Source organism: Saccoglossus kowalevskii, chromosome 1 (genome assembly GCF_978046115.1).
Source record: "Saccoglossus kowalevskii chromosome 1, keSacKowa6.1, whole genome shotgun sequence".
Lineage (NCBI taxonomy): Eukaryota > Metazoa > Hemichordata > Enteropneusta > Harrimaniidae > Saccoglossus > Saccoglossus kowalevskii.
Window position 1 is genome coordinate 47,160,872 of NC_140641.1, and position 72,089 is coordinate 47,232,960.

The window sequence follows — 72,089 nt, forward strand, 5'->3', positions numbered from 1 at the left end:
TAAATTAACTAATAAAAACTATAATTTCATTGACAGGGGAAATGCAAGGACAATAGGTCATAGTGAACGTAGAATGGGGATTTTAAAGAATATTCAACTTAGCGGTAAAACACTCAGATTGGATGAATTTATTTCTGATGTATATGGGGATATAAAAGGTCAACAAAATGCATTTACTAGCAATCTTCTCGTTGGTAAGAAACGCAAAATGCAAACAACAATTAGAGAACAATGGGATAGCAAAAAAAGAAAAAAACAAAGAACATTTTCTTATCAAGCCACACCACCAAAGTCAGTAAAGGTTTTTTCGCAAAAATTAAGACAAATTAAAAGTACTACGTCAACAGATAAATTCAAGAAATTTATTAGCAATACAAAACAATGTTCAGGACCAAACGATTTACATCGTTTCAACAGAGAACTTGACCAAGAGTGGCATAATACACCCGATTTAATAAAAGATGAACTAAATCATTTGTCACCTTCAACACCAGATCAAAATGAAATCATTCAATTCAAACGATTTCGGCAAATAGTAATGTTGTTGTTGGATTAGAAAACTTTTCTAATAATTGTTGGTTTAATGCTGTTGTTCAAAGTATTCTACACTGTGAATCAGTGAAGAATTCCCTGATGAAAAATTAATCAACACTCAGGGATTTCATAGAAGTATCACAAAATGAACGATTTTCGTTTGACAACTTGCATCAGTTACTAAACAAGATGTTAACAACTTCCAAAATGTCTCTAACAAAAACAGATATGGCCAATACACTTAGGTCTAGCAGTCAAATAGCGAGATTACAATTAAGGAAGCAACATGATGCACATGAATTTTATATTAACTTCATTGATAAATTCCTCAAGTACAGGGGCATACAGACAGAAATGATAATAACACGAGAAAGAACTTGCAACACATGTGGGCATAAAACAAGAACAGATGAAATATTAAGTTACATACAACTAAACTTCCCAACTAACCGAAAACAAGATAGTTTTACACTGCAAGATATTTTACATCGTTTATTTGAAAGAGAGGAAATTCACGTAGACTGTGAGAGTTTGCAATGTAAAAATGAAAATCGAATAATCACGTCACAAGCCTTCATTAAATCAACATCTAATATTCTTGTCATATTATTGACCAGGCACAGCTGGAATATAAGAACAAAACGGTTATCTAAAATCAAAAATGAAATTGAACTGGAGGACAAAATTGATCTTTCTCCTTTAATGAAAAACCCTATTAGTGAAAATAACTACATAATAAAGTCAAGTGTATCTCATGCTGGCCCTACAGCCAGTTGTGGTCACTATGTCTCAACATTATATTCCGAAGATAATCTTCCAATCATGTGTGATGATACTGACACTTATCACATTACACAAATTCCTCCAAATTATCATGAGTACATAATAATTTTTGAAAAATATATAAAAGAAAAAATTTCACCCATACCTCACTGGCAAAACACTTTATTATCAGCAATGCAAAATTGTTTGGCAGTTAAAAATATAGCAGCAGAAATAAGCCAAAAAACACACAAAGATGATACCATGAAAAAAATTATTCATGGAGATTTTAATATACTGAAAACAGTTTCAATGAACCTAGGTGAACCACTTGCAGATGTATCTACAATAAAGTTTATAAATCATGTTTTAGGAGATATGCTAACATCACAAAGTAAAAAGAAATTTGTTATTAAACTATTACAACATTTTAATTGTCTGCACTGTCAAACTGTGTCAACAAGTGGTATTAAAGAAATTACATCCCTGCCTGTCAACAATTTCACAAAAGAATCTGTTAAAAATGCAATAAATGAAATAAGATTAAAGCCTATGAATCCAAAATGTAATTCTAACACATGTACAAAGCCAGATAAATTTAGAAGTTTTAAGCCTAGTGCAGAACCTTACATTTTTCAAGTAGGACAAACAATAATACTTTATACAAAAAAAAACATCAACTGACTTCCAACTATCAGCAAATCTAGATCTTTCCACGGTTGTTGATGAATTCCCAACTTTTATAAGTGAAAGGACTGTATTTTCAATGAAGACCATTGTTGTTTGTAAATCTGTTAGTTCTGGAAACGTACAATACAATACTTATATTAAAAATGTTGGGAAGTGGGAACTCACATCTATGTCCAGCCCACAGAATAAATCATTTTGTACATTTAGTAAACTTCACACTGACTGTTGTGAGGAAGAGGAATGCATAGCATTTTATGACAGAATAACTCAGAGTAAATATTCATCATCCGATATTAAATTCAAACGTAGCTCTGATAATGATATGAATAGTTGTGGTAAAAATAAAATTGTAATATCAATTGGAAAGAAAAAGTATGAGAAAATGTTGGAGGATATGCGAGATATTGATGATATTTTAGTGGTAGGGATAAATATACAAAAACAATGTATCTTTGATCTAATAAATGGACATTGGCTAGATGACTGTTTGATTACATCATACATAAGACTTCTTGTTGAAGGCAATAATAAACAGAATACAATTTTAGTCCAAGATGCTTGTTGGGCACTCCAAAAACTGTCAAGTTCATTAAATGCTGGGTTAACAATGCCCTATAGACAAACAAATTGGTTCAATTATGAATATATCTATATACCTTCAAATTTAAGGGGATCACACTGGATTATATTTATAGTCAAAATTAAACTACAGGAAATTTATGTAATTGATCCTTATGGCCCACTTGATAGTAATGGCGAACACCTTTTAGAACAGCTTTTTAAATACATACAATTTATACATCTATTAAGATATGGAAATAAAAATCATTTAACCCAATGGACTGTAAAAGTCTTGTCTCAAAATAAATTATTCATAAAGCAGAATGACACACAAAACTGTGGGCTGTTAATTTGTGCATATGCCAAGTGCATATTGCTTGATGCACCATTGTCAGTAGACACAAGTTTAGAGATGCTAAACAGCATGAGAGTTACCATGGCATATGAACTAATTACACAGAATATCCTAGTTAGAAAGCAAATTACAAGTGAAACCAATATTAAAACCATTCAAACAATAGGTAAAATAGAGCAAACAAAATTGCAAGATAGAAGATTTTCACTTGATAAACAAAAAGTTAATATACCTAAACTATATAAACGGTCAGTCGAATGGGAAGAAACATCTGTAATTTGGAGATATCGGGAGGTAGATAGAAGAGTAATTAAAAATCCAAGCAAGAGAAGTGACTTCCTTGATGGATTTATAAAACCAAAAATTATCCGTGAAAATTTCAAAATTTCAGAACCACTTACACTCACAGTTAAACTTGACACTGGACATGCATACTTATATGATGGCAATCATTGAATACGTATTGCAAAAGAATTAAATATAAAATGGATACCAATAGTGATTTCAACCGTATTTCTTAATGACTTGACAGATATTCATGGAAATGAATGGCAGAAAGTTCCATCATGGAAAGGGTGTCTGCTCCAGATACAGCAATTGCCAATTACACCTTCCGATCTTGGATTTGATGCTTGTGCCACTTGTCCATTAGACAAATAAATAAATAAATAAATAGCTTAGTTTTACAATGTTCAGTCATGCCTACCTATAACGTGATCGGCTTGATTATAACTTGATCGGCTTTACTATCCAAAAGCTCCAAGTTGAAATACAAGCATCTGAGAGCGCTGGAAAAACCACATAGGTGGTTAAGGTGCACACTCAATATTTTTACTGTAATTAGTGACTTAATTAGTGTCTGCTAGCAAAAAGAGCAGTTCTACCACAATTATGATTTCCATATTTTAAAATTGTCTGCTAATTATTAAATGTCACCTATTACAAATTGTAGTCCATACATGTATGTTTCATACCACATAGGTGGTTAAGGTGCACACTCAATATTTTTCTGTAATTAGTGACTTAATTAGTGTCTGCTAGCATATAGATAGGGCAGTTCTACCATAATTATGATTTCCATATTTTAAAATTGTCTGCTAATTATTAAATGTCACCTATCGCAAATTGTAGTCAATACATGTATGTTTCATACCACATACGTGGTTAAGGTGCACACTCAATATTTTAACTGTAATTTGTGACTTAATTAGTGTCTGCTAGCAAATAGATAGGGCAATTCTACCATAATTATGATTTCCATATTTTAAAATTGTCTGCTAATTATTAAATGTCACCTATCACAAATTGTTGTCAATACATGTATGTTTCATACCACATAGGTGGTTCAGGTGCACACTCAATAGTTTTACTGTAATTTGTGACTTAATTAGTGTCTGCTAGCAAAAAGAGCAGTTCCACCATAATTATGATTTCCATATTTTAAAATTGTCTGCTAATTATTAAATGTCACCTATCACAAATTGCAGTCAATACATGTATGTTTCATACCACATAGGTGGTTAAGGTGCACACTCAATATTTTAACTGTAATTTGTGACTTAATTAGTGTCTGCTAGCAAATAGATAGGGCAATTCTACCATAATTATGATTTCCATATTTTAAAATTGTCTGCTAATTATTAAATGTCACCTATCACAAATTGTAGTCAAAACATGTATGTTTCATACCACATAGGTGGTTAAGGTGCACACTCAATATTTTAACTGTAATTTGTGACTTAATTAGTGTCTGCTAGCAAAAAGAGCAGTTCTACCATAATTATGATTTCCATATTTTAAAATTGTCTGCTAATTATTAAATTTCACCTATCACAAATTGTAGTCAATACATGTATGTTTCATATAACATAAGTGGTTAAGGTGCACACTCAATATTTTAACTGTAATTTGTGACTTAATTAGTGTCTGCAAGCAAATAGATAGGGCAGTTCTACCATAATTATGATTTCCATATTTTAAAATTGTCTGCTAATTATTAAATGTCACCTATCACAAATTGTTGTCAATACATGTATGTTTCATACCACATAGGTGGTTAAGGTGCACACTCAATATTTTTACTGTAATTAGTGACTCGATTAGTGTCTGCTAGCATATAGATAGGGCAGTTCTACCATAATTATGATTTCCATATTTTAAAATTGTCTGCTAATTATTAAATGTCACCTATCGCAAATTGTAGTCAATACATGTATGTTTCATACCACATAAGTGGTTAAGGTACACACTCAATAGTTTTACTGTAATTTGTGACTTAATTAGTGTCTGCTAGCAAAAAGAGCAGTTCCACCATAATTATGATTTCCATATTTTAAAATTGTCTGCTAATTATTAAATGTCACCTATCACAAATTGCAGTCAATACATGTATGTTTCATACCACATAGGTGGTTAAGGTGCACACTCAATATTTTAACTGTAATTTGTGACTTAATTAGTGTCTGCTAGCAAATAGATAGGGCAATTCTACCATAATTATGATTTCCATATTTTAAAATTGTCTGCTAATTATTAAATGTCACCTATCACAAATTGTAGTCAAAACATGTATGTTTCATACCACATAGGTGGTTAAGGTGCACACTCAATATTTTAACTGTAATTTGTGACTTAATTAGTGTCTGCTAGCAAAAAGAGCAGTTCTACCATAATTATGATTTCCATATTTTAAAATTGTCTGCTAATTATTAAATTTCACCTATCACAAATTGTAGTCAATACATGTATGTTTCATATAACATAAGTGGTTAAGGTGCACACTCAATATTTTAACTGTAATTTGTGACTTAATTAGTGTCTGCAAGCAAATAGATAGGGCAGTTCTACCATAATTATGATTTCCATATTTTAAAATTGTCTGCTAATTATTAAATGTCACCTATCACAAATTGTTGTCAATACATGTATGTTTCATACCACATAGGTGGTTAAGGTGCACACTCAATATTTTTACTGTAATTAGTGACTCGATTAGTGTCTGCTAGCATATAGATAGGGCAGTTCTACCATAATTATGATTTCCATATTTTAAAATTGTCTGCTAATTATTAAATGTCACCTATCGCAAATTGTAGTCAATACATGTATGTTTCATACCACATAAGTGGTTAAGGTACACACTCAATAGTTTTACTGTAATTTGTGACTTAATTAGTGTCTGCTAGCAAAAAGAGCAGTTCCACCATAATTATGATTTCCATATTTTAAAATTGTCTGCTAATTATTAAATGTCACCTATCACAAATTGCAGTCAATACATGTATGTTTCATACCACATAGGTGGTTAAGGTGCACACTCAATATTTTAACTGTAATTTGTGACTTAATTAGTGTCTGCTAGCAAATAGATAGGGCAATTCTACCATAATTATGATTTCCATATTTTAAAATTGTCTGCTAAATATTAAATGTCACCTATCACAAATTGTTGTCAATACATGTATGTTTCATACCACATAGGTGGTTCAGGTGCACACTCAATATTTTTACTGTAATTAGTGACTTAATTAGTGTCTGCTAGCATATAGATAGGGCAGTTCTACCACAATTATGATTTCCATATTTTAAAATTGTCTGCTAATTATTAAATGTCACCTATCACAAATTGTAGTCAAAACATGTATGTTTCATACCACATAGGTGGTTAAGGTGCACACTCAATATTTTAACTGTAATTTGTGACTTAATTAGTGTCTGCTAGCAAAAAGAGCAGTTCTACCATAATTATGATTTCCATATTTTAAAATTGTCTGCTAATTATTAAATGTCACCTATCACAAATTGTTGTCAATACATGTATGTTTCATACCACATAGGTGGTTCAGGTGCACACCCAATATTTTTACTGTAATTAGTGACTTAATTAGTGTCTGCTAGCAAAAAGAGCAGTTCTACCATAATTATGATTTCTATATTTTAAAAATGTCTGCTAATTATTAAATATCACCTATCACAAATTGTAATCAATACATGTATGTTTCATACCATATAAGTAGATAAGGTGCACACTCAATATTTCCCAAAAAATATTGGGAATAGTGTTTATATACATGCACATAGAGATACACTTTCAGGGGGAGTGAGTACATTTGTTAGAATTTCTCTGTTTAAATGAATATTAGCCATTTACATTAATATATTGATGTCAAACTATAATTACGTGATTCAAAAAGATGTGATAAACTTTGATTCAAAGCATTATTATGCCTGATAGACTGTGGCTGCTAGTGTGTCTGCTAGCTTCCACTGTCTGCTGGGAGTGTCTGCTAGCTTCAGCCGAGTTCCACTGTCTGCTGGGAGTGTCTGCTAGCTTCAGCCGAGTTTCAGTTTGCCCAGAGTTATTGACGGCGGGCATGGTGCGCGTGGTCTGACATGGGAATGCCGACACTAGTTTTTAATATTTGATAATATTTACCTTGCGTTCGCCAAAAATGGCAGTTCCTAAACAAATGTTTGAGATTTTTAACCCACTTTTGCCGAGATAGTTGTATTCAACTTGACCCACGTCTACCATTTTGTCGTCTGATAAAAATCACATTAATAGTCTGCTGGTTCGTTTTAACAGTTCGAAATTTATTGATGGCATTACTTAAAACTATTATTTGTATGATAAAACATTTAATTTAATGTCATATTATATTGTACTAAGATTGAATTAATTGCTTTAGAAAATAGCTCCCACAACTATTGACGAACGTTGTACCACGAAAAGCTGTGAATTGATCACGTGACGACGCCATTTGACTTGACCGGTGGTGGGATCCTGTTCTGTGTGTTTATATATCACTTGCACAATCTCAAAATGGATAGAATTGATATGAGTTTAGGTGAGTTCGTTCTGCTATGTTTTTTGTTATCGTGTGTTTTATATTAGTTGTCCAGGCATGACCATGAATGTATATGTCATTTGTGTAAAGTTAGATCGATCATGGTGTTTTGTTGACAAAAAATATTAAAGATATTATAAGTACACGACACGACGCGTCAATTTTAAAACTACTGTAACGCTAATTAACAGTTAACAGTTGCAGCTGTACTAGATATTTATCATGCAGTACTGTTAATTCTATGAAATATGTTTATTAGAAATCTCACCAATATTTCTGAGACTCTATGGTTGTCGAATTGTTTAGCAACAAAATACGGTACATTCCTTAGATTCCAAACTTCCGGTGGCTTCTTTATCAATATGCTTGTTGCTCTTATTGGACAATGTTAAATGCAATCAAAACAATGGAATGTGCTTGTCTCCAGGCCCGTAGCCAGCATTTTTGAATAGGGGGTTCGAAAACAACAATAATATATTTGATGTGAAACGTGTAAATTTTATAATATGCAAAAAGTGTTTTTGAGCTCTGTTACAGACATTTTTATATTCTCGGCTTTAAATTCAATTAGTTTATTTTGTGTTACGTTGGTAAGTTATTTCACATAACATCTTTGAACTATTTTATCATTTTAGAGAAGGGGTCCTGAGCCATCTTCCACACACAGACAAAAACATCCACACCCTAGATTCACTACGGCAAAATGTTGTACACAAAAAAGACAAGACTGTACGTATCTTAGCAATATTGTCTAAGCATTTTAAGGTAGAATGCTATAGATTTTTCGCTCTTCACAGATGTTAACGCACATAAAAGTGAAACGATTTCATGTCGAAATCTGTCTACAATTATTCATTTTAATATTAGTCAATTTTGTATTATGTAATTTCATTGCTGTACAGGGCCTCAGTCCGTCATACAAAATATAATGGGTAGAAAAGTGTATAGCAGGTTTTAAAAACAATACAACATCCATGTAAACATATGGTACTAAGTTAAGCTGGATTCATATTCATCTCGTCGCTTGAAAACTTTTAAAAGATACAGAGCTAGTTGATATATGGTGTGGCAGTTTGTGTAGCGATGAAGTAATCCCGACTGTCAGTATTTGCATAATTGCATAGGGTTATTGACAAAAGATCAGCCCTTAGACCATTATAAAATGGACATATAAAAACAAAGTGAATTTTTATTTTCTACCATGCTAAATTCAAACGCATAACTGCAAAAACTAAAAAAATATTGATCTAACTGTATTTTTTGTGTGTCTGCCCACAGTCCCTCTATCACTGTGGTCTGCCCAATTCAACATTATGTTTATGGCAAAAACAGCGAAAACTCGTCAGTATATTTTTTAGTCTATAATTGCTTGCCAATAAATCTCCCAGGTTATAATACTAGTTTGATTTTTCCGAAAGTACACAGCCTGGATGATTGTAAAGTTGAGGCATGCCATTCTTGCTGACAACATTTAAGACATTTTCAGTATCTCCAAATTGTTTTTCAAATAAGACAATGACAAAACCATATTTGAACAGGAGATTTTAATGTGGGTTTCCCAAGTAAAACTGCCGGTCTCGTCTAATCGTTTAAGCATGAACGTTTAGGGGTTCCAGCTATTTTTACTTCAAGCAATTTTAACCAATATGAGATACAACGCTTGAAATAACCACAGCATAATGGCAGCCTTCCACATTCGTCTAACATCGCTACATTGTTTGTACAACTATTAACGCTAAGCAGATATCTGCAAAATGTTGTCTGTACCCTCTCGATTTCCGAATTTTCATACCCTCATATCGTTACCATAACAAATAACTGGCACAATGATTGCATCAAACAAATTAAATGCACTAACCAATGGCATACCACCAAGGTTTTTACAGTATATAATTTTTTTCGTCCACTGTAAATCTGATTCTAGAGGGCGGTAAAATATTATGCATATAGTGGCAGTTTAGCGCCGGTCTCAATAGACTTCAATGACTACATCTTCTTTTTATGAACCCACTAAAAATATAGTAAATCCTCCAAGACATCAAAAAAAACGTGTAAAAAATATGTTTGAACAATATGATTCATCACATAGTTTCAGTGCTGAAGCAACACTGTGGGGTGAATTTTTGGCTACAAGAAGCTCTTCGACCTATACAACTCGTGATGATAAATCTTCGGCATTTTTTTAATGATCTGTTCAACCCGTACGGTAGCTGTACATTACTGTCCAATAACACAAGCTACAAATACTAATACAATAAGTTAACTACATTTGGCTGATACACTCGGAACAAAACAGTATATATGCCATCATTAACTTGAAGAATACAAAACTAATGAACCAATATGAAAGTACAGTGTCGTGTTATCGTGTCAATCCCGTTCGATCCCCATACTTTACTAACTGAGCGAACACTAGCACAAGACAAACGAACCTATTCAGGACCACCACATCCTTCAGAGAGTGTCTACCATTACATTATTGTTTCAATGTTGTTTTAATATTTAACATCAGCTGCTTGAACGCGATCTTCATTACACCATCGAATAAGCTTACCCATTTAAAATCATGTATTGGCTTCTGTTAAACTGATACTTCACGATTGACATTCAAAGCTCGTTACCACCAAAATGCTCATTACTATTCAATTACGGCTGAGTTTGATAGTTACCTCACCGAGTCAAGTGATTTAAACGATGATAATTATTTTAATTAATACTGTACTCTACGACCATAAATCTATTCAGTTCCAAAATTTAGGGGGTTCGACCGAACCCCCCCCCCCCCCTCCCAAACTACGGGCCTGGTCTCACTACCATATTTATCACTGAGATTGATAGTCAACCGTAGCCAAAGCCTGAAGAATGAAAAATATATTATTGTTTAGCGTCTACCGTTCATGTCTCGAATTGTATTCAGCCAATAAGATGCATCATTTCATCATCATCATCATGTACCAGTTTGGATTTCTAGGTTATTCTATTACAATCCAGCATACTTTCAGAAAAATTGGCTACATGTAAGTTTTGTTTCAGGCTGCATGCCAGCTAATGCTGTTTTCGGAAAGTGTTCCTTTTGTACCTCCCATCCCTAACCTTACCCCTACCCTCCCATTTAATTGTACATGCCCCTCCTAAGAACATCTATAGTTATCTAGAGGGGTCATATACAAATGAATTGGGTAACTGGGAGTGAGTGTATAAGACTGCAAATGTGACTACAGTGAAAAAATATAAAGTGGTTGTCATCCAATGGGTGCTGGACATCTCAACCCGTTTTTCATTGGACAACTCAACCCAGTACCCCTAGATATCTCAACCCACATACCTGCCTCAAAATCCGTCATATATTTCTGTACCCTGAGTCCTGAGAAAGCTAATTTAACAGTCTTTAATACCATCCATTTAATACTTTGATACCATCCAGGTGTTTTATAAGAACACGAGAATATTAAGTTATCAAGGGCAACACTATTAACGTTGAACTAGAGAGAGGTTCGTGTCGCCACATTGAGATAAGGTCGGGTCAATGCGGTGGGTTGAGATGTCCAATTTGGGTCAAGATCTCTAGAAATCTCATCCAATAATACTGAATGGATTTATCGAACTGTGTCTCATCAAAAAACTTATTCAAATATTTGTATTTTCCATGGCTAACAAAGGTGGGGTTACCTTTTGATCAATACATGTTAATGTTTTAAAGTGTACAATGCGTGATTGACACTTGTAGACAATACAGTAAGCATTGTGGACAGGATTTCAAGAATCGCGTTCGAAGTGAAAACGACGAGGACCCACAGTGCTTGAAAGGCCTGGAGAGAACACTGCTATTTGTGTTTACCAAATATTGTCTCGTTCTAGTGTCTGGTCTTGCAACTATCACATAGTTTCCTTTCCAGTTCAAAGCAAACTATATCTCAAATCAAATCAAAAGATCATTTGTGTCCACTCACTTCACTATACAAGATTCAAATTAGTTTGGAGAAATCCAAGACATTTGAAGACACCATTCCAATGATGCAAACAACAACTTTGTTGACATTTGTTACATAAATGCTTGAGGTACACCATTGTTACGTTCACACGACAGCATTTTATTGGAGCCCAACGACTCAAGCTGGCTCAAGCCAGCAAAAATGGCTGTGTAAACGCGTTCGCCTCGAGCCAAGTCCGGCTCCACTAAACCCTCAGGATTGAACTCCAATAGGGTTGAGTCCCGACATGGCTCCGATCGTGTAAACGCATCGGGCCCAACTATCGGAGCCGAAATCACGCCCTCAATCGTCTTCTTCAAGTAACCTTTCATTTCATTTATGGCGGAGACAACATCTTTCATAATTTCACGCAATTTCCAGCTTGAATAAGAGGTTCGCGTCCTAATATATAGTAACGAATTATTGCGATAGAACGACTGAACCGAAACATTTTAAAAACACTAAAGATAAAAATCGTAGAAGCGATCGCGGTACGGTGACGTGTTCCTGGTAGGTTTAGATTCTTCCATAGTTTCTCTATGATAGATAGAGAATCTGTGATTCTTCCTACATGTAGTAGTTTAGATATCACTACAGTTGAATAAGTAGTTACAAAAATTAGCTGCCGTGTTTTCTGTTTATTCGAGATACTAGTACATGTACCTAAATCATAATACCAGTCATTGTCTTTTCTACCTCCATGCTCAGGCTCTTTTTTCTCCTAGCTCAACAGCATCATGCCATGTAAAGAAAAAACACAAGCCCGACACTAAAATCGGTTTCAGTCACTAATTATTTAAGGGCACTGTTCCGTTCGACTCTGATCATACTCTGGCAGATCTCGGCTCTCATTCGGTTCCCGACCGTATGAACGCATTGGAGATAATCTCCTGTTAATCAGTGGGAGGAGCAGTAGTTTGGCTCCGATAGAATGCTGCCGTGTGAACATAGCACATGTTGGATACTTCTGAAGTAACAAATCTGCATTCCAAAGAAAGGATGCTTTAGGCTGGTCTGAATAATGATATTTTGACTATGTGAAAGTAAACTAAATTTAATCTTGTTTATTCAACAAATAATAAATTTAGGCTAGCCTTAGCATAGCTCCTCTAATAGGCATTCTGAATGTTGTACTGTTGTTGTAAGAAATGGTTACAGTCCTTAGCATAACAAACAAATGGTGTTTATTCCTAAGCTTATTGTCTGCATGTGTTGTATGTTACTGATGATCATGTTATGCAGTGTGCTCCCCAGGACTCAAACACCATAGCGATACTGCTTGTCAGACACCGCCACACTCAAAATCATTACCACCATGCAGCAAATGCTTGATTTCCGCAACTGTTGTTCTAGATGCATCCCCGCTGTTCATAAACAGCCATAAACTATTACCAGCAGTCAACATAAACTATTACCAGCATTCAAAAGACTGCTAAGTTTATTTGGGTCAGCATGTACTCATTGAAATTTTTAGTTTATTTACGTAATTCATTGGTCATGCCATAGCTGATGTCAAAAATAAAACATTCAAATAAAAGTTTATTGTAATGTGGGAAAATAAATCCTAAATAGAATCAAAAATAAAAAAAAATGTTCAATGTAGTTTTCCATTGTAACTGGTTTATATGAATCTGTAAAACATCACAAATTCAGTCTCTATGCTACCTTACCAATCTCACGACAACCGATGTTTGATTTGAAAACAAAAATGGTTCAAAGAAATGCTGATTCAAATGTTGAAAATAAAACTTTTATGAAATCTTTGCAGACTTCACATAAGGCCACGAAAACTTGACGTCAAAAAGTTTGACTTATCAATGTTCGTTTAATTAAGGGATGATCCTGATCACCTGACAGTCAATTTTGCCATTGTACTATTTTGACTAATCAACTAACTACCAATGTGCTACTGACATTCTGTTGTTGATAGTATCACATTCCCAAAGTATCACAGCAGGAAACGCTCAGAGTTCTATTGTCACAATGTGCAATTCGCGTTCGTAAATTAGCTTACTGGTAATCCCCTCGTTGTCTACGTTAACATAAAATTAGCATGTATTGTGACATTATTTTCACCCAAGATACCTCACGATTCATTTCTGTGCAGGCTAACACAACTTTATTTATATTTTTCGTTGCTGTGAAAGTTTCAACTTTCTGGCTTTTTGGTATTTTATTTTAACGAAATACAGTCAAACCTGTCTATAGCGGCCACCCAAGGGACTTTGAAATTTTGGCCTTTATAGACAGGTGGCCTTTCTATACAGGTTCACTAATTTATTCATGAATATTAATTAGGCACTGAATGTATTAAAACGGATCTCGCAACCCCATTTGACACACTATTACACTACTGTACACAGTATCCAAACACTTTATTACAAATAAAAATGTTGATTTTAAATTGTATTATGTAAACTAAAATCATTTCACAAAAAATTGATCATTGCACAATAATGAGTATTATGAAAATTATTTGAAGATTTGTACAGTAAAGTTGATGTTCAGCAGCAGTTTGAGTCTCATTTCCTACTAAAGAAATCACTCCGCTTGCTTTGCTTAGCTATTCTGAATTTCTTTGTTTCTTTAAATATCTATTGTGTCTGGTAACTGTTCTAATAAATCGGAATGTTTCTGGGCTATAGCAAATTCTTTCAAGGAGAAGGAAGAGGGACAGTTAGCAGTGCTTTATTGATCCCTACAACGTTACGTATACGGAAAGAACACTTATCTATTGTATTCTTCCAGTTACATGTATGTGACAACTTGAAAGTTTCCTCCCAAATCACAATTCCCTAAACATTTCGTTCATTTTTTTTCAAAAATTTTCTCGACCTACCTCACTTACGAAATGGTTGATCCCTAATCAAAACATTACTTTGCGCAATCGAAATCTGTGCGACTTCCATGTTATTGTACTGGTGCAACAATAGGAACATGTGAACTATGCCTGGCGGCTTTGGCCGCCCATGGAGGTAATAATGGGCCGGCGAACTGGGGTCAATTTAACATCATTGTTAAAAGCATCTATTGTTACATGTACCGAGGCAGTAGCGACCGAAAAAAAATTGTTGAACGAATTTAGTTTAGACAACGAGACGATACTGCACACACATTCCCTCGCAGTGATCGATACACACTAATGCAGGGCTAACGGAAACGACTCTTCTTTTTGACCCGAGTTATCATAACCCCGGAAGAACAAGAACGCACATGCGCAAGGCTAATTAGCATAATTTATTTGGATGGATAAACAGGCATGGCCGTTGCGTTGATTTTTTTACTTTTTGCTATCAGTTCCAGTTACATGCGTATTTATCGGTAATTATAGGAGTTCAAAGTGAATAAATATCGATACTAAATAACAAGTGAGCTGTTATGGGCAGAGCTCCAGAAGGAGTACCTACACTTTATGCAATTTTTTTTAAATTATGCTAATTTATTCATGACGTAGCAGTTTCTGTGCTCATGAATATTCATTAATTTGTGGGTCAATACATTTTAAAAGGGGCGATATATTATTTTTGGGAGAAGAGTTAGAAAGGGGGATTAGCAATCCTTAGGGGGTCAATACAAAAGAAGGGACCCATTTGGAGAGCAGCCATGCTCCTCGTGTCTGTTGTTGCACGTGACCTACAGCTGTCAACTGTGTTCGTTCTTCGACTGTGTTCGTTCTTCGACGTTCTTCATCTGGCTTCCATGTGGGGTAGTATTCTTGTGTTATGTTTGACTTGAGTTTTTGAATCCGCTGTTTATGTTTTTAACGTCTTTCATGTCTTTTGTAGGAGTGTCCAAACCGTGATTCGAACTTGCGATCTTTGAGTTCCCAGCGCACTGTCTTGTCCTCTGCACCACGAGTGTCTTCACACAGGAGTTAGGATTTAAGTCCTATTCATAGGAGCACTGTCTTCACTAGCATTCAAAAATCTAACTAAACATACTGGATTCGAACCAGCGATCGCTCACATTGCTGACATAGTACAAATCAACTGAGCTATGTGGGTAGTCATGCAAATTAAATAAGTTGTTGTCATATTTAGCTTTATTGCCAAATGGTGTTTGCGAGAAAAAGATGGGCAGGCAAGGGAATTGAACCCAGGTCCTCCTGATCACTATGCAGAAAACTGACCCACAAGACCACATTGGATTGACTGGATGTGTTTGCATTTGATAAGACTATATAGTGTGTATATATATAGAAATACAACATATTTCTATTATTGAGTTACAATTGTCCAAAAAATTGCCAATTTTGTGTTTTTACTTGTGTAAACTATATATGCATGCCATAACCCGTTAGTGTACATCTTGCCAATTGGGTGTTTGCCATTTGCGTTGCCCATACCTGACCCGACCCTAACCCTAATGTCAAGACACATTCCTGTTAATAATTCCGTTGCCCATACCTGACCCGACCCTAACCCTAATGCCAAGACACGTTCTTGTTTATAATTGCTCAATAATGATACTCTGTTGTGCACTGTCTGCGGGTAAGTTGCATTGATGTCAACTGATTAAACAAGTCGCATTTAAGTAATTTCCACTATTAACAAGTGGTTAAATTGTGACAATAAATGTGTGGACAAATATTTGAGATTAATTTTGGTGTAGACAACTCTCGTTTAATTATTTTACACCATTACAAGTTGTTAAATTGAGAGAATAAATGTCTCAACAAATATTAAATACTTAGTTTGATGTAAACAACTCACGTTTGATTAATTCCCACAATTACAGGTTGTTAAATTGAAAGAATAAATGTGCGGACAAATATTTTAGACTTATTTTTGTGTAGACATCTCTCGTTTGATTAATTCCCACAATTACATGTTGTTAAATTGAGAAAATAAATGTGCGGACAAATATTTTAGACTTATTTTGGTGTAGACAGCTCTCGTTTAATTATTTTACACCATTCCAAGTTGTTAAATTGAGAGAATAAATGTATGGACAAATATTTTAGACTTATTTTGGTGTAGACAGCTCTCGTTTAATTATTTTACACCATTACAAGTTGTTAAATTGAGAGAATAAGTGTGCGGACAAATATTTTAGACTTATTTTGGTGTAGACAGCTCTCGTTTGATTAATTCCCACAATTACAAGTTGTTAAATTGAGAGAATAAATGTGCGGACAAATATTTTAGACTTATTTTGGTGTAGACAGCTCTCGTTTAATTATTTTACACCATTACAAGTTGTTAAATTGAGAGAATAAATGTGCGGACAAATATTTTAGACTTATTTTGGTGTAGACAGCTCTCGTTTAATTATTTTACACCATTACAAGTTGTTAAATTGAGAGAATAAATGTGCGGACAAATATTTTAGACTTATTTTGGTGTAGACAGCTCTCGTTTAATTATTTTACACCATTACAAGTTGTTAAATTGAGAGAATAAATGTGCGGACAAATATTTTAGACTTATTTTGGTGTAGACAACTCTTGTTTAATTATTTTACACCATTACAAGTTGTTAAATTGAGAGAATAAATGTATGGACAAGCATTTGAAACTTATTTTGGTGTAGACAACTCTCATTTGATTAATTCCAACAATTACAAGTTCTTAAATTGACAGAATGAATGTATGGACAAATATTGACCATTATATTTGTGAGTAAATACCTGTTGTTTAATTAATTTCCACCTCTACAAGGTTGAGAGAATAAATGTGTCGACAAATATTTGATACTTATTTAGGTGTAAGAACTCGTGTTTGACCAACTTCCACCATTGCAAGTTGTTAAAATAATGAAATAAATATACTGGTATTATTGGATATTTGATTTAATTGTGAAACTTTCTAACAAAATGTTAACTGCTGGCTTCGAACCCTCAATCAACAATTCCGCAGACACGGTATAAATTCAACAACACCACAGAAGATATTCGTCTGTTGCCTGAATTGTTTTCGTAATATAGGGAACGCCATCGACACTTTAACAAAACTTACATTGACTTGGGTCTTGTTTATCTCTTGTCACAATCTGGAAACTGTTGAACAAATTGCGCGTCGTCCAGTTTAAGACGTTAGTTATTTTATTATTTATTCATTCAGTTTTGTATGGTGGAGTTTTGTGAGGTTTATTATTTTTTTGCGACGTTCTTTGTTTACTTGTTTACGGTTTGAGAGATTTCAGTTTATTTGATTTACGTTTTTACGGTAGCTCTGAGCGGGACTCGAACCCACTGTCTTTTCAAGCTAATTTTGTTTTATTTTGATGGCACGCTTGTGTACCACGCCACGACGTTGGTCGTTAAGTGGTGTTCATTTTTCTAACTACTCCAGTGTTCCGATGAGTTGAACGGAAAAGCCAAAACGATTGCTGGTTTCTGATTGCTTCGGTTCTGGTGAGTGTGTATCTAGTGTGATTCGAACACATGTCGTTTGTATTGGGCGTTTTTTTATTTCCCATGTTAGCTACGCCGTAATATGCAACCACTTCCCCGTTTTATTGTGATTTTGAGTGTTTAATGATGTCTTCCTCACGCGTCACGCCATGACCCAGTTTCAACCACACGGCCATTTTGCAACACAGTTCGTGACCCTCGGCATCACCCGACTGACTATATGAGCGTTCTCTTCAACTGTTAAGCTAGTAGGATTTATTACCGTTATTATCATTATATTGTCACGTGATTTGTTTTACCTTATGTGTAATGTCTTAAGTATCTTTATTGTAATTTGTATATACCAATTCGTATATACCGAGGAAACGACCCCGATTGAAGGTCATGTATTTTATGACGTCACCAATTCGTGTGTAGGTACTGCTTCTAGATCTGTGCCCTGTTATGTTTTTTTTGTTGGTAATCAATTCGATCGAGGATTTACCGTCAGCATTCCGATTCACCCCAGCCACATGCATAGGGACCGTGACTGTGTCCTGGCGACTCACAACTTTTGCGGGTCGTCATCGTTGTGATTGCTCGATTCATTAATTGAACAAAATTGTAAGTTATTCCAATGGTATACATATTTCAACAAAACATTAAAACATTAATGACAGCATGTTTTTTTATCAAGACACTTTCAAATTCGTAATTATGTTTTTGGCGTTCCATAGCCATCGGTACGGTGTGCTTGCCGTGGTAAACTGAATTATAAACAAGAATAAAACATAATTGCCGAAGCCATCGGTTGAATGAAAGGTGTGAAAACGTGCTAACTTTGTCCTTTGTGAGCTTATTAGTTGTCTGAGGTGGAAGGCAGTAGTCTGCAAGACATCCGGGAACTATGTCCGTTATATGCAGTTCAACTGTTCACTGCGGCCGATGAAGCGTGGCCGTTGGCCGCGTTAGGCAGGTGGCCGCTGTAAACAGGGTACTTTACATGTAAAATTTGTAGGGACCGCTATAGGCAGGTGGCCGCTATATCCAGGTGGCCGTTAACACAGGTTTGACTGTATGGGGAAAACCGAAAACATTATTTAGATGCACTATATATGCATGAAGAGGATGTGAAATAAAAACCAACATCGTCATTGCAGGGTTCTCCCCAGGGCTTTTTAGCGGCGCTATACTTGGGACCTCGGAGCTATGTGTTCCCACCTGGCGCTTGATTTCATACTTAACATGCCAATATCAGATGTGCAAACGCTTTGTTCGCCACGCTGGTCGGCCCCTACCGTCACTCAAAATTAGTGACCACCACGGAAACGCTTCCGACCAGGACTATTGTCCGATTGTTATTATAATTACGTACCGACATACACGCATCCTGCCAGTCATGGATTATAATTTGTAAACAATAGTAGACCTAGTCGCACGATACGTAGCGGCTAGTCAAATTTGTGAAATTAGCACCTCTTTGTTTGTAATTAAATACTTTCTACAATAGACACAGTCTTTAGATTGAAGGCTAAAATTCTTTCAAAATCAATTCCACCTCGATATAACGTGGTCAAAGCGGAGTTCACGATCTGTTTATGCGACTCAAGAAAAAACGTGTTTATTGCGTAATTTGGTAAAATACATTTGAACTGTTATCATCGCGAATCATGTAAAAACTCTTCTTTCAAGACCTATTTTACCTTTTAAAAATTGCAAATCACCTCTTTCGAAAGCCATCATGGAGTTTTTAATTGAAATCGGTGCCAACACATTGTGCTACGACATCGCTTAACTTCCGCAATGTAATTTTTATGATCACTACCATTCGAAAAACTTCGGATTCTACTGGCATTACCATGCGGCATTTTGATTGGTTAATGGGATTCTTGACCCATCGGGTCAAAGGACACATGCTAATGTTTCACAAACATCATGGCGGGTCTGTTTTTTTTTTACATTTCATATCAAAATAAAAAAAAGTTACATTTGTTGAGGAATTATTGGTATACAGGGTTCTCCACGGTTTGAAAATTAAACAGGGCGCGCCAATGTGAAGTGGGCGTGGCACATTTGTAACGTGCATCATTGGCAAGGATGTTAAAAAATGGAAACCAAAAAATCTATAAATCTACATATTATTACATATGCATAATATATATTTAATATTACAAAATGAATAGGAATTCTGAAGAGCTATTATTAAGTAAATGTCAGCACGTACAATCAGCTGATTTTAGCTGCACGATTCCTCAAGCGGCGACATCAGTTTACAAGTAATGATCACGTCCAGAAAAAGACGTAACAAGTTTGTTAATTTATTGTCCCAAATAGATACATACATGCTTTATTTAATTTTTAGCAAAAATTTATATTTATGATTTATATTTATTTGGATGAAGCAAAATAAAATGTATGTCGCACAAACGTTCGTAATTTGTTCATTAAAAAACTTGCATGAATGGCATCAAAAACCAAGGTGATCAAACGAAATAAAATGTACACAATAGAAGATTTTCGATCTGCAGTTAACAGTTACTATCAAAAATAATAGAATTAGGTATAAAAAAACAAAATACATACTTAAAAGAATAATTTTCATTCGAATCAAAAGTTTGTTGATGTCTGCTTCGTTGAAGACAGCTATGACCCGGAAACAGTTCATTTTACTGTGTGCACCCTGATACTATGTAACGATGCTTTTGATTGGCCAAAGCCACGCATTGACGCGAAAAACAACCAATCAGAATATTTGTTCCAAAAAAACACAAGTAAATTTATTTCCTCCACTTATGATGCGAGTTGAAAGCATGGCCGTTTTACCGGGGTTTTTAAATCGTGATTTAAAGAAAATTCAACTTTAAATAGTGACATTTAAATATAAACATTTACATGTTCAAGCAAGCATTCATGTGGACTTCTTGGTGATCAGCAATGTCTGTGATGGTACGTCGGCTGCGTTGGTCGTTTACCGATCATGCAAGTGCACAGCTGCCCGGTTACTGCCTTTGTTCCACTCGGCGGTGACGATGTTGCCGCTACCTAGTCACGGCGTGAACTTGGTTTTAACCATAGACCTTATGTTTAACGAATGGTTTTACCGATAACGATTTTATATATTTGACATCACCCTGGCAGTAAAAATATGGGTACGGTAATGCACTTTTCTAGACCACATGTTCATTTTTAATCGTGTTGAAAAAACTTGTAACTTTTTGTTTGGTGGTGTTATCACCTCACGGTGACCTGCTACGATAACAAACCGGAATTTTCACAGTTGCACCTTAAAACAATGAACCAGTTACCCTGAGCACGATGAATCATCTTCGGAAGACAATGAGTGTTGGCCTGTTTTGTAAACAATTCTTTGTCTGATACCATGCAGGGCGCACAGGAAATATAACAGGGCGCTGACAATTTAAACAGGGCGCCAATTTCAGATAACAGGGCGCGGCGCCCTGTAAAAACCCCTTGTGGAGAACCCTGGTATAACCGGTGTATAACATCGCCAAGTAAGTTATGTCACGTCGTAACTTTGATGATCGTTTTGAATTTTTATTTGTTCGCTCATTACTGTAAATGTAAACGTTTTAGAAGTTGATGGTACGAATAATAAATTAGAACAGTACGCCAATTTACTACGTGATCGATTTTTTGAAGGAGAATGTTTTTGGAGTGTTTTACAATACAATTAAATTGCAACAATAATTTATTTGTGTTTGTTTTTAGTCTGCAGCATTTGTATTTCGAGAATGTTTCAAACTCTTCTAAATTGTGAAACATAATGTGTTGATTCCATTAAAACAATATTTGCATTGTGACTGAGCTCACTAATATTCATAATTGTAAATGAATTCTGTTAATCAATGAAGGAAAGTTATGTAAATGATATGCAAATTATTATGCAAATTAGCTGTGGCGCTTTGCATTTTTTCTCTGGGGAGAACCCTGCATTGTGTATGGCTTCATGTTGGCACCTGGCCACTAACGAGACTGAATTTTTAACTGGAAAAAACGAATGCAAAAATAAGAGAACAGCAATGGAAATAATATTTGCCATTTTTTGGGATATCTAACCCCCTAAATAATACTAACTATATGACAGTTTAAGCAGAAATGTGCATATACGAGGGTCGATACAATTGGATACTCTCAACATAACAGCGACAATAGTATGTGTCACCATTTTTAAAACAAAAATTCTGCCAAGCACATGTTCCGAGTAACATGACATGCTGTTATTTACAGCTGTTTTGAGAATTATTCGGACAGTCAGTTAGCAATATATCTTGGAACTTTGCAAAACACTTGGGTCTTTTTCCAATCTAGACTTGATGGCACCGTTGTATTGGCACGCCCACAGTTGGGATCATTCCATTATCTTGCTAGACGCGGGTAAAATGCTGTTTTCAAAACGACACGCATTGGTAATAACATACATCACAGTCCCAGAGGGACTGTGCATACATTACCAAGTTATATGTGCATTCAAAGTGTTATTTTAAATTGTTATAACCATCTGAGTCTACCTGACATAGCGCAATTTACAAAACAATCCCTGAGTGTTCAGTAAGCCCAGGTATTAATGAACTTGTCATTGGCGAGAAGGCTCAAAGTACAAATGTAGTGTTCCTTGGCATTGGACGCGCTGCAGTTTTGCGACAGTTTTGAGCCAAACTAAAAGTTGTTTTCACATTACTGGTACATTATGTATCAGATTCAGATTTTATACTGAGGTGGGAGAGTACGTCAGGGATACACGGGCGGAAAACTTGATTATAATGCTTTGATGGACTTTGTCAAATCAAAAGTGCCTTCCTTGAGTGAATCACTTTTTCAACTGCAGTTTGAAAATGACGAGGGTATGACGACCGTTATTATGTCTAGTTCATTTTTGTAACGAGGACAATTGACTAAAATTATCGAGGGGTTGACATTTTTCGACAAATTTAAGCACCCAACTTGCGATTTTTAAAATTACTGAAAATAATTACAATAAAAATATTAAAAAAAAAGAATGGTTGCTGTATACGCACACTAGATAATACTTGCAATTCACCATGCCGACAACCCCTATGAAATAGTAATCCCAAACCAAGCACGCATCAATCAAGTGGCGCCGACAAGTCTAGATTAGGCAAAGACCAAAGTGTTTTGCAAAGTTGCAAGTTATTTTGCTAACTGACTGTCTGAATAATTTTCAGAACGGCTGTAATATGATTAGAATGGGTCATATGACAACATATAATCAGTGTGGTTGTCTAAAAGCTATAATTAATTCCATCTTTTAAGTTTTATTAGTCCCCGTTCGGATATTACACATATGCACAACAATTTGTTTCACAATCTGATTCAAGATGACCAAATGATGGCCATTGTTTTGCTAAAAAATCATCAAAATCAAGCATTTTTGAGCTGTTTACTGATGGATTTTGTTCAAACTTGGTATATACATTGGACATTATAGGACCTTGATGCACATCATTTTGTTTTCAGATAAGATTCAAAATTGCCTACTGGCGATCATTTTGTTTTAATGAATATCATGCCAACATCGATTAACAAGCGTGGAGTGTACACATTATCATACAATGCTGCAGGGTTCTGCCCAGGTTGACAAGAGTGCCGGGCGCTCATTAATATTCATGAGCTAATTAACATACTTGATGTTTGTTTTGAGGTGTCAAGTCAGTGAACCCCACCAAAATCATGGTATGGCACACAAATACGCCATGAACAAAAATAGACAACAATTGTAATGCTACTATTAACTACTTCTTATTTATTTCAGAGAAATACTTTTTTGTTACAAATATATATTAGTAGTCAGATGCTGTTATTGATTATGTATATATACTGTTGTTAGATGTAAAATAACAAACCCAAAATAAATACTGAAATGTGTTGTGTTGTCCATTTAATTATATTTTATTATTATTACTGTGTTTTTCTCTTACACAACAGGGTGGAATGAATAAATAAAATAAAACAAAATACACAAACTATTTACCTACTGCTATGTAAAATAATTAAGTTAGATAAATAAATAAATAAATAAATAAATAAATAAATAAATAAATAAATAAATAAATAAATAAATAAATAAATAAATAAATAAATAAATAAATAAATAAATAAATAAATAAATAAATAAATAAATAAATAAATAAATAAATAAATAAATAAATAAATAAATAAATAAATAAATAAATAAATAAATAAATAAATAAATAAATAAATAAATAAATAAATAAATAAATAAATAAATAAATAAATAAATAAATAAATAAATAAATAAATAAATAAATAAATAAATAAATAAATAAATAAATAAATAAATAAATAAATAAATAAATAAATAAATAAATAAATAAATAAATAAATAAATAAATAAATAAATAAATAAATAAATAAATAAATAAATAAATAAATAAATAAATAAATAAATAAATAAATAAATAAATAAATAAATAAATAAATAAATAAATAAATAAATAAATAAATAAATAAATAAATAAATAAATAAATAAATAAATAAATAAATAAATAAATAAATAAATAAATAAATAAATAAATAAATAAATAAATAAATAAATGAATGTATGTGTCCATAATATTATTTCATTTATAGTAAAGTTCATTTATTTCTTCAGGGAAATTCGTCGATTTTTTTTCTCTGCCCATTTTTGAACGGCGGCTTGGTAGTCATAACTGTCGACAGTTGGGCCGTCAATTGCGATCCGAACAAGATTATCCAGGCTGGTTTGGTTTAGTCGATTTCGTTGGATGGTTTTGACGAGCTTTAATTGCGAGAATGTTCTCTCGGAATCTGCAGTATGGCAAGGAAGAACTCGGTATATCTTCGCAAGTTGTGTTAAAGATGGAAAGACTTGCTGTACCATGGGCGATGTGCACAGATGGTCAACAATTGCGTCAGGCTTCAAATTCATCTGCTTCAAGATGGACTCCTTAGCGTACGTAGTGAAGTGTGTCCACTGATTCACTGCGTCAGACGATACATCGCGCTGATCGGGTTTCTGTAGAAAGTGTGCTGCCAGTGTTTTCACTGCATTGGTGCCATAATCAGGTGATTGTTCAGTTTGAAGCCGATGAGGATCAAAAATGCCAAATTGCGACAGAATACCGATGTCGTCGGATGGGAATCGCTTCTCCAAATTGCTGACCAATGCGTTGATGTATTTTTCACGGATCTGCTCTTTCAAATATTTTTCGTCATCGGCGCGCTCTTTCACTACGATGTCAGACTTCTCGAGATTTGTGATGAATTGTGGCAATTTCTGTAAATTGTCCGCATCTACTGACTTCATCTTTTGTATAGTAGAAATCGTGGACGTCACCAGCGGTTTTAGTTGACTATATTCGAATTCCCGCGCCTGGAACGCTTTGGAAAGACGACTGACGTGGGGCAGCAAATCACACAACAGCAACATTGTTGCAATAAATCGGTAACTGGATAAGAGGTGAAAAAAACCGACAGCTTTCACGTCACCACGTTCTTCTCCCTCTCGTTCCAAACTGACCAGGATACTGACATAGCTTTCTTTCAGTCTAGTTGTCGACATCTCGATACTTAGCCACCGAGTTGAAGACGGTTAGATGGGCTTCAAAACTTTTTCTCCTAGTGCTGTTTGAACTGCATGCAGGCCAGCCATACGTACTGCACTGTTGTCATAGTAGTCGTACAACTGCCGTAGAATTGTGTGGAATTTCTTAACAAATGGAACTGCGTTAGCTGCTTGACACGACGCAAGTTGGAGGCGGTGAGCGGAACAGTGAATGCCGATAGCAGTAGTTGCGAATTCCTGGAGTTTCTTCACAACACCGTTATTTTTTCCGGTCATTACTGCTGCGGCATCAGTGCCAATCCCAACGAGCTGGTGAGCATTAAGTTGTTTGCCTTCAATGTACTCGGCTACATGTCCGGCGATCGTTGATGCATTGAGAGTGACGGTAGATGACGGCTGTGTGATGTCACTTGACTTCAACGGTTCTATCATTTTAAGAAATCTGACACACAGTTGCCCAGATTCATTCAAAAAACGACAGTTCAAAGTTAATTGTTCACTAACGCTGACGTCCGTCGTTTCGTCCAACATGATAGCAAAATACTAAATCGGTAACTGGATAAGAGGTGAAAAAAACCGACAGCTTTCACGTCACCACGTTCTTCTCCCTCTCGTTCCAAACTGACCAGGATACTGACATAGCTTTCTTTCAGTCTAGTTGTCGACATCTCGATACTTAGCCACCGAGTTGAAGACGGTTAGATGGGCTTCAAAACTTTTTCTCCTAGTGCTGTTTGAACTGCATGCAGGCCAGCCATACGTACTGCACTGTTGTCATAGTAGTCGTACAACTGCCGTAGAATTGTGTGGAATTTCTTAACAAATGGAACTGCGTTAGCTGCTTGACACGACGCAAGTTGGAGGCGGTGAGCGGAACAGTGAATGCCGATAGCAGTAGTTGCGAATTCCTGGAGTTTCTTCACAACACCGTTACACACAGTTGCCCAGATTCATTCAAAAAACGACAGTTCAAAGTTAATTGTTCACTAACGCTGACGTCCGTCGTTTCGTCCAACATGATAGCAAAATACTCTGATTTCTTCAGTTGCTCAATAGTACTTTCTTCAATTGTGGATGATAATATTGCTAACATTTCTTGGATTGACTTGTCGCTGCAATACGTTGCATTCTTGCTGACTCGTAGATTTTCCTTCACTGACAAACCGAGTTGTGAAAGTAGATCTAGTACTGGCTCGAAGTTTGTTGTGTGCGGGATACGTTGTTTCGCCAGGAAATATAAAACGGTGAAGGCCGATGTGATGGCGTCTCTGTTGACTTCAGGTTGAATGATTTCCCCAATGTTTTGACTAGCAGCGGCTGTCAACTCACGTTTCGTGGCATCTCGATGACCTGTTGTCTGTTCGTGCTCCTTGACAGTGCACAGTCTGATACGTCTGGATGGGGTTTTATTCCATGTATCTCGATCGTATGGACACATGTTGTACTTCTGACACAATTTGCAGTACATTCCCTCGCCAGGAATAAAATAAAGCCAGTCACGACCTCTGACCCACTCGTTTCGAAAACTTGAAGCTTGTTTACGCCGAGTAGGAGTCACAGATTTTTCACTGGCATCGTCGACTTTAGACTTTTTCTGCACTGGAAATTTGTTTTCGTCTTGGTCGACATTCTTGCGTTTACTCGAGGTTATATATTTCAGCATAGTGTAAAGATCAGCGTAATAGATTGCATCGGTAGATAAACAGTGTACTCTCGTGCTAGACAGTGGAGGTTCTGATGATGTATGTTTCGTCTAACTTTTATGCACAGCATTTCATTTGCTGGCATTTTCACAGCTCGAATTTTTACTTCAATCACAGTGAAGTTTTAAATTCACGTGATCAGTCAGTCTCGACTTGGTGTGATCAAAAACTCAACGACCGGCAATCAACGTTTCACACTTCCATTGTTTGAATGACAGCCCACAAGTAGCGGCGAGCTCTGATCACTTGTCCTGGTAAAGGCGTGATATTTTTGCCGTCAGAACAATCACCGATCGCTAAAGAGGTGTCGAAACACCATAATAGAGAGTATAGCAACCCTATTCATTGATTTGGTCTTAACCAAAATCTAGACACCGGACGTCTGCAACGTGATCGCGTACCACCCAACCCAACATAAATGCGTACATTTCCAGTAAACAATAGTGCCGGTCGGCAACTTTTTGTGCCGGCTTTTTTATTCGAGTGCCGGACGACACCGTCCGGCGTGGGCAGAACCCTGATGCTGTATGTGACTGACACACATCCCCCGCCATTCTTCTATAAGACATTTATTTTCTAAAAATTTATCTTTTGTTTAAACTATGTGGATGGCGAAATAAATAAATAAATAAACTGTTTTGTTGCATTTCAGATGATATCATTAAACAAAACAAAAAACAGAAAAAGAAGATAACTGTTGCAATTGGAAGAGGAGGTGCAACAGGAGCAAGAGGTGGTGCAACAAGAACAAGAGGTGGTGCAACAAGAACAAGAGGTGGTGCAACAAGAGCAAGAGGTGGTGCAACAAGAACAAGAGGTGGTGCAACAAGAACAAGAGGTGGAGTCCGATTGCAAACACAAGGAAAAACAAAGACATTTAGAACAAATCTTATTAAAGGAAGACAAAATGTTCAAGGAAAAGGTATTCAGGGGAGAGGTGGCAGAAGAGGACGTGGTGGTAATATACGATCGAACATTCCCCTGAAGAGACAATCACAGAGTGTTGGACAACAACTACAAGGCAATATTAAGGTACCGGTACATACAAACTGCTTGAACATATACCATGAGTATTCTAATTTAGGAAATTACTGTGCAGTACCACTCAACATTTGTTATTCACATGTGAAACCACTTTAACAGATTCTACAGCGATCATTTCTATACATATGTTGTGTTATTTTAGTCTGGGCTTTCTTAACAGTCTCATACCATACATAGTGACATTTGTGTTACCTGTTGTGCCATTTTAGTCAGGGCTTTCTTAACAGTCTCATTCCAATACATAGTGGCACTTGTGTTGCCTGTTGTGCCATTTTATTCAGGGCTTTCTTAACAGTCTCATACCATACATACCGGTAGTGACACTTGTGTTACCTGTTGTGCCATTTTAGTCAGGGCTTTCTTTAACAGTCTCATACCATGCATAGTGACACTTGTGTTACCTGTTGTGCCATTTAAGTCAGGGCTTTCTTAACAGTCTCATACCATACATAGTGACACTTGTGTTACCTGTTGTGCCATTTTAGTCAGGGCTTTCTTAACAGTCTCATTCCAATACATAGTGGCACTTGTGTTGCCTGTTGTGCCATTTTATTCAGGGCTTTCTTAACAGTCTCATACCATACATACCGGTAGTGACACTTGTGTTACCTGTTGTGCCATTTTAGTCAGGGCTTTCTTTAACAGTCTCATACCATGCATAGTGACACTTGTGTTACCTGTTGTGCCATTTAAGTCAGGGCTTTCTTAACAGTCTCATACCATACATAGTGACACTTGTGTTACCTGTTGTGCCATTTTAGTCAGGGCTTTCTTAACAGTCTCATACCATACATAGTGACACTTGTTACCTGTTGTGCCATTTTAGTCAGGGCTTTCTTAACAGTCTCATACCATACATAGTGACACTTGTGTTACCTATTGTGCCATTTTAGTCTGGGCTTTCTTAACAGTCTCATACCATACATAGTGACACTTGTGTTACCTGTTGTGCCATTTTAGTCTGGGCTTTCTTAACAGTTTCATACCATACATAGTGGTACTTGTGGTTACCTGTTGTGCCATTTTAATCAGGGCTTTCTTAACAGTCTCATACCATACATAGTGACACTTGTGTTACCTATTGTGCCATTTTAGTCAGGGCTTTCTTAACAGTCTTATACCATGCATAGTGACACTTGTGTTACCTGTTGTGCCATTTAAGTCAGGGCTTTCTTAACAGTCTCATACCATACATAGTGACACTTGTGTTGCCTATTGTGCCATTTTAGTCTGGGCTTTCTTAACAGTCTCATACCATGCATAGTGACACTTGTGTTACCTGTTGTGCCATTTTAGTCTGGGCTTTCTTAACAGTCTCATACCATACATAGTGACACTTGTGTTACCTATTGTGCCATTTTAGTCTGGGCTTTCTTAACAGTCTCATACCATACATAGTGACACTTGTGTTACCTGTTGTGCCATTTTAGTCTGGGCTTTCTTAACAGTTTCATACCATACATAGTGGTACTTGTGGTTACCTGTTGTGCCATTTTAATCAGGGCTTTCTTAACAGTCTCATACCATACATAGTGACACTTGTGTTACCTATTGTGCCATTTTAGTCTGGGCTTTCTTAACACTCTCATACCATACATAGTGACACTTGTGTTACCTGTTGTGCCATTTTAGTCTGGCCTTTCTTAACAGTTTCATACCATACATAGTGGTACTTGTGGTTACCTGTTGTGCCATTTTAATCAGGGCTTTCTTAACAGTCTCATACCATACATAGTGACACTTGTGTTACCTATTGTGCCATTTTAGTCAGGACTTTTCTAACAGTCTCATACCATACATAGTGACACTTGTGTTACCTGTTGTGCCATTTTAGTCAGGGCTTTCTTAACAGTCTCATACCATATATAGTGGCACTTGTGTTGCCTGTTGTGCCATTTTAGTCAGGGCTTTCTTAACAGTCTCATACCATACATAGTGACACTTGTGTTACCTGTTGTGCCATTTTAGTCAGGGCTTTCTTAACAGTCTCATACCATATATACCGTAAAAACCCGCAAATAAGCGCCACCTTCAATTAAGAGCCACTCAGTGAAAATTTGTTACATTTGACCCTCCATTAAGAGCCACCAAGAGTTGAGTGGTTTTGTCAATAAGAACCCAGAAATAAGTGCCAGCCACCCGGTTGTTTACAATCAGGCAGACACCGAGCTAATCGTGCTTCACTTCCACCTGCATTGTTTATTGCCCCACAGTAGGTGTGAGACAAATAAAGATTATCCCCATAACTTGCCTGATGTCCTGTGTAATTGAGAACGGAAGAATGATAGACGAAAGAAATGCACTGAGAGCGTGAATGTGACTGTCAACTTGTCCATTTTATATTTCTGACACACAATCGACCAATTCACAAACTATTCTTAGTAACTACTAGTATGTTTTTTTGCCGAAACACCGAAGGACACGTTGAGATATTCATTGTCAATGTTGTCTTTATAACCAAGTAAAGAACGTCACGATTTTAGAACGCCTTTATCGGAAAATCGGAGGTATCGAAAATACATTCTCACAGACGGACCGGAACAGGAAGTCAGCAGAAAACAAAAGATTTTTTCCTTAGCGTGAGGGGAATTTGGTTAGCGTGGGGGAAAACAGAGGTCCGGTCATGGCAACGTTTGAGGGATCGTGACGTAGCTCCGACTGTGAGAATGTAATGATTACGCAGCCCACTCTCGCTGATCGTGATTTGGGGTTATTTTTTGCATTTTATTTGAGACGTTCATTTTTGGATGATTCGAGACAAAATGTTCAGGGAAGTAACAAAATAACTGGCATTAGTTTGGAGAGGACTCTCTTGCCGAAAATAATCAAAATTGAAGTCGAATGGATTAGTTCCACAAACTTGTGCGATCAACTTGTCTTACAGCAAAGTGAAGTCTACGTGACCCGCCTGACCCAAATATTTAAATTAGCTATTTGTGAGAATTGAAAATAATCTGAACTTGTACCAATCAGAAAATGCCTTGTAACAGGCCTGGGCTTTCGTGAATGATTTCGTCTCTCCGATTGGTCACAGGAAATTATTTTTAATACATGTAATTGTTACTTTCTCGGTATCGTTTCGTATTTGGTTGTATAGGGGTGGGGCTATAGTTTAACCCTGTTTGCGTGGACTGTGAAGTACGTGAATATCATTATAAGCTGGCTTGATTATGAAACAGGAAATATAAACCAAAGCTGTACTGTCAGACGTCTAGCAATTAAAACAATGCCCAAGTACCCAAGCTGTACAAATCTATAGAAAAACGTGTTTTTATTTATTGTTTTTGCCATAAATACAAGTGATTGGGCATCATTTTTATCATTCGTTCCATGCTTCCTTTGCAAGTATGTCCTCTCCTGTCGCTGCTGGTCAGATCAATTCTATCCGAAACTATTTTATATTGTCACCAAATCAACCACCACGCCAGCCACAGCCACGCAAGTTATTCCCAGTTTTCAAGAAAAAAGTTTGCCGTACCAAACTTGGTAAACAATTGTACAAGTGATTCGAGTGTTGGGTCAGACACTGAGAGTGCTACCAAATCCGACTTCAGGCATCGCTACGCATTGTCAGTGAAACGTGACTTCAGGCATTGCTACACATTGTCGATGAAACGTCGAATCGTCGTATTTATTTGACATTTGTTATTCCCATAACAGTATTTTTACAGAATAAATTAATTGCAATGATACATCATTAATAATTACTTGTCTGTTTTGGTTGTGTGTGTGTTTGCCTATCCCCTTCCCTATTTCACAATGAAAAAGTTTGATGACCCTGGTTTAAGAGCCACTGGCTACAGGGTTGTCAACATGTTACCTCAAATAAGCACCACCCAGAAATGAAAGTGTTACAAAGTGGCTCTTATTTGAGGGTTTTTACGGTAGTGGCACTTGTGTTGCCTGTTGTGCCATTTTAGTCAGGGCTTTCTTAACAGTCTCATCCCAATACATAGTGGCACTTGTGTTGCCTGTTGTGCCATTTTATTCAGGGCTTTCTTAACAGTCTCATACCATACATACCGGTAGTGACACTTGTGTTACCTGTTGTGCCATTTTAGTCAGGGCTTTCTTTAACAGTCTCATACCATGCATAGTGACACTTGTGTTACCTGTTGTGCCATTTAAGTCAGGGCTTTCTTAACAGTCTCATACCATACATAGTGACACTTGTGTTACCTGTTGTGCCATTTTAGTCAGGGCTTTCTTAACAGTCTCATACCATACATAGTGACACTTGTGTTACCTGTTGTGCCATTTTAGTCAGGGCTTTCTTAACAGTCTCATACCATACAAAGTGACACTTGTGTTACCTATTGTGCCATTTTAGTCTGGGCTTTCTTAACAGTCTCATACCATACATAGTGACACTTGTGTTACCTGTTGTGCCATTTTAGTCTGGGCTTTCTTAACAGTTTCATACCATACATAGTGGTACTTGTGGTTACCTGTTGTGCCATTTTAATCAGGGCTTTCTTAACAGTCTCATACCATACATAGTGACACTTGTGTTACCTATTGTGCCATTTTAGTCAGGGCTTTCTTAACAGTCTCATACCATGCATAGTGACACTTGTGTTACCTGTTGTGCCATTTAAGTCAGGGCTTTCTTAACAGTCTCATACCATACATAGTGACACTTGTGTTGCCTATTGTGCCATTTTAGTCTGGGCTTTCTTAACAGTCTCATACCATGCATAGTGACACTTGTGTTACCTGTTGTGCCATTTTAGTCAGGGCTTTCTTAACAGTCTCATACCATACATAGTGACACTTGTGTTACCTATTGTGCCATTTTAGTCTGGGCTTTCTTAACAGTCTCATACCATACATAGTGACACTTGTGTTACCTGTTGTGCCATTTTAGTCTGGGCTTTCTTAACAGTTTCATACCATACATAGTGGTACTTGTGGTTACCTGTTGTGCCATTTTAATCAGGGCTTTCTTAACAGTCTCATACCATACATAGTGACACTTGTGTTACCTATTGTGCCATTTTAGTCTGGGCTTTCTTAACACTCTCATACCATACATAGTGACACTTGTGTTACCTGTTGTGCCATTTTAGTCTGGGCTTTCTTAACAGTTTCATACCATACATAGTGGTACTTGTGGTTACCTGTTGTGCCATTTTAATCAGGGCTTTCTTAACAGTCTCATACCATACATAGTGACACTTGTGTTACCTATTGTGCCATTTTAGTCAGGACTTTTCTAACAGTCTCATACCATACATAGTGACACTTGTGTTACCTGTTGTGCCATTTTAGTCAGGGCTTTCTTAACAGTCTCATACCATATATAGTGGCACTTGTGTTGCCTGTTGTGCCATTTTAGTCAGGGCTTTCTTAACAGTCTCATACCATACATAGTGACACTTGTGTTACCTGTTGTGCCATTTTAGTCAGGGCTTTCTTAACAGTCTCATACCATATATACCGTAAAAACCCGCAAATAAGCGCCACCTTCAATTAAGAGCCACTCAGTGAAAATTTGTTACATTTGACCCTCCATTAAGAGCCACCAAGAGTTGAGTGGTTTTGTCAATAAGAACCCAGAAATAAGTGCCAGCCACCCGGTTGTTTACAATCAGGCAGACACCGAGCTAATCGTGCTTCACTTCCACCTGCATTGTTTATTGCCCCACAGTAGGTGTGAGACAAATAAAGATTATCCCCATAACTTGCCTGATGTCCTGTGTAATTGAGATCGGAAGAATGATAGACGAAAGAAATGCACTGAGAGCGTGAATGTGACTGTCAACTTGTCCATTTTATATTTCTGACACACAATCGACCAATTCACAAACTATTCTTAGTAACTACTAGTATGTTTTTTTGCCGAAACACCGAAGGACACGTTGAGATATTCATTGTCAATGTTGTCTTTATAACCAAGTAAAGAACGTCACGATTTTAGAACGCCTTTATCGGAAAATCGGAGGTATCGAAAATACATTCTCACTGACGGACCGGAACAGGAAGTCAGCAGAAAACAAAAGATTTTTTCCTTAGCGTGGGGGGAATTTGGTTAGCGTGGGGGAAAACAGAGGTCCGGTCATGGCAACGTTTGAGGGATCGTGACGTAGCTCCGACTGTGAGAATGTAATGATTACGCAGCCCACTCTCGCTGATCGTGATTTGGGGTTATTTTTTGCATTTTATTTGAGACGTTCGTTTTTGGATGATTCGAGACAAAATGTTCAGGGAAGTAACAAAATAACTGGCATTAGTTTGGAGAGGACTCTCTTGCCGAAAATAATCAAAATTGAAGTCGAATGGATTAGTTCCACAAACTTGTGCGATCAACTTGTCTTACAGCAAAGTGAAGTCTACGTGACCCGCCTGACCCAAATATTTAAATTAGCTATTTGTGAGAATTGAAAATAATCTGAACTTGTACCAATCAGAAAATGCCTTGTAACAGGCCTGGGCTTTCGTGAATGATTTCGTCTCTCCGATTGGTCACAGGAAATTATTTTTAATACATGTAATTGTTACTTTCTCGGTATCGTTTCGTATTTGGTTGTATAGGGGTGGGGCTATAGTTTGACCCTGTTTGCGTGGACTGTGAAGTACGTGAATATCATTATAAGCTGGCTTGATTATGAAACAGAAAATATAAACCAAAGCTGTACTGTCAGACGTCTAGCAATTAAAACAATGCCCAAGTACCCAAGCTGTACAAATCTATAGAAAAACGTGTTTTTATTTATTGTTTTTGCCATAAATACAAGTGATTGGGCATCATTTTTATCATTCGTTCCATGCTTCCTTTGCAAGTATGTCCTCTCCTGTCGCTGCTGGTCAGATCAATTCTATCCGAAACTATTTTATATTGTCACCAAATCAACCACCACGCCAGCCACAGCCACGCAAGTTATTCCCAGTTTTCAAGAAAAAAGTTTGCCGTACCAAACTTGGTAAACAATTGTACAAGTGATTCGAGTGTTGGGTCAGACACTGAGAGTGCTACCAAATCCGACTTCAGGCATCGCTACGCATTGTCAGTGAAACGTGACTTCAGGCATTGCTACACATTGTCGATGAAACGTCGAATCGTCGTATTTATTTGACATTTGTTATTCCCATAACAGTATTTTTACAGAATAAATTAATTGCAATGATACATCATTAATAATTACTTGTCTGTTTTGGTTGTGTGTGTGTTTGCCTATCCCCTTCCCTATTTCACAATGAAAAAGTTTGATGACCCTGGTTTAAGAGCCACTGGCTACAGGGTTGTCAACATGTTACCTCAAATAAGCACCACCCAGAAATGAAAGTGTTACAAAGTGGCTCTTATTTGAGGGTTTTTACGGTAGTGGCACTTGTGTTGCCTGTTGTGCCATTTTAGTCAGGGCTTTCTTAACAGTCTCATACCATACATAGTGGCACTTGTGTTACCTGTTGTGCCATTTTAGTCAGGGCTTTCTTAACAGTCTTATACCATATATAGTGGCACTTGTGTTACCTGTTGTGCCATTTTAGTCAGGGCTTTCTTAACAGTCTCATACCATACATAGTGACACTTGTGTTACCTGTTGTGCCATTTTAGTCAGGGCTTTCTTAACAGTCTCATACCATGCATAGTGACACTTGTGTTGCCTATTGTGCCATTTTAGTCTGGGCTTTCTTAACAGTCTCATACCATACATAGTGACACTTGTGTTACCTGTTGTGCCATTTTAGTCTGGGCTTTCTTAACAGTTTCATACCATACATAGTGGTACTTGTGGTTACCTGTTGTGCCATTTTAATCAGGGCTTTCTTAACAGTCTCATACCATACATAGTGACACTTGTGTTGCCTGTTGTGCCATTTTAGTCAGGACTTTCTTAACAGTCTCATACCATACATAGTGACACTTGTGTTACCTGTTGTGCAATTTTAGTCAGGACTTTTCTAACAGTCTCATACCATACATAGTGACACTTGTGTTACCTGTTGTGCCATTTTAGTCAGGGCTTTCTCAGTGTTCTCCCCAGAAAAATGTATTAGAGTGGCGGCTAATTTGCATATAATTTACATATCATTAGCATTTGTCTGAAGATAAAGAAAACAATAATGACAGGCTTGCATGGATGAAAATGTGTCTTTATTTTTTAACAAATTTATGTAGAAGATTAAATGAATCTGCTGCTGTGTGATTTCTATGTAATGTTGATTTTTCGGACTTTCATGGAAGCCCAGTGATCTGCAGCTTTTGAGAACGCCGTGATTTTCTTTGCTTCCCACTTCTATTAAATGACATGGCCTTCTTGTGCATCTCCGAGTGTGCGTGTTTATCGATAGCATATTTCGTAATAGTTATACATGGCATAGAATTCCATACCAAAGAACTATTTCTGGATGTTTTTAAGTTGAATTTTCCACATATGTGTCACAGCATTCCTAAAAGATAAGAAATAGGAGCGAATCAATACTTGTATTTAAAAAATATCGTCACGATCAACACGAAAATAAACAAATTGCCGCCATTTTGAAAAGTCGCTAAACTTAAAAATTGCCACGATAAACTTTACCCAACTATTTCAAAACACAATACTAGTATTAGTTACTTTGATAAATCGTAGCCAACAATTTTTGAACTTCCAGAAAGAAGGTCGTTTCCAAAAAAATGTTTCGACGATCGGCAAAAAATGAAGCCATACAAAAATTTACTAAACTAGGTCAAAACTCGCTTCCAAGTAAAACGCTACAAATAAATACTTTTTTTACCTTTGCCATCGGATGTTTCTCTCAGCCACGTATATTTTGTTGTCCATTGTGCATCAAATCTAGAGTTTATTTTTTTGCACTTCTCGTTGTAACATCATCTTGGACACGTTTAGTACCACTGCCGACAGGGGTACCGGTGACCGCGTTGCTGGTGGGTTTATCGCTCGCAACCAGGGGCCCAGCAGGGCGTTCTACGCGGAACCACAACGTAATATTTCTGCTGTTTGACATCGTTGCTTCTTCCAGCCAAATATGCTACTGAGAAAATACTCGCTATTACCCCAATTAAATAGGGCGAAAGTGTTTATTGTCGAAGTACGAAGCTGTATTAGTCCATTGTCTTTGCGTAATCACTGACATGTTTCCATTCACACCTGATTTGGCTCACAGTACCGGACGCTGATGACGCTGACTAACAGATTCGCACGTGTATTAACAAGCTAAAACAAAGAGTAACAGGAAATGCCACAGAGTAGCGGGCAATCTCTCAGAGTAGCGGCATAAATAATGGAGTAGCGGCCCCGCTACGCTAAAACGCTTTGGGGAGAACACTGCTTTCTTAACAGTCCCATACCATACATAGTGACACTTGTGTTACCTGTTGTGCAATTTTAGTCAGGACTTTTCTAACAGTCTCATACCATACATAGTGACACTTGTGTTACCTGTTGTGCCATTTTAGTTAGGGCTTTCTTAACAGTCTCATACCATACATAGTGACACTTGTGTTACCTGTTGTGCCATTTTAGTCAGGGCTTTCTTAACAGTCTCATACCATATATAGTGACACTTGTGTTACCTGTTGTGTCATTTTAGTCAGGGCTTTCTTAACAGTCTCATACCATATATAGTGGCACTTGTGTTGCCTGTTGTGCCATTTTAGTCAGGACTTTCTTAACAGTCTCATACCATATATAGTGGCACTTGTGTTACCTGTTGTGCCATTTTAGTCAGGGCTTTCTTAACAGTCTCATATCATATATAGTGGCACTTGTGGTGCCTGTTGTGCCATTTTAGTCAGGACTTTCTTAACAGTCTCATACCATATATAGTGGCACTTGTGTTACCTGTTGTGCCATTTTAGTCAGGGCTTTCTTAACAGTCTCATATCATATATAGTGGCACTTGTGGTGCCTGTTGTGCCATTTTAGTCAGAACTTTCTTAACAGTCTCATACCATATATAGTGGCACTTGTGTTACCTGTTGTGCCATTTTAGTCAGGACTTTCTTAACAGTCTCATACCATACATAGTGACACTTGTGTTACCTGTTGTGCCATTTTAGTCAGGGCTTTCTTAACAGTCTCATACCATACATAGTGACACTTGTGTTACCTGTTGTGCCATTTTAGTCAGGGCTTTCTTAACAGTCTCATATCATATATAGTGGCACTTGTGTTACCTGTTGTGCCATTTTAGTCTGGGCTTTCTTAACAGTCTCATACCATATATAGTGGCACTTGTGTTACCTGTTGTGCCATTTTAGTCAGGGCTTTCTTAACAGTCTCATATCATATATAGTGGCACTTGTGGTGCCTGTTGTGCCATTTTAGTCAGGACTTTCTTAACAGTCTCATACCATATATAGTGGCACTTGTGTTACCTGTTGTGCCATTTTAGTCAGGACTTTCTTAACAGTCTCATACCATACATAGTGACACTTGTGTTACCTGTTGTGCCATTTTAGTCAGGGCTTTCTTAACAGTCTCATACCATACATAGTGACACTTGTGTTACCTGTTGTGCCATTTTAGTCAGGGCTTTCTTAACAGTCTCATACCATATATAGTGGCACTTGTGTTGCCTGTTGTGCCATTTTAGTCAGGACTTTCTTAACAGTCTCATACCATACATAGTGACACTTGTGTTACCTGTTGTGCCATTTTAGTCAGGGCTTTCTTAATAGTCTCATACCATACATAGTGGCACTTGTGTTACCTGTTGTGCCATTTTAGTCTGGGCTTTCTTAACAGTCTCATACCATATATAGTGGCACTTGTGTTACCTGTTGTGCCATTTTAGTCAGGGCTTTCTTAACAGTCTCATACCATATATAGTGGCACTTGTGTTGCCTGTTGTGCCATTTTAGTCAGGGCTTTCTTAACAGTCTCATACCATACATAGTGGCACTTGTGTTACCTGTTGTGCCATTTTAGTCAGGGCTTTCTTAACAGTCTCATACCATATATAGTGGCACTTGTGTTACCTGTTGTGCCATTTTAGTCAGGGCTTTCTTAACAGTCTCATACCATACATAGTGACACTTGTGTTACCTGTTGTGCCATTTTAGTCAGGGCTTTCTTAACAGTCTCATACCATGCATAGTGACACTTGTGTTGCCTATTGTGCCATTTTAGTCTGGGTTTTCTTAACAGTCTCATACCATACATAGTGACACTTGTGTTACCTGTTGTGCCATTTTAGTCTGGGCTTTCTTAACAGTTTCATACCATACATAGTGGTACTTGTGGTTACCTGTTGTGCCATTTTAATCAGGGCTTTCTTAACAGTCTCATACCATACATAGTGACACTTGTGTTGCCTGTTGTGCCATTTTAGTCAGGACTTTCTTAACAGTCTCATACCATACATAGTGACACTTGTGTTACCTGTTGTGCAATTTTAGTCAGGACTTTTCTAACAGTCTCATACCATACATAGTGACACTTGTGTTACCTGTTGTGCCATTTTAGTCAGGGCTTTCTTAACAGTCTCATACCATACATAGTGACACTTGTGTTACCTGTTGTGCCATTTTAGTCAGGGCTTTCTTAACAGTCTCATACCATACATAGTGGCACTTGTGTTACCTGTTGTGCAATTTTAGTCATGACTTTTCTAACAGTCTCATACCATACATAGTGGCACTTGTGTTACCTGTTGTGCCATTTTAGTCAGGGCTTTCTTAACAGTCTCATACCATATATAGTGACACTTGTGTTACCTGTTGTGCCATTTTAGTCAGGACTTTTCTAACAGTCTCATACCATACATAGTGACACTTGTGTTACCTGTTGTGCCATTTTAGTTAGGGCTTTCTTAACAGTCTCATACCATACATAGTGACACTTGTGTTACCTGTTGTGCCATTTTAGTCAGGGCTTTCTTAACAGTCTCATACCATATATAGTGACACTTGTGTTACCTGTTGTGCCATTTTAGTCAGGGCTTTCTTAACAGTCTCATACCATATATAGTGGCACTTGTGTTGCCTGTTGTGCCATTTTAGTCAGGACTTTCTTAACAGTCTCATACCATATATAGTGGCACTTGTGTTACCTGTTGTGCCATTTTAGTCAGGACTTTCTTAACAGTCTCATACCATATATAGTGGCACTTGTGTTACCTGTTGTGCCATTTTAGTCAGGGCTTTCTTAACAGTCTCATATCATATATAGTGGCACTTGTGGTGCCTGTTGTGCCATTTTAGTCAGGACTTTCTTAACAGTCTCATACCATATATAGTGGCACTTGTGTTACCTGTTGTGCCATTTTAGTCAGGACTTTCTTAACAGTCTCATACCATACATAGTGACACTTGTGTTACCTGTTGTGCCATTTTAGTCAGGGCTTTCTTAACAGTCTCATACCATACATAGTGACACTTGTGTTACCTGTTGTGCCATTTTAGTCAGGGCTTTCTTAACAGTCTCATATCATATATAGTGGCACTTGTGTTACCTGTTGTGCCATTTTAGTCTGGGCTTTCTTAACAGTCTCATACTATATATAGTGGCACTTGTGTTACCTGTTGTGCCATTTTAGTCAGGGCTTTCTTAACAGTCTCATATCATATATAGTGGCACTTGTGGTGCCTGTTGTGCCATTTTAGTCAGGACTTTCTTAACAGTCTCATACCATATATAGTGGCACTTGTGTTACCTGTTGTGCCATTTTAGTCAGGACTTTCTTAACAGTCTCATACCATACATAGTGACACTTGTGTTACCTGTTGTGCCATTTTAGTCAGGGCTTTCTTAACAGTCTCATACCATACATAGTGACACTTGTGTTACCTGTTGTGCCATTTTAGTCAGGGCTTTCTTAACAGTCTCATACCATATATAGTGGCACTTGTGTTGCCTGTTGTGCCATTTTAGCCAGGACTTTCTTAACAGTCTCATACCATACATAGTGACACTTGTGTTACCTGTTGTGCCATTTTAGTCAGGGCTTTCTTAATAGTCTCATACCATACATAGTGGCACTTGTGTTACCTGTTGTGCCATTTTAGTCTGGGCTTTCTTAACAGTCTCATACCATATATAGTGGCACTTGTGTTACCTGTTGTGCCATTTTAGTCAGGGCTTTCTTAACAGTCTCATACCATATATAGTGGCACTTGTGTTGCCTGTTGTGCCATTTTAGTCAGGGCTTTCTTAACAGTCTCATACCATACATAGTGGCACTTGTGTTACCTGTTGTGCAATTTTAGTCAGGACTTTCTTAACAGTCTCATACCATACATAGTGACACTTGTGTTACCTGTTGTGCAATTTTAGTCAGGGCTTTCTTAACAGTCTCATACCATACATAGTGACACTTGTGTTACCTGTTGTGCCATTTTAGTCAGGGCTTTCTTAACAGTCTCATACCATGCATAGTGACACTTGTGTTGCCTATTGTGCCATTTTAGTCTGGGTTTTCTTAACAGTCTCATACCATACATAGTGACACTTGTGTTACCTGTTGTGCCATTTTAGTCTGGGCTTTCTTAACAGTTTCATACCATACATAGTGGTACTTGTGGTTACCTGTTGTGCCATTTTAATCAGGGCTTTCTTAACAGTCTCATACCATACATAGTGACACTTGTGTTGCCTGTTGTGCCATTTTAGTCAGGACTTTCTTAACAGTCTCATACCATACATAGTGACACTTGTGTTACCTGTTGTGCAATTTTAGTCAGGACTTTTCTAACAGTCTCATACCATACATAGTGACACTTGTGTTACCTGTTGTGCCATTTTAGTCAGGGCTTTCTTAACAGTCTCATACCATACATAGTGACACTTGTGTTACCTGTTGTGCCATTTTAGTCAGGGCTTTCTTAACAGTCTCATACCATACATAGTGGCACTTGTGTTACCTGTTGTGCAATTTTAGTCATGACTTTTCTAACAGTCTCATACCATACATAGTGGCACTTGTGTTACCTGTTGTGCCATTTTAGTCAGGGCTTTCTTAACAGTCTCATACCATATATAGTGACACTTGTGTTACCTGTTGTGCCATTTTAGTCAGGACTTTTCTAACAGTCTCATACCATACATAGTGACACTTGTGTTACCTGTTGTGCCATTTTAGTTAGGGCTTTCTTAACAGTCTCATACCATACATAGTGACACTTGTGTTACCTGTTGTGCCATTTTAGTCAGGGCTTTCTTAACAGTCTCATACCATATATAGTGACACTTGTGTTACCTGTTGTGCCATTTTAGTCAGGGCTTTCTTAACAGTCTCATACCATATATAGTGGCACTTGTGTTGCCTGTTGTGCCATTTTAGTCAGGACTTTCTTAACAGTCTCATACCATATATAGTGGCACTTGTGTTACCTGTTGTGCCATTTTAGTCAGGGCTTTCTTAACAGTCTCATATCATATATAGTGGCACTTGTGGTGCCTGTTGTGCCATTTTAGTCAGGACTTTCTTAACAGTCTCATACCATATATAGTGGCACTTGTGTTACCTGTTGTGCCATTTTAGTCAGGGCTTTCTTAACAGTCTCATATCATATATAGTGGCACTTGTGGTGCCTGTTGTGCCATTTTAGTCAGGACTTTCTTAACAGTCTCATACCATATATAGTGGCACTTGTGTTACCTGTTGTGCCATTTTAGTCAGGACTTTCTTAACAGTCTCATACCATACATAGTGACACTTGTGTTACCTGTTGTGCCATTTTAGTCAGGGCTTTCTTAACAGTCTCATACCATACATAGTGACACTTGTGTTACCTGTTGTGCCATTTTAGTCAGGGCTTTCTTAACAGTCTCATATCATATATAGTGGCACTTGTGTTACCTGTTGTGCCATTTTAGTCTGGGCTTTCTTAACAGTCTCATACTATATATAGTGGCACTTGTGTTACCTGTTGTGCCATTTTAGTCAGGGCTTTCTTAACAGTCTCATATCATATATAGTGGCACTTGTGGTGCCTGTTGTGCCATTTTAGTCAGGACTTTCTTAACAGTCTCATACCATATATAGTGGCACTTGTGTTACCTGTTGTGCCATTTTAGTCAGGACTTTCTTAACAGTCTCATACCATACATAGTGACACTTGTGTTACCTGTTGTGCCATTTTAGTCAGGGCTTTCTTAACAGTCTCATACCATACATAGTGACACTTGTGTTACCTGTTGTGCCATTTTAGTCAGGGCTTTCTTAACAGTCTCATACCATATATAGTGGCACTTGTGTTGCCTGTTGTGCCATTTTAGCCAGGACTTTCTTAACAGTCTCATACCATACATAGTGACACTTGTGTTACCTGTTGTGCCATTTTAGTCAGGGCTTTCTTAATAGTCTCATACCATACATAGTGGCACTTGTGTTACCTGTTGTGCCATTTTAGTCTGGGCTTTCTTAACAGTCTCATACCATATATAGTGGCACTTGTGTTACCTGTTGTGCCATTTTAGTCAGGGCTTTCTTAACAGTCTCATACCATATATAGTGGCACTTGTGTTGCCTGTTGTGCCATTTTAGTCAGGGCTTTCTTAACAGTCTCATACCATACATAGTGGCACTTGTGTTACCTGTTGTGCCATTTTAGTCAGGGCTTTCTTAACAGTCTCATACCATATATAGTGGCACTTGTGTTACCTGTTGTGCCATTTTAGTCAGGGCTTTCTTAACAGTCTCATACCATACATAGTGACACTTGTGTTACCTGTTGTGCCATTTCAGTCAGGGCTTTCTTAACAGTCTCATACCATACATAGTGACACTTGTGTTACCTGTTGTGCCATTTTAGTCAGGGCTTTCTTAACAGTCTCATACCATGCATAGTGACACTTGTGTTGCCTATTGTGCCATTTTAGTCTGGGCTTTCTTAACAGTCTCATACCATACATAGTGACACTTGTGTTACCTGTTGTGCCATTTTAGTCTGGGCTTTCTTAACAGTTTCATACCATACATAGTGGTACTTGTGGTTACCTGTTGTGCCATTTTAATCAGGGCTTTCTTAACAGTCTCATACCATACATAGTGACACTTGTGTTGCCTGTTGTGCCATTTTAGTCAGGACTTTCTTAACAGTCTCATACCATACATAGTGACACTTGTGTTACCTGTTGTGCAATTTTAGTCAGGACTTTTCTAACAATCTCATACCATACATAGTGACACTTGTGTTACCTGTTGTGCCATTTTAGTCAGGGCTTTCTTAACAGTCTCATACCATACATAGTGACACTTGTGTTACCTGTTGTGCCATTTTAGTCAGGGCTTTCTTAATAGTCTCATACCATACATAGTGGCACTTGTGTTACCTGTTGTGCCATTTTAGTCTGGGCTTTCTTAACAGTCTCATACCATATATAGTGGCACTTGTGTTACCTGTTGTGCCATTTTAGTCAGGGCTTTCTTAACAGTCTCATACCATATATAGTGGCACTTGTGTTACCTGTTGTGCCATTTTAGTCAGGGCTTTCTTAACAGTCTCATACCATATATAGTGGCACTTGTGTTGCCTGTTGTGCCATTTTAGTCAGGGCTTTCTTAACAGTCTCATACCATACATAGTGGCACTTGTGTTACCTGTTGTGCCATTTTAGTCAGGGCTTTCTTAACAGTCTCATACCATATATAGTGGCACTTGTGTTACCTGTTGTGCCATTTTAGTCAGGGCTTTCTTAACAGTCTCATACCATACATAGTGACACTTGTGTTACCTGTTGTGCCATTTCAGTCAGGGCTTTCTTAACAGTCTCATACCATACATAGTGACACTTGTGTTACCTGTTGTGCCATTTTAGTCAGGGCTTTCTTAACAGTCTCATACCATGCATAGTGACACTTGTGTTGCCTATTGTGCCATTTTAGTCTGGGCTTTCTTAACAGTCTCATACCATACATAGTGACACTTGTGTTACCTGTTGTGCCATTTTAGTCTGGGCTTTCTTAACAGTTTCATACCATACATAGTGGTACTTGTGGTTACCTGTTGTGCCATTTTAATCAGGGCTTTCTTAACAGTCTCATACCATACATAGTGACACTTGTGTTGCCTGTTGTGCCATTTTAGTCAGAACTTTCTTAACAGTCTCATACCATACATAGTGACACTTGTGTTACCTGTTGTGCAATTTTAGTCAGGACTTTTCTAACAGTCTCATACCATACATAGTGACACTTGTGTTACCTGTTGTGCCATTTTAGTCAGGGCTTTCTTAACAGTCTCATACCATACATAGTGACACTTGTGTTACCTGTTGTGCCATTTTAGTCAGGGCTTTCTTAACAGTCTCATACCATACATAGTGACACTTGTGTTACCTGTTGTGCAATTTTAGTCAGGACTTTTCTAACAGTCTCATACCATACATAGTGGCACTTGTGTTACCTGTTGTGCCATTTTAGTCAGGGCTTTCTTAACAGTCTCATACCATATATAGTGACACTTGTGTTACCTGTTGTGCCATTTTAGTCAGGGCTTTCTTAACAGTCTCATACCATATATAGTGACACTTGTGTTACCTGTTGTGCCATTTTAGTCAGGGCTTTCTTAACAGTCTCATACCATATATAGTGGCACTTGTGTTACCTGTTGTGCCATTTTAGTCAGGGCTTTCTTAACAGTCTCATACCATATATAGTGGCACTTGTGGTGCCTGTTGTGCCATTTTAGTCAGGACTTTCTTAACAGTCTCATACCATATATAGTGGCACTTGTGTTACCTGTTGTGCCATTTTAGTCAGGACTTTCTTAACAGTCTCATACCATACATAGTGACACTTGTGTTACCTGTTGTGCCATTTTAGTCAGGGCTTTCTTAACAGTTTCATACCATACATAGTGGTACTTGTGGTTACCTTTTGTGCCATTTTAATCAGGGCTTTCTTAACAGTCTCATACCATACATAGTGACACTTGTGTTACCTGTTGTGCCATTTTAGTCAGGGCTTTCTTAACAGTCTCATACCATACATAGTGACACTTGTGTTGCCTGTTGTGCCATTTTAGTCTGAGCTTTCTTTACAGTCTCATACCATACATAGTGGCACTTGTGTTACCTGTTGTGCCATTTTAGTCAGGGCTTTCTTAACAGTCTCATACCATACATAGTGACACTTGTGTTGCCTGTTGTGCCATTTTAGTCTGGGCTTTCTTAACAGTCTCATACCATGCATAGTGACACTTGTGTTGCCTGTTGTGCCATTTTAGTCTGGGCTTTCTTAATAGTCTCATACCATACATAGTGACACTTGTGTTGCCTGTTGTGCCATTTTAGTCTGGGCTTTCTTAACAGTCTCATACCATACATAGTGACACTTGTGTTACCTGTTGTGCCATTTTAGTCAGGACTTTCTTAACAGTCTCATACCATGCATAGTGACACTTGTGTTACCTGTTGTCCCATTTTAGTCAGGGCTTTCTTAACAGTCTCATACCATGCATAGTGACACTTGTGTTACCTGTTGTGCCATTTTAGTCTGGGCTTTCTTAACAGTCTCATACCATACATAGTGACACTTGTATTACCTGTTGTGCCATTTTAGTCAGGACTTTCTTAACAGTCTCATGCCATACATAGTGACACTTGTGTTGCCTGTTGTGCCATTTTAGTCAGGGCTTTCTTAACAGTCTCATACCATACATAGTGACACTTGTGTTACCTGTTGTGGTGCCATTTTAGTCAGGGCTTTCTTAACAGTCTCATACCATACATAGTGGCACTTGTGTTACCTGTTGTGCCATTTTAGTCAGGGCTTTCTTAACAGTCTCATACCATATATAGTGACACTTGTGTTACCTGTTGTGCCATTTAAGTCAGGACTTTCTTAACAGTCTCATACCATGCATAGTGACACTTGTGTTGCCTATTGTGCCATTTTAGTCAGGGCTTTCTTAACAGTCTCATACCATATATAGTGACACTTGTGTTACCTGTTGTGCCATTTTAGTCAGAGCTTTCTTAACAGTCTCATACCATACATAGTGGCACTTGTGTTGCCTGTTGTGCCATTTTAGTCTGGGCTTTCTTAACAGTCTCATACCATACATAGTGACACTTGTGTTACCTGTTGTGCCATCTTAGTCAGGGCTTTCTTAACAGTCTCATACCGTACATAGTGGCACTTGTGTTGCCTGTTGTGCAATTTTAGTCTGGGCTTTCTTAACAGTCTCATACCATATATAGTGACACTTGTGTTACCTGTTGTGCCATTTAAGTCAGGACTTTCTTAACAGTCTCATACCATACATAGTGACATATGTGTTGCCTGTTGTGCCATTTTAGTCTGGGCTTTCTTAACAGTCTCATACCATATATAGTGACACTTGTGTTGCCTGTTGTGCCATTTTAGTCTGGGCTTTCTTAACAGTCTCATATCATACATAGTGGCACTTGTGTTACCTGTTGTGCCATTTTAGTCAGGGCTTTCTTAACAGTCTCATACCATACATAGTGACACTTGTGTTACCTGTTGTGTCATTTTAGTCTTCTTAACAGTCTGTTGTGTCACTTGGTTATATGATATGGAATCATTTCAATATTTGAAACTTCAGCATTTTGTTCTCTGTAGAACTCTAGAAGACAACAAATACAAAAACTTAAAGGTCCAGTACATAATAGACAGATTGGAGCTGTCAACAAAAGGAAAACGCTTGTTAGAACAAACTTAATACAACAGAGAAAAGCTGCCAGACAACAACAGCTCACACAGAGAAGAGGTTTGAATCAATCTTTTCAGACTCAAGGAATGGTGCATGGCCAGGCACGACAAACAATAACAGGCTTTAACCAAACACAACACCGAATGAAGAATAAGAGAAGGTTAGTATTATTTAACAAATACAGTGTAGTAAATACAGCTGTAAACAGCATTGCAGGGTGGTCAAATTTTCACATTGTGACCAATAATCTTTTTCACACACATTATTAATTCCATTAATAGTACTCATCAACTGTGTATCTGTCAAGAATAATTTAAATTACTTTTACATTACCGGTAAATTTCATGGAATTAGATATGTAAATATAAATATGACATGAATGTAAAACCATCAACAATTATTTCAAGAGAAAATTTGAAAGATTTGAACCTGCTAACCCCTAGACCATGTCATCTATTCTGCTGGCTGTGAAGCAAACCCCAGGGTTCTCCACGGTTTGAAAATTAAAGAGGGCGCGCCAATGTGAAGTGGGCGTGGCACATTTGTAACGTGCATCATTGGCAAGGATGTTGAAAAATGGAAACCAAAAAATCTATTAATCTACATATTATTACATATGCATAATATATATTTATTATTACAAAATGAATAGGAATTTTTAAGAGCTATTATTAAGTAAACGTCAGCACGTACAATCAGCTGATTTTAGCTGCACGATTCCTCAAGCGGCGACATCAGTTGTTTACAAGTAATGATCGCGTCCAGAAAAAACCGTAACAAGTTTGTTAAATTTATTTTCCCAAATAGATACATACATGCTTTATTTAATTATTAGCAAAAAATTATATTTATGATTTATATTTATTTGGACGAAGCAAAATAAAATATATGTCGCACAAACGTTCGTAATTGGTTCATTAAAAAACTTGCATGAATGGCACCAACAACCAAGGTGATCAAACGAAATAAAATGTACACAATAGAAGATTTTCGATCTGCAGTTAACAGTTACTATCAAAAATAATAGAATAAGGTATAAAAAAAACAAAATACATATTTAAAAGAATATTATAATTTTCATTCAAATCGAAAGTTTGTTGATGTCTGCTTCGTTGAAAACAGCTATGACCCGGAAACAGTTCATTTTACTGTGTGCACCCTGATACTATGTAACGATGCTTTTGATTGGCCAAAGCCACGCATTGACGCGAAAAACAACCAATCAGAATATTTGTTCCAAAAGAACACAAGTAAATTTATTTCTTCCACTTATGATGCGAGTTGAAAGCATGGCCGTTTTACCAGGGTTTTTAAATCGTGATTTAAAGAAAATTCAACTTTAAATAGTGACATTTAAATGTAAACATTTACATGTTCAAGCAAGCATTCGTGTGGACTTCTTGGTGATCAGCAATGTCTGTGATGGTACGTCGGCTGCGCTGGTCGTTTACCGATCATACAAGTGCATAGCTGCCCGGTTGCTGCCTTTGTTCTACTCGGCGGTGACGATGTTGCCGCTACCTAGTCACGGCGTGAACTTGGTTTTAACCATAGACCTTATGTTTAACGAATGGTTTTACCGATAACGATTTTATATATTTGACGTCACCCTGGCAGTAAAAATGTGGGTACGATAATGCACTTTTCTGGGCCACATGTTCATTTTTAATCGTGTTGAAAAAACTTGTAACGTTTTGTTTGGTGGTGTTATCACCTCACGGTGACCTGCTACGATAACAAACCGGAATTTTCACAGTTGCACCTTAAAACAATGAACCAGTTACCCTGAGCACGATGAATCATCTTCGGAAGACAATGAGTGTTGGCCTGTTTTGTAAACAATTCTTTGTATGGGACCATGCAGGGCGCACAGGAAATATAACAGGGCGCTGACAATTTAAACAGGGCGTCAATTTCAGATAACAGGGCGCGGCGCCCTGTAAAAACCCCTCGTGGAGAACCCTGAACCCTGATAATGTTGAAAGGGTTTGACATGATGATTTGAATCTTGCATGTGACTATTTGTTACTTTTCATTTTAAGTCTGTTTTTTATTTGATAGTTGATTTGTGCCTATATTTGAATATATTCAAAATATGTGGTGTCCAGCCACAACCAAATTTGTTACACTGCCACTATGGTCATATGCATTACTATATAATCATGCAACTGGGGCATGCATGGCAGTTCACTGAATACAAACATAATTCCAAAGCATTCAAGTCTAGTAAATTTTCAAAAGTACATTTAAATCACACCTACCGAAAAGTATAAATTGGTAATTTTGTGATTTTTTGTTTTTTTAGATGGAAAGGGAATATTGCAAGCAACATACAACAAGGACCATTACCCTCACAGATTATGACAGTGTCAGTACCGAATGCTAGTTCTTCAGGGTAAGTCATCAATTCTTAATGCCTATAAATATAAAGGAGAATCGTGATAAAAGTCTTTTTTTGACTCCCGTGTGCGAAGCACAAAAAGGGAGTCTTTGCAGTTAGTGTGTCTGTCTGTCTGTGCGTGTGTGTGTGTGTGTGTGTCTGTTCCATCGATATCTCAAGAACCAATGTTCGAATTTCAATGAAACTTTGTATATAGCTTGTCTGGGGCAATGCGCAGATTTAATTAGTTTTTGGTTGACATCCATGCATATTAATGAGCTCGTCTGCATAATAATGTGTGAATTTTAAGCTATTTCAGTTACATCTCAAGAAGCATTAAAACGATTTTTATATAACTTGGTAAGAATGTTACTAATGATTGGCTGCTGCAATTCATTGTTTTATTTTACATTTTAATTAAAATTTAGCATTTTTATGTATTTTTTTAATATTTTTTTTTTATTTTTTCTGCCCAATTGCATGAATACAACTAATAGGAATCGGTGAGTGGACTAATTTGCATAATGTTGCGCATGCGTATTCTATTTTTTATGACCAGCAATTTATGATGGTGTCAGCCATTTTGTTATTTCCAGTGTGTTGTACAAAAACAAAAATCACAAAATCATAGCACTAAGTAAGCTGGTTTACCTTATTTTTGTGTCAGAGTACCCTGTACAAATGAAATGAATCGACATGCAATGATTACCAAAACAATTTGACAATCAGTGTCTCATTTGTTCACCGCCCCCTCAACACGGTGATTTGTTACAATCGACGGTGATTTGTTATGAGGGGTATTTTTTACCGGCCCTTTTCGTCGGAAATTATGAATTCATTGGCTCTAATATATCCTAGTTTACTTTAGTTGTTTCATCCGAGTATTCTGTACATTGATTTTACCTAGCAAAGGAAACAATCGGTGTCTGGCTTTGTTATATTTACAGTATTGCAACACCTTATGTGGGCCCCCAGCTTGGGCCTCGTGTTTCACTATTTTTTTCATTGAATATTACACGGCACATTTATTGCTCGAGTTACTGTTCCTATTAAGTTAAGCCATGGAGCAAAAAAGAATATATGGTTAAGCTGAATACCATGCTTCATGTGGAATGTATAGACCGTGATGTCGGCATTAACTACTGGATGCACAGTGGAAACGACTGGGGCAACGCCACGCTGACCGTCATCTCCTGCCTGGTAAAAAAAACATGCGGGACGGGGTGCAGGGTTTTAAGCCGTCGTAGATGTTTTCAAAACAAAAATTAGCGAATAGGTTTTGTTTTGAGCCACTTAAAATGTCTTGTGTGTATTTTTGGTTGGTACTCATCGCGTGCGACGTGCTCCAGATAGTGTCAATTTATACGCAGTAACAAATGAGACGCGTTGGGGATTACTTTGAATTTTATGTACCGAGAAGTACGTCTGCCGTAAATTATTAATATTTGTTATGGTACTGAGCTGTACGATGGTTGTAATTTTACCATGTCGATTTTCGGGATATACAAACCAATCAAAGGGACTCTAAATATTGTGATGCCTTCCTTATTAATATACGTAACTGAAAATAAATAAATATAATATTTATTGACACACATATTGATATTAAGATAGTGGTTTGAATTTTAGATATTTAGATTGTGATTGTTTGTCAGAAATGTACATAGTTGTTCTTGCTACTTTATGTTTTCCGTGTTAACTAAATTTCTAAAATATTTTTAAATGCCCTATAAGTTTATTTTGGGCTTTTATTTGTTCATTATTTTCGTTGCATTTCACTTTCCCCAATGTTTTATAATTTATTTCAGTTTTCTTTTTAATGTTGCAATTTTGTGTAGACTTTTTATGCATATTTTTAAGTAGGCTTATTGTAGGTATATGATGTCTATGTGTGTAGATGACTACTGGTGGCTCCTTATTTAATAGATTATTCATAATTTGTTTATCATTTTCAAATATTCCCGAATATTACATCATAATCCCTATTCCTTCAGCACACGGGAGTTCTTTCTAAGCTTTCTTTGATTTAGCTTTGCTGTCATCAATTGTCTATCATTGCCCAATTGCATTGTTGACTTCTTGAAACTCCTATCTCAATTACTTCAATACTTGATAGGTACCTACCTTGGGTGGTTTTTTGTCAGACTTGTTCATTTTATGACGATAACTTTAATTCTCTATTTTTGGCAAATATTTCTCGCAGACAACACCAGACAAACTTTTCTCAGTTCGTCAATTGTTTTCGACTCGGCAATGTTCTAGTAGGACAGCAAAACTATTTTGAACGCCAGGACGCCTTTCCACTGAGGTATTGAGTTGGTTCTGCGTCCGACTGACTTCGCAAAATACGCTAAACCATTTATTTAACTTGATTTTTTGTTTCATAGCTGCCTTGATCGACTGAGATATGAAATTATTGATAAGAAATTGATAAGCAAAAACTTTCAGTCTAAAATTTACCATGTTTGACATAATTTTTGTGTCGGGGTGCATGTGTAATTTGTTTGTTTTTTCAAGCTGTAGAAGCTTAACAATTTTGTGATGACAGTTAGTGTGCTCTTGGCATAAAATGTACTGTAAATTCGTAATAGAAGCCGCGGCTGCCCTCCCCATAAAAAGTGGTTAAGTTCAGGTGCGGCTTCTATTGAAGCATTGTCTAAAATCTCAAAGTGTCTCCATGGGAAATATGCAAATTAGTTAATGATATGCTAATGAGATGCACACAAACTGCAACAATGTATCAAGTTTTTACTTTAAATCATGGAGCTAAAAATGTTTAAGTCAAGGACAATTTTCAGTGATGTTCAATAAATATATACTCAAGATACAAACCATTTAATAAATACTATATAAGATACAAACACACACACACATGGTAGCTGTATAACTCTTTTTTGAGGATGTGGTGGCCCTGAAAAGGGCTGTTTGGTTTGTTTGAGAACCACAGAGATTTGCTTAAAATCCAAGGAACTTGTCATCCTCACTGTCTTCATTGTCGCTATAAAATATCTTTGCAATCTCTTCTCCGATTGCCTCGTCGTCTGCCTTGAGATCTTCGTACACCAAGTTGTCCTCACTGCCATCAAGTGCGTTAGATATGCTAGTCTTCTTGAATGAATTGATGACATTTTGGGGTGGAACTTCCACGAAGAGACGACCCACTCAAGTACTGTCTACTTAGCAGGGGCCTTTCTTTTACCAGCCGGTGTGAACAGGTCTTCATCCATTCATCCCACTCGGCGTGCATATAGTCTTTGAGTGGCTTATTTACGCCCACATCTAGTGGTTGAAGAAGTGATGTCAATCCTCCTGGAATCACTGCAATGTCCACGTTCCGAGATTACAATTCCTCTTTGACAGCGGGCGTGAGGTGTATGCTACAGGAGTCCCATATGAGTAGCTGCCGAGAGTCATCGTTCCGCCTTGGAAATGTATTTCTAATCCACGGTAAACAAACTAAATGAAGAATAATCAAAGAAAGCTTACAAAGAACTCCCATGTACTGAGAGTATTGGAGACACATTAAATATAATTCGAAATTACTTAGCTGAAAACTAATTATGCAAATCAGAAAATTAATATGAACAGATTTGAGTGTAAAACTAATGAGGTCTGCGCAATGTAACAGAAAATCTATGTTTCTAAGTTTAATTGAAATGTGATTAGAACCAAAAAATTATGAATTATTATGCTTATTAGGGAATTAATATGAACAGATTTTTACCCCAAACTAATTTATTAGGTTTGTACATTGTCCTAGAGCATCTTTGTACTAAGTTTCATTGAAATGGAATAATTAGTACTTTAGATATCAGTGTGAAAGCTTAAAATTGGTTAATTATGCAAATTAGGTAATTAATATGTACAGATTTTAACCCACAATTATCCAGGTCTGTCTATTGTTCTACATCATCCATGTACATTCATTGATATGTGATGATTAGTACCTGAGATATCAGTGTGAAAGTTGGTTAATTATGCAAATTAGGTGATTAATATGCACAAATATTTACTGGAAACTAATTGGGTCTACATAATTCTAGATTCATTGAAATGTGATGATTAGTACTTTAGACATCAGTAGAGAAGCTGAAAATTAATTATGAAAATTAGTTAGTTAATATGCACAATTATTTACCCTAAAACTAATCAGATCTTTGCATAGTCCTAAAGGATCTATGTACCAAGTTTCATTGAAACGCGATGATTAGTACTTGAGATACCCATGGAAAAGCTGAAAATTTACTAATTATGCAAATTAGGTGATTAATATGCACAAATATTTATCGAAAACAATCAATCTCTGCATAGTCCTTGAGTATGTAAGTACCAAGTTTCATTGAAATGTAATGCTCACTACTTATATCAAATGCTGAAAATTAATTAATTATGCAAATTAGGTAATTAATATGTACTGATATTACCATAAAAACTATCAGGTCTGTGCAGTGTCATATGACATCTATGTACCAAGTTTCATTGAAATGTGATGATTAGTACTTGAGATATCAGTGGAAAAAACGAAAATTGACTAATCATTATGCAAATTAGGTAATTAGTATCCACGGATTATTACCAAAAACTAATCAAAACCTAGCATTAGTTCAGAGCATGTATGTACAAAGTTTCATCAAAATCCAATGAGTGGTTGTTTAGATATCAGTGGAACAATCATGGAACAGCTAAAAATCAGCTAATTATCATGCAAATTAGGTAATTAATATGCACGGATTTTTACCAAAAACTAATCAAATCTGCGCATATGTTCAAAGCATCTATGTACCAAGTTTCATCAAAATCCAATGAGTGGTTCTTTAGATATCAGTGGAACAGTCACAGAACAACTAAAAATTAGCTAATTATCATGCAAATTAGGTAATTAACGAGCATGGATTTTTACCAAAACCTAATCAAATCTGCACATTGGCCCAGAGCATCTATGCACCAAGTTTCATCAAAAACCGATGTATGGTTCTTGAGATAGCAGTGGAACAGTCGGACACACATACACACATACACCCATACACACACACACACACACACACACACACACACACACACACACACACACACACACAGTAACTGCAAAGACTCCCATTATGTGCTTCGCACATGGGAGTCAAAAATAAATTAACTACATGCAAAACATAGAAATAAAAAAAAAGAATTTCACTAACTCCGTGGAATGAATGAAATAGATAGCAAATAATGATGCGAAAAGTAAAGAAAAACGTAATCACAACGTTCACAAGGTGGCAACCATCTTGAATGACACACCATGGCTTTTGACATGACGTGACTCATTCCGATCATGCATAATATTGACTGGGAACCTTGGAAAACAGATTTAAAAGAGAAAAAAAAAATTTTATGTGGAAAACACAGCGGCGGTCATCTTGAATCTTATTGATCACATTTACAAAAAGTGAACAAACCCATATGTACACCATATGATACACGGATGGTATCAGAACAACCAGGCCTAAGACAACTTTTTTAGATTCATGTATGAACAAAATAAAAAAAATACTTACGAGATTCATTGCTGTATCCTTTTTCTTGTACTTCTGCCGTTATCTCTCTGCGTGTGAGATTGTCCAGTTGCCGTTTACCTTTGAAAATAATCAAAGGGCGGGTATTATTGTTTATCCAAAATTTAACAGTTGGGAACCCCTACTAAGGGGAGAAAACCCGATTTTGAGTAAAAAATGATATTTGCACACAAAAAAATTCCAATATTTTCTTAAGGGCATGAAAAACTTAGATGAATCACCATAGCTAATTAAAAATTCAGAAAATTGTTAGTGTGCTTTTCAAAATAAGAGTATGTAATATTAAACTATAGGCACTGAAAATGTCCATCTTTGAAGAGGCTTGATGTGTATATTTGATTGTGTTTTAACATATGCACTTGAACTACAGTTTATGTGTAAACAGTCAACAAACAACATGATTAATATGTTCTGCAGTAGTACTTTTCAAAAATTTGTAACATTTATAAGTATTGTGTTGTAAATCATTTGTCAACTACATGTAGTAGTGAATTACTGGGCTAGAAAAGACTTCTCTGTAAACATTTCAAATGCAGGGTCTTAAACAGTTTGAACACATGAACTTAGTAACATCCATGTATCCTGTGTATTTCATCTCAAAATACTGCATTCTTTTCTGGAAGTCCGCAAATCAGTCTGTCATGTGACGCTTATGCGAACAAATGACTGCCTAGTTTACTCAAATGTGTCCCTCTATATCTAGGCTTTCAAACAGTGTATGATGAATGAAGGTTTTGAATGAGATAATAGACAGAGAATTAATAAAAATTCATAATGTATCACTAATCTATTTTGTGAAAAACATTAAAATAGGAAACAGGAATGGTTCATTGATTGGTGATGAAAATAGGAAGTACCGGTAGTAATTTTCAGATCTCAATAAATATGAAAGAAAATTTCAGGAACCATCACACATGAACATTTCATCTATATTTTTGTCCTTTTTCTTTCAGATCAGTAAGAATTAATCGTCAAACAAAGGTGAGCTCTATTTATATACAATGTCAAAAATACCACTAATATTACAAAATTATGTGTCTTGGACCTTGCTCATTCTTTAGTAGCTTAAATACTTTCTTTCCTTAATGTAGCAACTCAAGCAGCTAGATTCTGCTATTGCAAGCCTAGATCCTAAAATACAAGCTATAATCTGCTACCTTAGGCCTGCTATCAAGCATAATTTCCACTTGCACAAGCTATTAGTTAATGGACCTCAGGTATTTTATAGTAAAATAGCTATTCACATTGATAAACTTTTAATTTGTTATCAATACTAATTCATAATTTGTATTGACTGTATATGTGTTCTAATATACTAATATTCAGGAATATAATCAACTGCACAGCCTTTGCATGTCTATTACCCGTTGTTTCACTTGCTTCATACATGTAGAATGTTGTTATCCCACAAAATGGCAAACTTTGATGCCTGGGTTCAAAATCCTACTTTGTGTAAAATACATTTGCTGTTGTGACAAGTTTTTCATGCTTATTATTGCTGACCAACAGCTATGGCTAGGTCTCAGTTGAGAGATGTGTGATGTGATTTACAAACCTTAGTCTACTCTTATTTATTACTTGACTCTTCCACAGGTGGGTGTTGTGTGGTATATCAGTTGTGTGTTGTTTTGTATTGTATGTTGTGAGTAGGATCTCGCCAGCCGAATGGCATCAGACCTCACTAATGCCTGACAGAATGGTGTATGTCTCATCGGCAAGATCAATACTCTGCTCTGGTTAATCTTTGTTGGAGAGCGCAACGCATGCGACTTCGTCAGGATAGCGTGAGTGGTGTGGATGTGGCATAAGTGGTGTAGGTGTGGCATGAGGGGTGTGGGTTTGGCCTGAGTGGTGTAGGTGTGGCATGAGTGGTGTGGATGTGGTGTGGGTGTGGCATTAGTGGTGTAGGTGTGGCCTGAGTGGTGTAGATGTGGCCTGAGTGGTGAGGTTGTGGCCGGAGTGGTGTAGGTTGTGGCCCGAGTGGTGTAGGTTGTGGCCCGAGTGGTGTAGGTTGTTGCCCGAGTGGTGTAGGTTGTGGCCCGAGTGGCGTAGGTTGTGGCCCGAGTGGTGTAGGTTGTGGCCCGAGTGGTGTAGGTTGTGGCCCGAGTGGTGTAGGTTGTGGCCCGAGTGGTGGGGGTTGTGGCCCGAGTGGTGGGGGTTGTGGCCCGAGTGGTGGGGGTTGTGGCCCGAGTGGTGAGGGTTGTGGCCCGAGTGGTGGGGGTTGTGGCCCGAGTGGTGGGGGTTGTGGCCCGAGTGGTGGGGGTGACAAAATGACAATTCAGTAGATAGCTATCCTTCTACACCTCCCATTTATAGGTTTGTTCACCAATCAGCGACATGATAATTGACTAAGTATCTGTCTTTTCCAACAGACTGCATCATCATTAAATGAAAGATTTAGCAGTTCAATACCTCAACAAGGGAGAGGAAGTGGAAGGAGGAGAAAAAACAAAAATCAAAAAAGTAGTGTTGGATTATTCAGCTCTGGCAATGAGCGTACAGTTGTAATGATGTAATGCCACATTGTGTGGTTGTGTAAGCATCTTCAGGTCTTCTGGTTATTAGCAAAAGTTAGTTACACAATAAATTTTAAATAAGTGATTTCTGAAGACACTAGATAATACAGTGATAGGCTATTCTGGCAAATATCAAAGGAAATAGAATGACATTCAATACAACGTTTCTTGGTGCATCATATTTCATTACCTAAGTGTCTGGGTACAACAAATCCACAACCACAATATCACACTTTTCCAGTATAATTATGTAAGTAAATTGTCCTGCCAACTTTGAACACTAAGTTGTTTTGTAAACTGTTTTTAAAAACATCAAATTCTAGTAGTTTAGGTTCCTTGTTAATAACGGTAACATGTTGCATAGGCATGTTTTTGATTCATCGTAAACATAATTGATATTTTTAAGAATTTAATACATGTGTGATGCAACTTGTCATGAAATATTCAAACATAATTTTGAACATTGAATCATCATCACACAAGAAATGTAACATCAAAATGAAATGTAACATCAAAGAAAAGACTGCAGTTGTCGTCCCTATATTCTCTTGTGTATTTGCTAAAACATTTTACTGCAACCACTCTTGATTCATATTGTCAATGGTAAACTATCTGAAGTGGAAGAAACATAATGATTGAATTGTATTCTATTTTGCCTTACTGACAGGTTATACATTTGATTTTAAATTAAAATCCAGTGATTTTAAAAGTTTATTAGTTTTATTGTGAATAGTAGAAACTTGATTCAAGTCTATAACATTTACTAATAAGTTTAGTCACTTTTACAGTGCATATTTATTTTGTGTCAGTTTGTATTTTTGTAAATGTCAATTATTGTAATTTGTTTGGCTGGTCGTCTGCCAGTAATTAGCTAGTAGCTACAATTTCATATGAATGTATTCTATTGCATTGTTTTTGAGAACATACTGCCATTGTGTGCACTACATTTCCCACTTTTTAGTACCTGTTTGGACTGGCCTGGCCAGGACCGATTACAATCAAACTTCACACATTGGGACCTTGATGCATGTCATTTTGTTTTTCAGGTCAGATTTAAAATGGTCAACTGGTGGCCATTTTGTTTTAATGAATGTGGTTCTATTGCCATATCTCTGACATGCTGTGACTGATTATGTTCAAATTTAAAATAATCATTATACATCATCTCATAGATGTACAGATATATTGGTTTGGCTATCTGATTCAAAATGGCTGACTGGTGGCCATTTTGTTTTAATGATTGTGTTTCTAAAGCCATTTCTCTGACATACTTTGACTGATTATGTTCAATTTTTAGTCCCCGTTCAGGCGCAGCCTGAAAAGGGGACTTTATAATTCAGGTTATGTCCATTTTTCCCGTCCCCAACATTTTCTCAGAAATTCTACAGCAGATATCAGTGAAACTTGGCAGGTTGATGAACAAGTCTCTGCTGAGTATGCACGTAATTTTTTTTCCAGATCTGAAAATCCCAAGTGGGTCTTTTTCACGATTTTCATCAAAAATTACCTCTCCCGGCAACATTGACAGAACGTCTGCGCATGCTCAGAATAAATAAATTAACATTTTTTTGCTATTTTCGCTGAAGGAATGTTTCAGTTAAAATACAATCCAGCGAATATACCCTTTTCTTATATTTTACAGTCAACTTGTCAAAAATCAATGAAAATAAATTCATACAAAACACCCAGAAAAAGTCTTTTCAGCGAATGGTAATTCCAGCTGAAATAAAATATTTTACAGTAGATTAGATCTGTGAGTAACGCTGCTGTTATTACGGCACGTGATTTCTCCATTGCGTGCAATTTATTATAGTACTGTTTATACATGTATTCTGTTCGGCTCAATGGTCTCATTCACAAGTTACTAGAAGAACTAGTAACCTAATTTGATTTCAAGAACTTCAAGAAGGCGGCATAAGAAACGTGTTTGCAAAGGTAAGTTCTCCAGTTTCAGCAAAATTGAATGTTTATTGGGGTACGATTGGTGTACATTCCGTGACGTACGGACGTCAATATTATGATGATTGCCAGCTTTATATTCTTGTGAAAAGCCAAAAAAGCTAACAATTGTCTCCAATCTACGAAACTAGTTCGTAAACTGTCAAATTATTGTACATGAGGACATAGCTTTCAACTAAATCGATATCCGGTCTTTTGCTTGTGTCGCGTTTTCCGAAATATCCACAACTCGGGGGGGGGGGGGGGGGGTCCCTGTATCGATCAATTTATTCATTATATAATAGTAGGTTGCCTATGATTATATTCGTATTTTTTATGTTGTGAGCATTAAACTGTTAGTTGTAATGAAGATTTTGCCGATCTCCTGCGATTCAACATGGCGGATGTACAGTGATAACACGTGTATGGACGTTCGGTCGAGTAGTCTGCAACGGACCATGAAATCGCCCGGCGTTTTTTCGGCAGTTTTCTTTTTAATATTTTGGATATTTCATTCACTCCTGACGCCTAAAAGAGTCTAATTTATATTTTACCGTAGTCATCGACACCTATTCAAGAGTATGATGTTTATTGTGAATAGCCTGAATGCGTAAGCTTCGTTTCGACAATGAGCTGTGTTATTTCTGTGAACAATGTTTAATTATTCTTTGAATGCTCAGGTTTGTTTTTAAACAACTAATTTTTGGATTAAAAAAAAATCATGACGTTTTCCCAGTCAAAATAGCATAAAGATCTTGCTACAACATCGGTGAATCTCTACAGTACCGCGTTGCGTTCACCACGAGGTCACTGAACCGTATTAACATATTTAAATGAGTCCACGTGTAAATAGAAACATGGCGGATATTGAATCGTATCGAGCATTTACATTCGACCGAAATCATTTGTTTACGATGAAACTAAGTTGAATATTACTTCAAATTCATAAAAATTCAACGAATTAATTTTTTGTGCGTTATAATCATTACTGAATAATAATCAACAATTGCAATACTTTGAAAACAAGTAAGTTATTCACTTGCGAAACACAGAATGACCAGATTGTGCTACCGTGATCATTTGCTACCGGTACTAACCACTAAGCAATGTATTCGTGTTTGTATTATTCAAAACTTCTTTTAGAACATACTTTACTTTTCGTTATCAACAAAATTATAAAAAAATAATGCATATTACATTATATGATTTGGGGGGGGGGGGGGTTTCAATTCCAACATTTCGCGGTGCCTATGAACCAAAGGCCTTTCACTCTTCTCCAAGTGTGACACCTAAACCAGAGGTTTTATGGTGTATAAACTGGCACTAAATGAAAAGGTCGTTGAACCTTATTCAAATTTATAAATACATGTTATTATGCATTTCATTATGAAAACTGACTAAATTAAATGTGATCTTATTTTTAATTGTTTGAACAGAATGATTTATATCGGTAATGACGTTTTCATCCGATATTAATTGTGCAATTGTTAAAATGCCTACCTACACATTTATTGTTTATGTTTCTAAAATAGACATTTGTAAAAAAAAAATTAAAAATCATGCTTGATTAAAATTCAAAAAAAAAAGATGTAGCAATGTAGCCCCTTTCTGTTATCTGTTTCCAACTTCTTCCAAAGTAAAACTGGCGAAGCCTTGTAATTGCCATACAATCATCAACTGTGGGAAAACTTGTATGTTATTGAAAATCTTTATTTTGTTGTCTGATCAAAATATTCTCAAACAATCTGTCTTCTGGTGGCACTACACTGCGCATTTATGCACAGTCAGTATCCCAATGCACGATCTCAGCTTACTAAGTGATGATGGTGGTTGAAATGGAAAACTGAATACAAAAATCCAGGAACATCTCAAACGAATTTCCGTCTGCTGTGAATGCATGTTTCGTTGCATCAAATAAATAACCTAATTTTATGACAGAAGCTTGCGATCTTGTGCCATACAGGGTCAAGTGATTGAGCAATAAAAAATGTGGTTTTATGTATCAGGTTTTTGAATTTATCCAAAAACATGGTACCAATGATCTGAAATTTCAGGAGTGCTCGCTGAAGGTTTATCAATCTTGCGTATTGTCTTGTTCTTTTCCAATCCTGCATTTTCAGTTACTAGAATTTATACTGAAAAAATAGTTTCTGTTTTTCTTCTAATAATTCGGCCACTTTCAAAAACAAATATTTGTCCATGGTCGAAATGCAAGAAGAATACAAAACTACTGTGATTGCATAGCGATACCTGTAGGGCCATTGTCAATTAGTTCGCCTGATCAACACAGCGTTATACATAGGGGTGATATTGAATCACGGAGAGTAAAATCTTGTGATACTAATCTCTAGAACCAACTCAGATTGGTACATATGTCTTATGAACCCACATGTGTATATCTTGGACAATACTCATTTTAAACTTTTTTTTTTTAGCTCCGCTGTCGACTTTGTCGAGCGGAGCTTATCATATGAGTGATTGTCCGTCGTCGTCCGTGTCAATGTTTTACTTTTTCGACTTCTTCTTGACAACTACAAGCCTAAATGCTTTGATACTTGGTGTATATGTACCTTGGGTAGACCTCTCTTAGGTTTGTTCATTTCATGTTGATATCTTTAATTCTCTAATTTTGGTGAATATTTTTGTCATTTTTGGTAAAAACTGATATTTTCGACTTCTTGTTAAAAACCCAAAGTGCAATTGCTTTGATATTACATATATAGGTACTACATGTGGACCTCTCTCCGATTTGTTCATTTTGTAATGATATCTTTAATTCTCTAATTTTGGTGAATATTTTTGGTAAAAACTGATATTTTCGACTTCTTGTTAAAAACCGCAAGTGCAAATGCTTTGATATTACATATATAGGTACTACATGTGGACCTCTCTCAGATTTGTTCATTTTGTAATGATATCTTTAATTCTCTAATTTTGGTGAATATTTTTGTCATTTTTTGGTGAAAAGTGATATTTTCGACTTCTTGTTAAAAACCGCAAGTCCGATTGCTTTGATATTACATATATAGGTACTACATGTGGACCTCTCTCAGATTTGTTCATTTTGTGATGATATCTTCAATTCTCTAATTTTGGTGAATATTTTTGTCATTTTTGGTAAAAAGTGATATTTTCGACTTCTTGTTGAAAACTGTAAGTCCGATTGCTTTGATATTACATATATAGGTACTACATGTGGACCTCTCTCAGATTTGGTCGTTTTGTGATGATATCTTCAATTCTCTAATTAATTTATTTTGGTGAATATTTTTGTAATTTTTGGTAAAAAGTGATATTTTCGACTTCTTGTTAAAAACTGTAAGTCCGATTGCTTTGATACTATTCATATTGTTCATTTTCTAATGATATCTTCAGTTCTTTAATTGAAATGTGCATTGCTAACAGCGGAGCTATCTCAGCCGATAGGCTGCTTGTTTGTTTTTACAGTGGTGCTGTGAACTGCTTCAATTTCGCAAGGCAATTTTTTCTGGGTTCCTACAACATGGAGTGTCAGGGACTTTATTGAAATGTTGTACACAAATTTCATAAAATCCTGAATATATCTAGAAGTGAAAATTAAATGGTTTACAGTATTTTATACCCGTTAATAATGATTGAAATGCAATAATATCACTGCACTAAAAAGACTTAAAACAATTATTGTTACTTCTCCATTGAAGGTTATGAGCAGACCAACCTTTATCACTACTGGCTTTCTTAATTATTACATGTACTTGCTCTGAAAACATAGCTTTTACAATTGTTTAAATTAACAGATGTTGTTCTATGTACAATGAATACATTTTAAATAATAAACCTTACTGTGTTAACAAATTGTATTTGACAACATGAGAATGATTCTGATGCCCAGTGGTGATGTTGAAACAAACCCAGGTCCTGGTAATATACTAAGACCTGATTAACAAACAAGTCGTGTACATCAAGGTTCACTCAGATTTATGAATGCAGTTTCTTGAGCAAGTATACATGTATGACAAATACAGTGTAGTTTTGTTGCACTTGTGTACTGAACATGGGTCAGTGGAAGTTTTTAGTTGTCAGTACAAAACTAGATTATGGGAAATCGCTTAATGATGAGTTGTACCCACAAAGAGTACATAATTATTCACCTGTTTGCAGATGTTCCTTGTACTACCTGTATTTTATAATCAAATAACGAGGACTGTGACATTTCATGTCTTGTTATATATACATTAAACATCAGGTCATAGATATACAGATGTATTGGTTTGACAATCGAATTCAAATTGGATGTCTATTTCATAGACTGCTGCACTGTTCTCTGTAGCAAATATACATGTATTTCATAGACTACTGCACTGTTTTCTGTAGCAGATATACATGTATTTCATAGACTGCTGCACTGTTCTCTGTAGCAGATATACATGTATTTCATAGACTGCTGCACTGTTCTCTGTAGCAATTATACATGTATTTCATAGACTGCTGCACTGTTCTCTGTAGCAAATATACATGTATTTCATAGACTACTGCACTGTTTTCTGTAGCAGATATACATGTATTTCATAGACTGCTGCACTGTTCTCTGTAGCAGATATACATGTATTTCATAGACTGCTGCACTGTTCTCTGTAGCAGATATACATGTATTTCATAGACTGCTGCACTGTTCTCTGTAGCAGATATACATGTATTTCATAGACTGCTGCACTGTTCTCTGTAGCAGATATACATGTATTTCATAGACTGCTGCACTGTTCTCTGTAGCAGATATACATGTATTTCATAGACTGCTGCACTGTTCTCTGTAGCAGATATACATGTATTTCATAGACTGCTGCACTGTTCTCTGTAGCAGATATACATGTATTTCATAGACTGCTGCACTGTTCTCTGTAGCAGATATACATGTATTTCATAGACTGCTGCACTGTTCTCTAGCAGATATACATGTATTTCATAGACTGCTGCACTGTTCTCTGTAGCAGATATACATGTATTTCATAGACTGCTGCACTGTTCTCTGTAGCAGATATACATGTATTTCATAGACTGCTGCACTGTTCTCTGTAGCAGATATACATGTATTTCATAGACTGCTGCACTGTTCTCTGTAGCAGATATACATGTATTTCATAGACTGCTGCACTGTTCTCTGTAGCAGATATACATGTATTTCATAGACTGCTGCACTGTTCTCTGTAGCAGATATACATGTATTTCATAGACTGCTGCACTGTTCTCTAGCAGATATACATGTATTTCATAGACTGCTGCACTGTTCTCTGTAGCAGATATACATGTATTTCATAGACTGCTGCACTGTTCTCTGTAGCAGATATACATGTATTTCATAGACTACTGCACTGTTCTCTGTAGCTAATATACATGTATTTCATAGACTGCTGCACTGTTCTCTGTAGCAGATATACATGTATTTCATAGACTACTGCACTGTTCTCTGTAGCAGATATACATGTATTTCATAGACTACTGCACTGTTCTCTTTAGCTAATATACATGTATTTCATAGACTGCTGCACTGTTCTCTGTAGCAGATATACATGTATTTCATAGACTGCTGCACTGTTCTCTGTAGCAGATATACATGTATTTCATAGACTGCTGCACTGTTCTCTGTAGCAGATATGCATGTATTTCATAGACTGCTGCACTGTTCTCTAGCAGATATACATGTATTTCATAGACTGCTGCACTGTTCTCTGTAGCAGATATACATGTATTTCATAGACTGCTGCACTGTTCTCTGTAGCAGATATACATGTATTTCATAGACTGCTGCACTGTTCTCTGTAGCAGATATACATGTATTTCATAGACTGCTGCACTGTTCTCTGTAGCAGATATACATGTATTTCATAGACTGCTGCACTGTTCTCTGTAGCAGATATACATGTATTTCATAGACTGCTGCACTGTTCTCTGTAGCAGATATACATGTATTTCATAGACTGCTGCACTGTTCTCTGTAGCAGATATACATGTATTTCATAGACTGCTGCACTGTTCTCTGTAGCAGATATACATGTATTTCATAGACTGCTGCACTGTTCTCTGTAGCTAATATACATGTATTTCATAGACTGCTGCACTGTTCTCTGTAGCAAATATACATGTATTTCATAGACTGCTGCACTGTTCTCTGTAGCAGATATACATGTATTTCATATACTGCTGCACTGTTCTCTGTAGCAGATATACTTGTATTTCATAGACTGCTGCACTGTTCTCTGTAGCAGATATACATGTATTTCATAGACTGCTGCACTGTTCTCTGTAGCAGATATACATGTATTTCATAGACTGCTGCACTGTTCTCTGTAGCTAATATACATGTATTTCATAGACTGCTGCACTGTTCTCTGTAGCAGATATACATGTATTTCATAGACTGCTGCACTGTTCTCTGTAGCTAATATACATGTATTTCATAGACTGCTGCACTGTTCTCTGTAGCAGATATACATGTATTTCATAGACTGCTGCACTGTTCTCTGTAGCAGATATACATGTATTTCATAGACTGCTGCACTGTTCTCTGTAGCAGATATACATGTATTTCATAGACTGCTGCACTGTTCTCTGTAGCTAATATACATGTATTTCATAGACTGCTGCACTGTTCTCTGTAGCAGATATACATGTATTTCATAGACTGCTGCACTGTTCTCTGTAGCAGATATACATGTATTTCATAGACTGCTGCACTGTTCTCTGTAGCAGATATACATGTATTTCATAGACTGCTGCACTGTTCTCTGTAGCAGATATACATGTATTTCATAGACTGCTGCACTGTTCTCTGTAGCAGATATACATGTATTTCATAGACTGCTGCACTGTTCTCTGTAGCAGATATACATGTATTTCATAGACTGCTGCACTGTTCTCTGTAGCAGATATACATGTATTTCATAGACTGCTGCACTGTTCTCTGTAGCAGATATACATGTATTTCATAGACTGCTGCACTGTTCTCTGTAGCAGATATACATGTATTTCATAGACTGCTGCACTGTTCTCTGTAGCAGATATACATGTATTTCATAGACTGCTGCACTGTTCTCTGTAGCAGATATACATGTATTTCATAGACTGCTGCACTGTTCTCTGTAGCAGATATACATGTATTTCATAGACTGCTGCACTGTTCTCTGTAGCAGATATACATGTATTTCATAGACTGCTGCACTGTTCTCTGTAGCAGATATACATGTATTTCATAGACTGCTGCACTGTTCTCTGTAGCTGATATACATGTATTTCATAGACTGCTGCACTGTTCTCTGTAGCAGATATACATGTATTTCATAGACTGCTGCACTGTTCTCTGTAGCAGATATACATGTATTTCATAGACTGCTGCACTGTTCTCTGTAGCAGATATACATGTATTTCATATACTGCTGCACTGTTCTCTGTAGCAGATATACATGTATTTCATAGACTGCTGCACTGTTCTCTGTAGCAGATATACATGTATTTCATAGACTGCTGCACTGTTCTCTGTAGCAGATATACATGTATTTCATAGACTGCTGCACTGTTCTCTGTAGCAGATATACATGTATTTCATAGACTGCTGCACTGTTCTCTGTAGCAGATATACATGTATTTCATAGACTGCTGCACTGTTCTCTGTAGCAGATATACATGTATTTCATAGACTGCTGCACTGTTCTCTGTAGCAGATATACATGTATTTCATAGACTGCTGCACTGTTCTCTGTAGCAGATATACATGTATTTCATAGACTGCTGCACTGTTCTCTGTAGCAGATATACATGTATTTCATAGACTGCTGCACTGTTCTCTGTAGCAGATATACATGTATTTCATAGACTGCTGCACTGTTCTCTGTAGCAGATATACATGTATTTCATAGACTGCTGCACTGTTCTCTGTAGCAGATATACATGTATTTCATAGACTGCTGCACTGTTCTCTGTAGCAGATATACATGTATTTCATAGACTGCTGCACTGTTCTCTGTAGCAGATATACATGTATTTCATAGACTGCTGCACTGTTCTCTGTAGCAGATATACATGTATTTCATAGACTGCTGCACTGTTCTCTGTAGCAAATATACATGTATTTCATAGACTGCTGCACTGTTCTCTGTAGCAGATATACATGTATTTCATAGACTGCTGCACTGTTCTCTGTAGCAGATATACATGTATTTCATAGACTGCTGCACTGCTCTCTGTAGCTGATATACATGTATTTCATAGACTGCTGCACTGTTCTCTGTAGCAGATATACATGTATTTCATAGACTGCTGCACTGTTCTCTGTAGCAGATATACATGTATTTCATAGACTGCTGCACTGTTCTCTGTAGCAGATATACATGTATTTCATAGACTGCTGCACTGCTCTCTGTAGCTAATATACATGCATTTCATAGACTGCTGCACTGTTCTCTGTAGCAGATATACATGTATTTCATAGACTGCTGCACTGTTCTCTGTAGCTAATATACATGTATTTCATAGACTGCTGCACTGTTCTCTGTAGCAGATATACATGTATTTCATAGACTGCTGCACTGTTCTCTGTAGCAGATATACATGTATTTCATAGACTGCTGCACTGTTCTCTGTAGCAGATATACATGTATTTCATAGACTCAATTGTACAGGTTTTTACATTAATGTGCGCATTTAAGTAAATTACAAGTGTATCGTTTTTACTAATTACTTTTGTACTTGATTGATATATTAAATATTTCTCTTTTTCATAAAAGTTGTAATGGGATCACTTACATTTTCTTTTTCCTTTCAGATCATAATATGTACATTCACATTAAAACATTTATTACTTTATTCCCAATGATGTAAAGCTATATTGAGCTCTTAGCTCCCAAATATTCAGCCCTTCCGACATCTCCAAAGACTCTATATTTGTTGGTACTACTGGTAGCCCATATTTTGCACTTTATTCCCAATGATTTAAAGCCATATTTAGCTCTTAGCTCCCAAGTACTTCTCAGCCTTGCCAACATCTCCAAGGATTCTATATTTGTTGGTACTAGCCCATATTTAGCACTCCCAAGTACTTCTCAGCCTTGCCAACATCTCCAAGGATTCTATATTTGTTTGTACTAGCCCATATTTAGCACTCCCAAGTACTTCTCAGCCTTGCCAACCAACATCTCCAAGGATTCTATATTTGTTTGTACTAGCCCATATTTAGCACTCCCATGTACTTCTCAGCCTTGCCAACATCTCCAAGGATTCTATATTTGTTTGTATTAGCCCATATTTAGCACTCCCATGTACTTCTCAGCCTTGCCAACATCTCCAAGGATTCTATATTTGTTTGTACTAGCCCATATTTAGCACTCCCATGTACCTCTCAGCCTTGCCAACATCTCCAAGGATTCTATATTTGTTTGTACTAGCCCATATTTAGCACCCCCCATGTACTTCTCAGCCTTGCCAACATCTCCAAGGATTCTATATTTGTTTGTACTAGCCCATATTTAGCACCCCCATGTACTTCTCAGCCTTGCCAACGTCTCCAAGGATTCTATATTTGTTTGTACTAGCCCATATTTAGCACTCCCATGTACCTCTCAGCCTTGCCAACATCTCCAAGGATTCTATATTTGTTTGTACTAGCCCATATTTAGCACTCCCATGTACCTCTCAGCCTTGCCAACATCTCCAAGGATTCTATATTTGTTTGTACTAGCCCATATTTAGCACCCCCATGTACTTCTCAGCCTTGCCAACATCTCCAAGGATTCTATATTTGTTTGTACTAGCCCATATTTAGCACTCCCATGTACCTCTCAGCCTTGCCAACATCTCCAAGGATTCTATATTTGTTTGTACTAGCCCATATTTAGCACTCCCATGTACCTCTCAGCCTTGCCAACATCTCCAAGGATTCTATATTTGTTTGTACTAGCCCATATTTAGCACTCCCATGTACTTCTCAGCCTTGCCAACATCTCCAAGGATTCTATATTTGTTTGTACTAGCCCATATTTAGCACTCCCATGTACTTCTCAGCCTTGCCAACATCTCCAAGGATTCTATATTTGTTGGTACTAGCCCATATTTAGCACCCCCATGTACTTCTCAGCCTTGCCAACATCTCCAAGGATTCTATATTTGTTTGTACTAGCCCATATTTAGCACTCCCAAGTACTTCTCAGCCTTGCCAACATCTCCAAGGATTCTATATTTGTTTGTACTAGCCCATATTTAGCACTCCCAAGTACTTCTCAGCCTTGCCAACATCTCCAAGGATTCTATATTTGTTTGTACTAGCCCATATTTAGCACCCCCATGTACTTCTCAGCCTTGCCAACATCTCCAAGGATTCTATATTTGTTTGTACTAGCCCATATTTAGCACTCCCATGTACTTCTCAGCCTTGCCAACATCTCCAAGGATTCTATATTTGTTTGTACTCGCCCATATTTAGCACTCCCATGTACTTCTCAGCCTTGCCAACATCTCCAAGGATTCTATATTTGTTTGTACTCGCCCATATTTAGCACTCCCAAGTACTTCTCAGCCTTGCCAACATCTCCAAGGATTCTATATTTGTTTGTACTAGCCCATATTTAGCACCCCCATGTACTTCTCAGCCTTGCCAACATCTCCAAGGATTCTATATTTGTTTGTACTAGCCCATATTTAGCACCCCCATGTACTTCTCAGCCTTGCCAACATCTCCAAGGATTCTATATTTGTTTGTACTAGCCCATATTTAGCACTCCCATGTACTTCTCAGCCTTGCCAACATCTCCAAGGATTCTATATTTGTTTGTACTAGCCCATATTTAGCACTCCCATGTACTTCTCAGCCTTGCCAACATCTCCAAGGATTCTATATTTGTTTGTACTAGCCCATATTTAGCACTCCCAAGTACTTCTCAGCCTTGCCAACATCTCCAAGGATTCTATATTTGTTTGTACTAGCCCATATTTAGCACTCCCATGTACTTCTCAGCCTTGCCAACATCTCCAAGGATTCTATATTTGTTTGTACTCGCCCATATTTAGCACTCCCAAGTACTTCTCAGCCTTGCCAACATCTCCAAGGATTCTATATTTGTTTGTACTAGCCCATATTTAGCACCCCCATGTACTTCTCAGCCTTGCCAACATCTCCAAGGATTCTATATTTGTTTGTACTAGCCCATATTTAGCACCCCCATGTACTTTTCAGCCTTGCCAACATCTCCAAGGATTCTTTATTTGTTTGTACTAGCCCATATTTAGCACTCCCATGTACTTCTCAGCCTTGCCAACATCTCCAAGGATTCTATATTTGTTTGTACTAGCCCATATTTAGCACTCCCATGTACCTCTCAGCCTTGCCAACATCTCCAAGGATTCTATATTTGTTTGTACTAGCCCATATTTAGCACTCCCATGTACCTCTCAGCCTTGCCAACATCTCCAAGGATTCTATATTTGTTTGTACTAGCCCATATTTAGCACTCCCATGTACTTTTCAGCCTTGCCAACATCTCCAAGGATTCTTTATTTGTTTGTACTAGCCCATATTTAGCACTCCCATGTACTTTTCAGCCTTGCCAACATCTCCAAGGATTCTTTATTTGTTTGTACTAGCCCATATTTAGCACTCCCATGTACTTCTCAGCCTTGCCAACATCTCCAAGGATTCTATATTTGTTTGTACTAGCCCATATTTAGCACCCCCATGTACTTCTCAGCCTTGCCAACATCTCCAAGGATTCTATATTTGTTTGTAC

At 36.9% G+C, this 72,089-nt stretch overlaps 1 protein-coding gene and 1 long non-coding RNA gene across 2 annotated transcripts; one reads left to right on the plus strand and one right to left on the minus strand.

The window, feature by feature from the left end:
• The first annotated feature begins 7,613 nt into the window (after positions 1–7,613).
• LOC100370985 (uncharacterized) lies at positions 7,614–59,326 on the plus strand. The gene is made up of 6 exons (XM_085502672.1): positions 7,614–7,749; positions 27,995–28,374; positions 47,866–48,116; positions 50,262–50,351; positions 56,842–56,869; positions 58,261–59,326. The coding sequence occupies exons 1-6, from the start codon at positions 7,725–7,727 to the stop codon at positions 58,402–58,404; spliced, it is 918 nt and encodes a 305-aa protein (XP_085358798.1). The 5' UTR covers positions 7,614–7,724; the 3' UTR covers positions 58,405–59,326.
• LOC146750928 (uncharacterized) lies at positions 36,469–37,193 on the minus strand. The gene is made up of 2 exons (XR_014930123.1): positions 37,108–37,193; positions 36,469–36,780 (listed from the first exon to the last, which is right to left on the minus strand). It is a non-coding gene; the product is annotated as an uncharacterized LOC146750928 (long non-coding RNA).
• Positions 59,327–72,089: the final 12,763 nt, after the last annotated feature.

Excerpts from the sequence above, each read along its gene's own strand:
- LOC100370985 (XM_085502672.1), top strand. The coding sequence starts at position 7,725 with ATGGATAGAATTGATATGAGTTTAG. Across the intron at positions 50,352-56,841 it reads CCGAATGCTAGTTCTTCAGG|ATCAGTAAGAATTAATCGTC; the intron begins GTAAGTCATCAA and ends TTTTTCTTTCAG. Across the intron at positions 56,870-58,260 it reads GAATTAATCGTCAAACAAAG|ACTGCATCATCATTAAATGA; the intron begins GTGAGCTCTATT and ends CTTTTCCAACAG.